Source organism: Chenopodium quinoa, unplaced genomic scaffold (assembly GCF_001683475.1).
Source record: "Chenopodium quinoa cultivar QQ74 unplaced genomic scaffold, ASM168347v1, whole genome shotgun sequence".
Taxonomy (NCBI): Eukaryota; Viridiplantae; Streptophyta; class Magnoliopsida; order Caryophyllales; family Amaranthaceae; genus Chenopodium; species Chenopodium quinoa.
In genome coordinates, this window is record NW_018744757.1 from 2,069,262 (window position 1) to 2,141,350 (window position 72,089).

Here is a 72,089-nt window from a genome sequence, read left to right on the forward strand (position 1 = left end):
AACCCTTATCTCTGAAGAATGCCGTCTTTTCTTGATCTTTTTTTCCATAGGGGAATTTGGTGGAAGCATGAGTAGGAATCCATAAAACTCATCAGGGCATGTCCGACTGTAGAGTCAACCAGAATGTTGATCTTTGGAAGTGGATAACTATCCTTCGGACATGCTTTGTTCAAGTCAGTGTAGTGAATGCACATGTGCCGGGTACCATTTGACTTCTTCACCAACACAACATTCGCAACCCATTTAGGGAAGATACTAGGCCGAAGGAACCTAGAGTCTAAAAACTTTTTTACTTCGGTAGCTGCCGCCTGACTTCTTTTCTCGCCGTGAGTTCTTTTCTTTTGCTTAATGGGCTTCTTCATGGGGTCCACGGCGAGTTTGTGGACAACAAAATTCGGGCTGATGCCCGTTATCTCTTCCACTTGAAAGGCAAAGATGTCTTTGAATTCTTTTAACTGATGGTGCAAGTCTTCACTCATCTTTGCAAAAGCGGCCATCCCCACCTTAGCAGTTCGCTCTGGATGACTGTCGTCTAAGGGAATATTAATGTGCTCACCAGGCGGTTGGGGTCGGATGTCATCTTATCGTTCCCTAGTCAGTGATTGCTATTGCTTTTCTTTTTTTACCACCACCAACTAGTCAATTTTTCTCTTCTTTGCGGTTGGTGGGGTCAGATGATCATCCTTGATTTCATCAAGGTCTATTGGCGGCTGCAGCAGCCGCAGGCTTAACATCCAAAAGGTAACACTCTCGCGTCGTCTTTTGGTCCCCATTCAAGGAGCCAATAGTGCCATCATCCCTCTCAAACTTGAACAATATGAGAGAAGGAACGATGACAGCCTTATACTCGTAAAGAGCGGGTCAACCAAGACTGAGATTGTAGGCGGTCAGCTCTTCAACCACTAGAAACCAAATGGTCATGTGCTGACCGTTACCCATCTCTGCCAGCGGGACATGTAAATCTATCCGTCCGACTGGGTGCATAACTCCTCCCCGAAATCCAACAAGTAGATGGAAGACATTCTGCATGCTATCCGGCCTGTATTCGTGGTTGGATAGGCATTTACGACTGATGGTGTCAGAGAAGCTTCCTATGTCAATAAAGATGCGGCAACCTTTTGGTTGGCCACTTTTCATTCTATGACAACAAGGTCATCATGCCGCCAACGGACTTTGCCTCTATCCTTCTCGGTGATGATGACTTCAGGGATGGTGGATGTGTCTGCTGCCTGTCCCTCCTAAACAGAATGGACCATCTTTTTGAGATGGTCCTTGGTAACCCATAAGGTCGGGCCACCTTCGGCGATTCCGCTTGCTATAGTATAGACCAACTCTTTATCGGTTTTGGATCTACCTGTAGTCTTAGGATTCTATTTGCTGGACTACTGGTGAAGGATAATTAGGTCGTTGGACTAACTACCCTCAACCAAACAATATTTATAAACCTACACCTACACTAAACAAGTTTAGTGGTAAGTAGAGGGTCGAACCACGGAGACGACATAAACACTATCAACACCACCACCAATTAAGCTAGGTCAAAGAGATAGGATGGATAGAACAATAAACAAAATGAGATTAATATTAAGTTAAACTAACACCAAGGGAGAGGGTCAAACATGACAATGATCTTCAATAAAGTTAGGCAATGGAAATGAGTTTACATGCAAACCAAATATCTCATATAAGGCAATACCAACAATACCATCTAACCACCTATCGGGGTCAAAGGCTTTCCCAACTTAACACATGCTCATACTATCGCCATAAGCTATGAAAGTTAAGGTTTTTGCATAGAATCGATCACCTAATGGATATCCCTAAGTTACACTATCGTCATAACTTAGTTCAATACACCCAATTACAACACATGATTGGCCATTCACATGGAGTAATTAGTAAAACATGGTTACAAGGTATATTTAATCACATATAACCAACATTTGTCTAGCCTAATACATTCAAGATTCACCACATGCTATCACCAATCCCTTAGTAAAGAGAATTACTCACTTATCATGAACAACTAACACAAAACCCAACAAGAAGAACAAAGAGAAGCAATTAAACTAAACAACTACGCTAATCAAGCAAGAAATTAAGAAAGAACAATAAATGAGATAGAGTTTAGAATGCTCATTGAAGTATTGAAAAGGAATCCAAAACAATGTCACTTTGCATCTTCATCTTCTTCAATCCACCATTGAAGCTCTTCACTTTCTCTCTCTAAAATACCCTAAATTACTCTTAATCTACATTACAAAGTATAAAAACAAAGATTAAAACTAAATCTAAGCCTAATTTATGTGAAGATTGATGGAGAGATGTTAGGGTTTAACCCCTCAAAGAGGAGAGAGAAAACCCCAAAGAAACCCACAATCCAAACTTCCAAAAAGAGGAGAGGAAGAAGCGTTTAAAAGACCTGTAGCTGCTCGTGCGCGCCCGCGATATTTGCCTGCGCGCCCGCGCACTGGGATTGGCCTGGCTGCGACATTCATTTTCAAATGGCCATAACTTCTGTTCTAAGAGGATTCTAGGTGGGCGTGCAACCTACCGTTGGAAAGCTCTTTATATCTAGTTTCCAATGAAACTTGAATCGCCTCAATCCAATTTGTAGATCAAAAGTTATGGCTAAAAGAGTGATCAAAAGTTATGGCTAAAAGAGTGAACAATTGGAGTTCAGGCCCTTGAGCACCCGCACCTATCTTAGGAGCGCCCGCGCCTATCTTAGGAGCGCCCGCGCCTGAGCCGCGCCCAAATCGCGCCTACATTCTGCCTCCAATATTTTCGACCCCAATGTTAGGCACGCCCGCGCTGGGTTTGGCGCGCCCGCGCCATTCTGAAAGCGCGACCCGCGCTGTCCGCATGGCCTTGCTTGCTTGCTCCTTAACATCCTTTGTAGCTCTTCAAATGAACTCCAATTCTCCAAGCTCTTCATTCTCTCAAAATCAACTCCAAAATCCTAGAAAACACGAGGAAAAGCACAAAAACATAATAAAGAGAGAAACGGAGCAAAAGGGGTACAAACAAGGGACAAACGTAGAAAAATACCGCGATTAGAGGATCTAAATTGTGGCATAAATGCCACTTATCAAATTCCCCCACACTTGCCTCTTGCTTGTCCTCAAGCAAGAACAAAAGAAGAAACAAAAAGAAAGAAAAAGGATCTAATAACACTAAAAGGAGAGGGGTGAAAAAGAATATACACTAACTCACTTTCGTATGAATCACGGTTGTTTTTAGCGTAAACAACAAGCCATTTAAACCTCAAAGTCGCCTATGAGGACTAGTGTGCTCTCGTAAGGGTTTTCAAAGAGTTTAACCCATAACTCTACACATAAAGCAACACAAACAAGGCAATGCATAGACAAATAAAATAAACACAAAAACAAGACGTTCTTGGTGGACTTTTTGGAACGAAACAAGCACCAATGAATGCACAACTTTCTGAACAAATAAGGGTATGCACGTTCCAAGATGTTTAGGGTTGAAAGAAACATAGACTAAGCTAAGCATAGAGAACTAAGAGCCGTACAATTCACCTTTCATCCCAAACTAGCTAGTCGCGTTCTCTCCACTAGCTTCAAGTCAACCATTAGGTGGGCTTCTCATGGTTCCTCGAAGGAACCGGAAAAAGATAAAGAAATGAAAATGATGAGAAGGTTATCCCGAAGTCTTGGCTATGCACTCTCTCTCTATAAGCTTGACAACTATCTTCCTCCATCGATAAAGATTAAACTCTATAGGGTCTAAAGGTCTTTTATTGGTTGTAAGGGTATGCTTGGGGTGTAAGGTGGGAAAAATTTTGAAAAATTTAAAAATTTGGTGTTATTCCCCCACACTTATTCAATAAACACACACTAACAAGACTAAGAAACAGGACTCCCCCACACTTGAACGGAGCATTGTCCTCAATGCTCAAACACGAGGGATATGAAGGTTTTTTTTTTTTGTCCTTACCTTATTTGAGTAAGGACGACTTTTCATAAGCATTTGCTCTTATTTCACTGAATAGAATCACAGTTTACTCACTTGCTTGACCAAAGGACTACAACTTTCTCATTTGCGTTCAAAATCAACACAAAACAATTCTCAAACCAACATGCTTCACATAAACAAAAGGTTTAGGGGAACAAAAGGTCATTCGGTTTGTAATGTGGCTCAAAATCAAGAAAGGGAAATAGGCTCAAAGGGTTAGCAAGAGGGGCAAATTTAAAAGAAAATCAATTTTGTAACAAAACAAAAAGAAGGATAAGAAAATGAAAAATGCCTATGTCCTCCCTTAAAGGGTTCGGTCACGATCTCGGGTAGATAGAAGTCAAACTCTGGATTGAAAAATGCATAACCAAGGATCCAAATATGCCACTCAACAAAGTTAATGAAGGCTAGAACAAATAAACCTCACACGGGATTTGTATAGCAATTACCGACCTAAGGGGTTCATATCAACCATGGAGAGCGACATCGTCTTAACACAACCATGGATTAAGGCTACAAGTATCCCAAAGTTCTTAAAACCGCTACCTTAGCATTAAAATATGTTTAACTCAACCCAAAACACTCTCAAACCGTGCATACCATTACCAATTAGGAAGGAAAACATTCAAGGACACAAGTTCAAAGTAGTAAGACCAAAACAAGAAAGGATCAAAACACATATGCAAACTTGCCTTGTTTTAAAAGGAAAAGACGCTATACAAACAAATATTCACAAAACAAGAACAACTTGAGAATGTATATACAAATTGCGCTAGAAGAGATCATGATCAACGACAAAGCCATGCATACCAAAAGTCAAGTCAATAAGGCACTCATGGCCATCCAAATATAGAATAACCAAAGTAAAAAATAAACCTTGGTATGTATGGGGGGTAAATCAAGCAATCAAGAGACCAAGAAAGGGAAGAAGGAAACAACAAAACCACAAACATTTATCTTTCAAACCATATGAAAATAAAAGGGTAAAGCAACAAAAGAGAGGAGATGGAAAGAGTGAACCAAAATGTTAGGTGGGTGTAGAAACCCGCAAATTAAGTCATTTTCCTCATTTCCATAAAATTGCTCTTCTTTGATGCTTCAACTTCCATTTACAAATATTCCTTTGTTTGCTACTTCTTATGGTTCTCGGTCCAAGGTCATGTGCAAAAGTATAGACATCAAGTACCTATATACAAAGATAAACAAGAGGAAAACAAAACTAAAAGATATAAAAGAAAAGTAAAAGCAATATAAACACGGGTTACTTCCCGAGAAAGTCTTGTTTAAGGTCCAAGATTGACCTTATTAGTAAATAACCGGACAAAGAACGCAAAAGCTTGTCATACGCATCGGAAAACATTTCAACAAATAGAGCATATACGATGCTCATATGACAAGCAAGCACAAAGTTGAAAGAAACTATATGCTTGAGGGGAGGGGGAAAAGAAAAATCAAAAGAATCAAAAGAAAAATCAAAAGAAAAATTACAATAAGAAAAAGAAAAAGAGGGAACAAACTCATTTAGTTGAATTTTGGAAGGTGAAAGCTCATCATTGAAATCAAAAGTAAGGCCATGGTGGTATAGAGAGGCAAGGGGCTCCTCAATTGGTTTATTTTTGAGAAAATATGGTAGTGAGATGGGAAAAGAAGGAATATTGCTAAACTTCCTTGAAAAAGGGATGTAAGTTGAAGGGGTTTTAATTAGGATCGCACTCACCACCTCAATTACACCACCTAGCATTGAATCACAAGCTTTCTCTTCCAACTCATCTTCAATACCCTCAAAGATTTTCGATGTATTCTCAATCACCAATTGGGATATTTCACTCTCAACAAGAGCATGATCATCATTGTTAACATTCCCCAAGTCACCATGAATGAACATTGGTATCTCATCATCACCTAAACCAAACTTTTCTCTAAGCAACCTCAAATCAATGTTTAATTGCATCAATTTTTTATCGTCAATGGGTTGCGAAGAGTTTTGAGGCTCAAATTGGGTGGAGGGGTTGGTATTCACGAAGTCATGAAAAATCTCACCATCCATACTCCCTCCATCACTTTCAAAATCATCATCCTCAATCACATTCTCAAATTCCAAATGAGTTGTCTCACTCTCTTGATTACCCTTAGGCTCACTCAAATGGGAGGAGGGAGAAGAAGGAAAGGCATCCTCTTGGGATGAGGCTAGTTGAGAAATTTTACTTTCCATCATTTTAATCCAAGCTTCCCTTTCATTCCTCTCTTCATCTTGTTTTCTCATAAACTCCATAAGCATCTCCATACACTCTTATTCCTTCGATCTCCCCACTAAGTTACCCTCACAAAAATGCTCATTAGACACATAGGGGAACTCATTAGGAATCGTGTATGAAAAAGGAAAGGAAGATGAAGAATTATGTATTTGAGAATTTGGGGTGTGTGAAGCATCATTGGAATTCATGCACATAATTGATGAACATTGAAAATTATCATGAACATTATAAACATTGGGATGCATCTCATCACAATTAGCATACAAAAGGGAAGGGTTGCCATCATTCATCAAGGGATCATCATTGGGAACATAAGAATCATCATTAGAGTTTATGCAAGAGTTAGAAAAATCATGACAATTATCATAACTATCTTGCTCATTGATATCCCGAGCAAACCACAAATAGAAATCCCAAGCCTCATCCGAAGATGTGGCTCAAAATTCACCATTAAATATGTTTTCAACCACCCCCCTAGTGTACTCATTCAAACCCCAATAAATTATCTCACAAGACTCCCATAAAGTACAACCAAGGTAATTAGAGAAGTTTCAAACCTATTAAAGTATACCCAAAAGGGCTCATATTCAAATTGAGGCAAAGAAGGACATGACATTTCATTTTGGACAAATTGATCCATGACTCAATGAGGCAAAACAAATAGCAACCAAATAAGAAAGCTCAAATATTTTTGGAATTTCCCCTTTTTTTTTCTTTTTTTTTTAAACAAAAAAATAAACAAAAAGAAAAGAAAATATTCGCAAAGACCTAGACTCAATAAGGTAATACAACAATAATGGAAGCCGTTCCCGGCAACGGCGCCATTTTGGTGAAGGATAATTAGGTCGTTGGACTAACTACCCTCAACCAAACAATATTTATAAACCTACACCTACACTAAACAAGTTTAGTGGTAAGTAGAGGGTCGAACCACGGAGACGACATAAACACTATCAACACCACCACCAATTAAGCTAGGTCAAAGAGATAGGATGGATAGAACAATAAACAAAATGAGATTAATATTAAGTTAAACTAACACCAAGGGAGAGGGTCAAACATGACAATGATCTTCAATAAAGTTAGGCAAAGGAAATGAGTTTACATGCAAACCAAATATCTCATATAAGGCAATACCAACAATACCATCTAACCACCTATCGGGGTCAAAGGCTTTCCCAACTTAACACATGCTCATACTATCGTCATAAGCTATGAAAGTTAAGGTTTTTGCATAGAATCGATCACCTAATGGATATCCCTAAGTTACACTATCGTCATAACTTAGTTCAATCCACCCAATTACAACACATGATTGGCCATTCACATGGAGTAATTAGTAAAACATGGTTACAAGGTATATTTAATCACATATAACCAACATTTGTCTAGCCTAATACATTCAAGATTCACCACATGCTATCACCAATCCCTTAGTAAAGAGAATTACTCACTAATCATGAACAACTAACACAAAACCCAACAAGAAGAACAAAGAGAAGCAATTAAACTAAACAACTACTCTAATCAAGCAAGAAATTAAGAAAGAACAATAAATGAGATAGAGTTTAGAATGCTCATTGAAGTATTGAAAAGGAATCCAAAACAATGCCACTTTGCATCTTCATCTTCCTCAATCCACCATTGAAGCTCTTCACTTTCTCTCTCTAAAATACCCTAAATTACTCTTAATCTACATTAAAAAGTATAAAAACAAAGATTAAAACTAAATCTAAGCCTAATTTAAGTGAAGATTGATGGAGAGATGTTATGGTTTAACCCCTCAAAGAGGAGAGAGAAAACCCCAAAGAAACCCAAAATCTAAACTTCCAAAAATATGAGAGGAAGAAGCTTTTAAAAGACCCGTAGTTGCTCGTGCGCGCCCGCTATATTTGCCTGCGCGCCCGCGCAGTGGGATTGGCCTGGCAGCAACATTCATTTTCAAACGGCCATACCTTCTGTTCTAGGAGGCTTCTGTGGGCGTGCAACCTATAATTGGAAAGCTCTTTAAGTCTAGTTTTCAATGCAACTTGAATCATCGCAATCCAATTTGTAGATCAAAAGTTATGGCTAAAAGAGTGAACAAAGGTTAGTTTTGGAGTTCAGGCCCTTGAGCGCCCGCACCTATCTTAGGAGCGCCCGCGCCTATCTTAGGAGCGCCCGCGCCTAAGCCGCGCCCAAATTGCGCCTACATTCTGCCTCCAATAATTTCGACCCCAATGTTAGGCACGCCCGCGCTGGGTTTGGCGCGCTCGCGCCATTCTGAAAGAGCGACCCGCGCTGTCCGCATGGCCTTGCTTGATTGCTCCTTAACTTCCTTTGTAGCTCTTCAAATGAACTCCAATTCTCCAAGCTCTTCATTCTCTCAAAATTAACTCCAAAAGCCTACAAAACACGAGGAAAAGCACAAAAACATAATAAAGAGAGAAACGGAGCAAAAGGGGTACAAACAAGGGACAAACGTAGAAAAATACCGCGATTAAAGGATCTAAATAGTGGCATAAATTCCACTTATCAACTACCCCGGATTCTCTTTGGAATTCACTTTGGACTTCACATAGGATTTTAGCACTCCTTTCTCATCTACTCGTTGGTGTCATGGCCGATATCCTCATGGTAATAGTAGTTCTTATTTTTGTTCTGATTTTTAGTGGAACCTTTCATTGGAGTTGGCTTCTCTAAAGTCAGTCGATCCTTTATCTCCATGAGGAAGCAGTAACTGTCTTTATGGAACTCGTACCTTGGAACGTACGGTTTCCACTCTTTTTTCTATTTCAAGGCCGGCTGATCGGAGTTATTAATAGCCCAGATCTCTTTTTTCTTTTTGTTTTTTTTCTTCATGTTTTAGAGATGGCTGAGCAAATCGACTCTCCTTTTTCCTTTTAGACTTTTTGGATTGCGATTGCTTATTTGAGAAGAAGAGTTCGGTCGCCTATATATAGGCTTTTGCCTCCATCAGGGCTCCTTGGAGGGTGAAAATTTTCTTGCAGAGGAGTTCGAACTTGAAGGTCGACATAGGCGCGTAGCCCTTCTCTATCCGTCTACTAGCTATTGCTTAGGTCAAGACTTGTTTTATTTCAAGGGATGTTCATAGAGAAGTTGGAAGCACACAAAAGCGCAATCGTCTTGAAGCCATTGATACATCCAGCCAGCAGGTTGCCGAACCACTGTTCGGTTATGCCCTTCAGGGTAGCTTGAAAGCAATGACACCATGCGACCTCATCAAACCCTTGTAAGTACATGAGGTAGGTGTATGTCAGAAAGTGATCTTCAAGGTTGGAGGTACCATCACAGGTCCCTACAAACACACTTTTAACCTAGGCCGGCTATTCGGCCTCTACTACTTCCCTACAGAACACAGAGGGTTTTTCTCCAAGGTTTTGTAGCTGAAGCTGCCAGTCCATGGGCTTGTAATTATATGTCGCCTATCCTTCGAAGAAGGCAGGCTGGATGTAAGGCACAACAGGTGGCTTGTATAATGGATGAGCCATATACTACGCCGAGTTGATTACATGGGGCCTGGTTGGACGAGAGGGCCGCTTGACGGAGTTCCATGCACAAATTAAGATTTCCTCACCGAGGTATTCTTAAAGCTATCTGGATAAATCAACGTGGATGCCGACTCAGACAACTGCTGGTTCTTCTTTTGCTCGATGTAGAGTCGAGCATCAGAGAATGTCTTTTTACTAGCGTCTGGTTTTACATGCCGGATGTCCTATATTTTGGCCATTTCTAATGAGCAGAGTCTGGAGAGGTTGATTTAGGGTCGAGCCTTCTCGTATGAAGCAGGGTGAGGAATGGGCTGACGGTCCCTAACCGACTTTTTCTTCTCATCCCTGGATGTTTTTTTGGAAAACTGTTCCTTCCTAGGAGCAACCGTCCTCTTGGTGATTAAGTCCTTGATTTCACCCTTGAAACTGCTCATGAATTTCATGAGCTCATCTCGGGTGACTGGGCTGATCCTGCCGCCTGAATAAGATCAGACGGCTACCTAGGGGGATTGCTCCTCTTGATCAGCATTCCGCTCCCGTATGTCCTTGTGATGGATGCGTTTAGAGATGAATGACCTATCATGAGCCACATAGGCTTTGATGTATCCATCGTCACTAGAGTCATGGTGTGAATGGACTTCTACTTCAACTGTAGGCCGGTAGCTTTCTAGGGGTGCACAAGTTCTTGTGAAACCATATTTGAGGTACTATCCCCAAAGACGACGCCAAAATATTTCGAGTGGCTTTATGTCCTTTGGGAGAGTTATGACTCGAAGACTGGATCTGACAAGGCCGCCTGTACCTGCAAAATGAACGGAGCTCCGGATAGTCAGAGGCCCACCTCCGAAGATAAAGTTATTACAGATTCAGAGTAAAACGTGCGGAAGGTAAGTATCTTCTTGGAATCTAAGATAAGGTGTTTACTATTTTTGAGAGAAATAAATGTCCTAATGATTAAGACGGTGCCCCAATTATTTGGGGAATCTCCAAATTTATAGGGTCCTAGAAAAGTGTTCCCTGTCCCAGGGTTTTATGACATAGGAATAAGAGCAGCGCTGTTTTGCGGCTATCTTGTGATATAGGCCTTTGAAGGCCGCCATTTCTCAAGAGCCATATATGCATAACACGTGTGAGCATCTGGGGTGTCCTTTTGGACGCCTCTAAGAGCGACACGTTTTGTACTCTCATTGGGCCACTTGGCAAGTATAAATACCCAAATCATTTTGTATATAGTACTAGGGACCATAATCCTAGATTTCTACTATATATACCCCCTTCCTTAATCCACCCATCATGCATTAAAAAAGGTCCAACTGTCTCTATACATAAAAATAAACCCATACACTATAAAAGACATAACAAGCCCAATAATAATTATTACTTAAATGGATCACTTTATTTTTGGGCTAAACTATATGGTAGCGTATAAATAGAATCATAATTGTATAGTTGACATACATTATTATATTTAGGTCCATAAATTTCTTTCAAATCTCCTAGTTGGACCAGATACAATTACATGTTTGTGATCCTTGATGATTTCTTTATACTTTAAAACTTTATAAGCTCATAATAATATCATTTCCAAACATTTTTAAATTCGCTACAGCATAAATATACAAAAGCGAGATTGCCAAATGCAAAGGTTAAAGCTAATGCAACGGTCTGATGCAACGTAGCTAATGCAACAGTTCAATGCAACAGATAAGGCTAATGCAACGTATTTGTAGGCTGTTGTAGCAGTCCTAACATAACTATTGCATCAACCTATCAAATGAAATGGGGATGCTATGGTATTTTAGGCTACTGGTCGTTAAAATTATTGTTCTATTAAGTGCTAAAATGTGAAAATTCAAAAAAGCGCCTTGTTTCTCGCTCTCATTATTTTTCAAAAATTTAAAATCGTTATTCGGCAGGACATCATTATTTTCTAAAACAAATTCTTATCATGTATATTCTCTAAATGTTTTTCCTTTACTCTATTTCTCTCTTTATATCTATCTTGTCTCTTTCGCTCTTCAAGTTCTAACATCAGGGTTCAAATCTTTTTTATAAGTTATTATTATGTGAATTTCATTTATTTAATATTTTCATGTATGAAGTATGAATGTGTTTATTACAAATTTACTTATTTTTTTTTTATATTATTGACATGCTATGTAATGCCTTGTTGTATTGAATAATTTTATAACTAGTGTTGCTCATGATATAGGTCTTTTCAAGTCCTTATTATTTCATTCAATTCTTCTATTTTTTTAATTATGTTTTTAGATTATTTTCTCTTGGGGATTTAGTTTAATTTGCTCATCTATTTTTTAGATTAATTTTTATGGGTGTTTCTAAATTTAAGTGTTATTTTTGGGTTTGTGGATTAATTTTTTTTTTTTGACTTTTAGATTAATTATATAGGCTTTCTTAGTATAAACATATCATTGTATTATGACAAATATGTATTATTACATTCTTTAGAAATTTTATCTAATAAGAAATTAAACTAACTTTTATTATTTTTTTTAAGATCCTCAGTAATACCGATCGGCCCCGATTAACGAACAGATTGAGGCGGGACCTCAATCTTCCCCACACGTCGAACAGTCGTCTTAAAATACAATTGAATAATCAGGTTATTCGACGGTTTAAATAGAGACTAGAGACAAAACTCTCAAAAGAAATCATACCTCGGGAAGACGGGGTGGAGGAGCCTAAGAAGGAAGCAAGTCCTGCGAATAATCGCCCTCCATACGCTCAAGCTCCTGCCAAGGAAAATTGTAGCACTCCGATCTCCCCTGTTTATCAACTCTCTAAGAAAACGTGAGTCCAACATCGACTCTGGCAGAGGCAAAGGCACCACAAAACGATCAGCGCTGTGCTGACGAACAACGCGCTCCCTAAGATACCAGGCAAAGCGTCTAGTACCAACAAAAACAGTACGATACGCCTAAAGCTGCAAGGCCTTGGGAAGGTCAGTCATCCCAGCCCAAGGCCGATACTAGATCTCAACAACAACCTGAAAATCATGAAAAATTGCAATAAATGCTGAAAAATAACATCAAGGTAGAGAATAAACTGCTGCAAGATAAATTATTACACAAACAGAATAGGTGCCTCGGCGCAGCTGCCCGCAGAGCATAGAGACAGACTCCACTCGTGACTCGGCTTGGTCATGCCAGTTGGCTCTAATAGGGAAGTCATGGACTGTTCCATGACGTCGTCGAGGGGCAAATCCCGAAAAATACTCATAGAACTACAGCTGCAATGAAAAGTAGTCTCTTAGCACATGAATTAAACAGGTTAAAACAAAACAAGATGAAGAAATATCGTCACCTCTATGACTCTCCATAAACCGTATACAGTGACAGGAGCCCAGTCATTCAGCTGCCTACAGCCATGACGTAGCGACGAGAGTAGATCGACATAACCAAGGGTGGCCCAACTATAAGATCTTATCTCACCGATCCTGACCAAAGAAGGAAGGTAGAAAACGAGCGCACGTGAATTCCTATCAGGAGAAAGAGTCATGGAAATGAGAATCAAAATAAAGATTCGCACTGGCTGTTTAGGTGATGTCTCATCCATGTCAAAGCCACGAGCCAGAAAAGAAGCCTACTCTGATCGCCCGCTCTTAGGACCACCTCGAGGCACCGAATGAAACCTGATATGCTGAACGACCGGACCTAACAAATTTGCTACCTCAGCCGCCCCCCAAGTAAGGTCATATTTCTGCCGTACGACCCGATCGGTGAAGTGTAAACCGTTGATCATGCTAAAATCCAGGGGGGTCACTGTCGTCTCCCCCCAAGAAAAGTGAAAAGTGTTGGTAGTATCCCAAAAATACTCCAACAACGTAAGAACAACTATCAGGCCACAACCCCGAGGACTGCGAAATCCTACAACCGCCGAATAAAAATCTCCTAAACCAGCAGATTCCCACAAGGTGTTCGTAACAGGATCCCTCGTGATAATCCCATATAGCGTGGGAATAAAATCTCCAGCTCCGGATCCATGATGGCGAAGCGTGCCATCGACTATGCCGGCAAGTGGACGGTGAGAAACGTGGTTTTCACAATAGAAAACCAACTCGTTTTGTGTCCACGGAGGTGTAATCCACCTACCCATACTCGAAGAAGGGCGAGGCTCGGTCTCTAGGGCATTTTCGTCCATGCCCTCAAGAAATGTGGGAGTATCCTCCCGAAAAGCTTGACGTCGACCACCAGTAGAAAGATCGCGATCTTATTGTCTAGGCATGTTATTGCGAAAAATAAAAATCTAAATGCTTAGCATTATTTCCTAAGTTATTTAGTTATTTATTCAAAAGCGGCTTAACTGCTACCTCTAGTTGCATTTTCTATTATACACAAAATTTTTACCTCAAGGCTAAAAATTAGCAAAATAATGGAATTATTTCTAGTATTTAGTTTCTCTAGGACGAACTAATACTACAGTTCTCCTTATTGCATGATACTATGTTCTCCATGACATTATAGTACATACATAATACAGAGCATGTTTAAAAATTGCACAAGAACGATTAATCGGCACATCATGGCTTATTTTACACAATCTACAACCAATATATCACCATTTCAAGTGCAAAAGAATAACATGAACAGCAAGAACATCATCTCACATAAGTACTACCAGAAAAATGGTGATTTGTCCAATTCTTCACAAAATCATGCAATTTTATCATTAAATCGCTCACAAACAAACATACATTCATCTACAAGGTAATTCATGACAAGAATTTCAATAAAAAGGGTCCAAATAAAAAATCCTCAAATCAATTTTCCAAGGGTTTTTACATGAAGTTACCCATTTGAAGCAAAATTTGATATAAAAGACAAGAAACTTACATGGATCCTTGAACGAATTCGAAAATGAAGAGGATAGCAAGAATTTTGAGTGAGCCTGGTGAAAATTTGAGCTCTAAAATCTCAAAAAACTGCAACAACAGTAGCTAGACCACCACAGCATGGGAAAAAGTTATCGTGACACGGTGACTGGAGCCCGTGTCACGATGAATCCTGGACAGTAGCGGAGCTCAGGCAGCAACAGCGGGAAGCAGCGGTGCTCAAGCAGCAGCAACGACGACAAACAACGACTAAACCAAAGCAAAAAGACGAAGAAAAATCGCCGTGTTAAGGGTTAAGACACCATGTCACGGTGAAAATCCACGTGCGCCAGTGCTCAAGGCCGTGGCACATTGGTGTTTATGATTGAAACTAAAAAAAATGGAGAAGAGAGAGAGCAAGCAATTTTGAGAATGTAAATGGTGAAGAAGAAGTGAGAAAAGGGGAAAGCAGCAGCGAATTTAAAGCCAAAAAGGAACCGTGACGCTCCTCCGTTCCCGTGCCACGAATGATGAGTGGCATTTATGCCACTATTTTATCCTTTTTCTCTAAGGATTATCCCCTCATTTGCACTTTTTTGGCCCTTTTTCTAAGCATTTTTACCTACTTTTGCTTCCTCTTTTCGTTTCTCCTTTATCTTCCCTTTTCTTAGTCTTCTCCCCTTGTTTGTATTTTGATTTCCATGCTTTTGTTTTGTAGGTATTTTGTGCCGAAAGAAAGGGGATTTCAAGGAGCCAAGAAAATTGTTGTGCGCGGGGTGATGTGCGGCTGTTGTGCAGGCGAGCAGCCCTGTCAGAACCTGCGCAGCCAGGCTGAAGAAACAGAGCAAAAACAAAGAGTTTGCGCGACCTGCTGCGCGGCTGCTGTGCGAGCGCGCAGGTTTAAGATGCGTGGGCGCAGGTCTACTATGCGGGCGCGCTTGATTTCCCCGTACCCTCAAAGTTGCGGCCGCGCACTATTCTGCGAGGGCGCACAACCTACTGTGCGGGGACGCATATGTCGTGTGCGGGCGCGCACGACTGGGATCTTATTTCTTTACGCCTTGTTGTCCAAGTCTCTTTCTTTTGGGGGAGCCACATATATATAGGCGAGACTCTTTGTAATAGAGGACACATAGTAATAATTCCATAGAACATTAGCCTTATCTAGAGAGAGAAAATATATTGTTATTCAAGCATCCTTTATTGTATACAATCAAACAAGATCCAAGTTTTCATCTTTCATTAATCCTTTCTTTAGTAATCTCTTCACCTTTCCTTTAGTATTATTTATTGGTTTTATTGGTACTTATTCTTGTGAACCTTATTAGTTTATCTAGTTGTTATTGATTTCATTGATTTTAATCATGTTTTGTTTTGAGTATATTGAGTTTATTTCTAGTTTTGTTATTATGTTTAATCTCCCTTCTCTAGGCTAAACTTTTAGCTAGGAGAAGGGGGTGGAACATATGATTTGATATTGGATGAATGATGATAGTTGGATTGAACTTATGCCATATATTGATGAAAGACATGATTTTTATTAGCTTGAGATTATTGTTGCACTCTATTTGAAGTTTTCTAGTTTAAATGCATGAAAGTGATTTGAACTAGATTAGGATCATATCTATTTTATTGATTGCATGAGATTGAGTTATTAAAGTGGAGTTTTTATGGATTGTGGTTCTTTATTCTCTTGATTTGATTGTAACTAATAGGATGCATGAGAATGATCCTTGTTAGTGTAGACCTCTTTTTATTGATTTGCCTAGAATATTGCATGAGAATGAATTGTTTAGGTAGAATTTTGTGTTCTTTGGCATGTGTTTCATGATAATCACCATTATTCTCCTCTTTCTAATCATATTGGACATCCCCGTATCCCTAGCGTCATTTTCTATTGATTTTAATAATCATTTTTTTGCTTATTTGTAGTTTTAGTGTTCGTACTCAACAAAACCAACAAAAACAATCCCCTTTTCACTCTTGCATTAGTGATATTTGATGTTGAATTAGGTATTATAAATGATTAATTTGGTTAGGGTAGTAGCTGTATGACCTATCTAACCCGTTATCAACGAATCCCGTTACCAGGTAACGGTAAATCTGCCCGTGACTCGTTGACAATTTCAGCAAAAAAAATATAAAAAAGAAAAGTCCCGAGTCACGGGGATTTCCACCGTCAGACGGGGTTGTCCACCGTGTCGCGGGATAGCTCCTAGTGGCGCGGTGCCCTGTTGTTTGTCCTGCACGCTCCTTTAACCTTCTGGCTGATATTTAAGAAGCTTTGACCAAGTTGGAACAATTTTCCACAACTTTTGGTCAGTCATCTTCTTATCGGAATTGCGCGGAAAATTTTAATTGGTATTTAAAGGGTGCCAAAATTACCGATTTACCCCTAACAAGCATTAGGGTTGCATTTTCCACACTTTAAACACCTAATATAGTCATATAGTCGACTTTAAGGTAAATCATCTACGGCCCACATTTGGGCATAATCGAACCATCGTACACTTGCAAATTTCAGTGATTATATAAGTTATCGGTTTTCCTCAAGCAAGGAAAACATTATCGGTGGATTTTTATTTAAGCATAGAAAACCGACAAGTCGGCTTTCCTCAAGTATGGAAAACATTATCGGTGGATTTTTCTTCAAGCATAGAAAACTGCCAGGTCGGTTTTCCTCAAGTATGGAAAACATTATCGGTGGATTTTCCTTCAAGCATAGAAAACCGCCAAGTCGACTTTCCTCAAGCATGGAAAGCATTATCGGTGGATTTCTTTAAGCATAGAAAAACACCAAAATCATATGTAGACTTTCTTCAGGCATAGAAAGTATCATCCGATAGGTTTCTTCAGGTTTAGAAAGCTACCAAGTTCATCAATCGACTTTCCTCTGGCATGGAAAGTATTTGAGCGAGACATCGTCTGGTGGATTCCTTCAAGCATAGGAAGCTACCAAACTCATTTGTCACCGATACATTGGTGTCAGATATGTATTCTATCCTTTTACTCTTTTATCTGTAGAACTAACATTTTTCTGCAGGTATCGACGTATACAGAGTGATTTAGGATCGCAGAACGTCTTAAATCGTTCTTCGTCCCTATCGACTACTTTGACTATCTTCTTCGAAACTGACGTTTCTACAAACTCAATCAAAGTGGGGGCTTTTGTAGACACCTAAAAATGTCTCCCCAAAACAAAACCCGATGATGAACAATCTTTCACCGCCATTATTGGTCGGGTATAGTATTTAATCCTAAGACACCTTAAAAAATTGTATTTAATTAAATTCAGTTTTTGAATAGTCCATGGACCAGTCTTGATGTTTAGTCAAAGCATAGTTCATTTTAATTTCAGCCCAAACCTTTTTTATTTTATTAATTATTTATTTTATTATTTTGGCCCAATTAATAAAAAAAAATCAGAAATGGCCTGAAATTATCAATCGGCCATTAAAAAAGCTGAACGAAATTAAGGAAAAATGGATTTAGACGGAAAAATGGACTACAGGTTCCTGCGTCACGACAGTGTGCAGCGTGTCATGGGGCATAATGTCGCACCATGATGAGCTTTCCCGTGACATGGTGCGTGTATAGTGACATGGAGTAACTCCGTGTCCTTCTGCGTAAACCCTTCACCCATTTTATTCCCCGTAACCTAATTATTTCTCGTGTCACACTGTTGTCCACCGTGTCACGGGATTTTCTCCCGTCTAACGGTGGTTGGCACTGCGTCACGGTGTGTAATGCCGTGTCGCGATGTTATTTTTTAGGGTTTTTATCTTTTTAGGGTTTCGTGTGTTCCCTCTACTCATTTTTTCTATAAATACCCCATCATTTCAGATGTACGAGGCATCAATTGATTCTCTCTTTTTCTCTCTTCTATACTCTAGCCCAAACACTAGCCTACCCTTCTTCTTTCAAAATTCCCTCTTCATGCACTCCAAGGAGTCCATATGTTACTCGTGGTTCTGTCTTTAAGCCAAGGCGTGAAGGGTAGAACTATTTGAGGGTTTGGCCCCAAATCAAATCCATTTAATTTAATTATTGTTTAATTCTTTTTCCTTGAAGTTACTAACTCGTTTATTATTTTATAGTTGTAAGCAAACAGAATCAAAGTAATAATTATGTTCCTTTTATTTCTATTTTTTTTAACGATTTTATATTGTTGGATTTATTGTTAAATTGCTTCCAATATTAATGCTTATTTTATTGATCACCATATTTCATGTTTAAAAGAAATATGTAATTGAAAATCACGCCTAATAAGATAATTTGAACAACCAGTTTAGCTTCCTTTAAAATCTTATTATTTAGTCAAGTGATCACGATATTTTAGAATAATGTGTTGCATTAATATTAAACAAACTTAGCTTAATAATAGTTTGGAGCAAATTGAATCGTTGTTTGTATGCCTTTGAGATCGCATGAATCACTTTTCGCTATAAGAATCGAGTAGAGGCCAATACTGATGTGTCATAAATGGCACCCATTTGATGAGTATTTAGGTTGTTTTCATCCTCTTTTCATAGCTTTCTTGCTCAATAAATGCTTAATTTTATGCTTTGTTGCTTTGTTTTACCTTTCCTCTCTTATTTTGTAGCCTTCGTGTATTTAGTTGGTTTTCTAGCCTTTTATCCTTTATTTTCTCTATTTCCGTGGTTGTAGGTATTTTACGATGTTAGGGCTTAGATATTGGTGATCTACTAAGGTGGAGAAAGCCTTTGGAGCAAGCTCACGACATTTGGAAAGCCCAAGTTGCAAGGAAGTGGAAATTCCAAGTCTTGGCTCTTGCGCTCTCATGTCGTGCTACCATTAAGAAGTGGTGTTCCCACTAATCAAGAGCATTAGCTACTGCCACTCCTAGTGTTCATAAACATCATAGGTCATGCGACCTTAGCGAACACACCAAGTTGCGAGAATCTCGAATGAACCCAACTAGGCGCAGGCGCACAACAGGAAGGCGAGGGCGCACCTAGGGGTGGCGCGGCCGCACCCCTTGCGTGCGCGGGCGCACCTCCCTTACTGCCCGAGCTCGCCTTCGTGGGTATTTTGTGCTCGGTATTTGGTGTTTTCGCACCTCTATATATACCTATGTAAACCCGATTTTTGGGGAATTTTTAGAAGCAAGTTTCATATTAGATTTTGATCATATTCTTGGCTTAGTTGAGATCTTCTCTCTCTACTTTTAGGGTTAGTTTTAGGAGTAGATTTTAGAAAGAGAAAGTGAGGAATTTCAATGGTGATTGAGAGATTGAAGATTCAATGGTGACACTTGTGTTGGAGATCTTCTCTATTATCAATGAGCATTTCTAACCCTATCTCATTTATTGTTTTGATTAGTTTATTCATGTTTGTTTGATTTGATTTGATTGGATTTTGATGTTTGATCTTTGATTAGTGTAATTGTTCTTCATATTTTGTTGATTCTTGATTTCTTTAGTTGTTGTTGATTTGATGATGTTGTGAGAGTAGTTGTTTGGCTAGGGATAGGGTGAATATTATATGATGTGATGAATTGATGTAAATTGGGGGTAATTAATGGAGTTGATGATGAGATTAAATTGGTTAATTGATTATGTGCATGTGTGTGTTTGATTTAGGCTTGATTACCCCAGTTATTCACAGTAGATTGCCTTGTAGGTTCACATTGATATGGACCATTGATTTGTGACTTGCATTTACACGATTGAGGTGTCTTGTGATGTTTCCTAGCTAGAGTTTATCTTAGTTGACGCTAGTTAGACCTCTAGGAGAATAGCATAATATGCTTTTTTGGTTTCATAATTGGTTTTCCCTCGCATCACTCAACTTAGTCAACTTCCTACCCCAGTTTGCTATGTTCATTGCTATTATATGTGAATCCTAATTCGTAGCACTTTATTTGTTTGGAATCTTAGTCTTAGTAGTTGTTAGTGTCCTCTTTTATCCATAGACTTCGACCTAGCTTAGGCAAATAATTGGAAGCACTTAGACATTACCGTTCCTTTGGGTTCGACCCTTAACTTACCTCTATACTTGTATTTAGGTTAGTTAAGTTTTTATAAATTTTGTTTTGATTAGCGAGGATTAGTCCAACGACCTAGTTCACCCCATGTGAAAATGGCGTCGTTGCCAGGGAACGGTGTCTATGTTTGAGTGTTTTTTATTGCTTGAGTCTAGGTCTTTGTTTATACTTTTCTTTTATTTGAATTTTGTTTGCTTTGTAAAAATGGCATGTCTCTCATTTCCTCAATATAATGATGAACCTTTTTGGGAATATTTCAATAGACTTAAGGGATTTCTTGACTGTAATCGGGGTAGACTTTGGCAGGCTTTTGAGATTTGTTATATTGGTTTGACTGAGAAAACTAGGGATATAGTTGAAGGAATGCATAATGGTAAATTTAGAGCATTTTCTATTGAAAATGCTTGGAAATTTTATGTTTGGTTTGCTTGGGATAATCATAATAGGGGTAATCATCTTTCTAATTTTGATGTGCAATGTGTTAATTCTTCCAATGCTAACATGATTTCCCATGATGTGTCACATGATCCCATTAGTGAACCTAGAACAAATGCTTTTAATTCTATTTCCTATTTTGTTCATGATAATGAGGTGTATGTTCAAGTTGACAAATCTCATATGTTTGATTGTGCCCCCACCCCCAATGTGATGTATATGCTCGTGATCTTAATGTTGATTCTTCCAATCTTTGTTGTACTTATTCTTCTCTTGTTTAGCCTCAATATCCTACACCTTTTGAATCTCTTATTGCTACTTTGGAAACTCAAATTAGGCATGTTGAGTTTAGTGACGATCTTGGGCCTAAAATGGAGTCCATTCTTAATTCTATGAAAAGGCAATTGGAGGTGATGAAAAAGAGTGAGGAGCGTCTTGAGGAGGGAAGAAAGAGAGGTAAAGAGCTAGAAATCCAATTGTCATCTTTGACACTTGAGTGGGAAAATTTCAAGTCCAATGTGTGTGTTGAGGATGATGATAATTTTGAGCAAGCAAGAGTGTGTGAGGATCCTATTGTTGAGAAAAGGAATGAAGGAGACAGAGTCGAGAGTGATGATAATTTTGATGATATTTTAAGTCTAGACATGTCTTCCTTTGTTGATTGGGATGAGTCTCAAGTGTATGAATGTGAATCTTCTATCCATGAGTATTTGGACTCGTTTGAGGTTATGTCAAATGTGTTTATTGAGTGTATAAGGAATAGTCATAGCCTTTTAAGCAAGTTCATTGAAGATGCTTCATGGGAGAGAGATGATTTTGAGTTATATTTGCATCCATTCATGCATGGTTTTGAGACTCTAGGCTTTAAGGAAGTTGAGGGAGTTGTTGTTCATGAAGGTAGTGGAGGAGATTATGTGGGTCCTCTTGGGATTGGATGTTGGAGGGAGATGGTTATCATGAGTATTCCTCTTTTGAGGACTCCATGATTGATTTCCATGCCTTCATTGGCCATATGGGACCTTGTGTTGAGGGAGTAGCTACCCCTTTGCCTATTTCTTATACCCCTTTCTCTCAAAAGTTTGACCACATCCCCTATTGCCCTATTTTTCTCCCTTCCTTTGTTAGTGAGCCTATTGGGGACTCCCTTATATATGATGATTTGTATGAGGCTCATTTGTCTCCAATTGAGGAAAAGGGTGATGTTGCCACCCAAAAATATTTTGAGGAGAGTTTGCCTTCTTTTTCTTCTTCTTCTTCTTTTCCTTTTTCTTATTATTTTGTTGAGTTTTCTTTTGATTCTTCTTCCGTCTCTTGGCATATCTCTCCTCATAGGTGTGCACTATGCTTGTTGCATGCCTTATTTTTGTCATGTGCATACTTGCTTTCTTATGAAATGTGTAGTAGTGCATTTGACAAGCTCTTGCGTTCGTTGCAATATTATTTAATAGAGCGGTCAAGCTTGGACCTTAAGCAAGCCTTTCTCGGGAAGTAACCCGTGTTTTATTGCTTTCATTTTCTTTTCTTTTTACAATAGATTTTCTCTCATGGAAATGTTTGTGTGCCTTTTTCTAGGTACATGACTTTATATACTTCGGTGCTTCGATTTGGATCAAGATTCAAGGAAGGTTGACTCCTATTTTTGCTAGCATATGGAAACAAGGTTCAATTCTTGGGAAATTAGCTTTGAACGGTTTAATTGGGTCAATTGCGGGTATTTACACCCACCTAATATCCGGTAATATCTTTCCTTGCTCTTTCTCTAGTGGATGATGACTTGTTGGACATATGTTGGTTTGTTGGATTAATCTCCTTGTTTTCCCTTCCCATGGATTATTTGATTTATGTTTGAGTGTATTGTCTCATTCAAGCTTGGGGGAGGGTATCTATCATGTTTGGTGGGATGTTGATTCATATATGCTATGCACCCTTGTATATGCTTTTCCTTGTTTCGTATATTTTGAAAAACTCCAAAAAAAAAATTTTGTTTCTATCAAAGCAAATTTGCAATGTGTTTTGTTTTGTTCTTGCGTTGGACATAATAACATTTGGACTTGTATAATTGAATGCTATTCTTCTTAAATGGTAACGGTGTGCACGGTTTGAGAGTATGCTTGGTTGATTCTAGGATAAAGCATGCTAAGGTAGTTGGTTAGAACTAGTGGGATCATGAAATCGAATTCTACTTGTTTGTGGCATGTTTGGTAGTTGCTTCCTATAGTCGATTTGACACCAATAGTGAGTTTTTGCTACATCCGTGTGAGGTTCTTTGTTTTTCAAGCATTCTACACATATTTGCCTGAGCGGCATGGATCCTTGACTATTGCGGGCCTAATCTAGAATCTTGACTCATATTTCTTAAAACTGAGACCGAACCATTTAGGGAGGACAAAGGCATCTTTTCGGGATGGTAATTTTTCTATTCTAGGATAGTTTGTTTCATTTTTAGTCTTTGGGTTTACATTTGCCTATTTTCTAACCATTTAAGCCTTATTCCCTTCATTTCAAGCCACGTCTTTAGATTCTTGAGCCTTTTGTTTTTTTTTGTTCCATTTTTTTTGTTTTTGTGAAGCAAATGGTCATATTTTGGAGTTTGTGGTATGTTAGTGTGGATATTAGTTCAAAATGAAAGCAAGATCGTGTTTTGTGTATATTTTGTGAATAATGGCAAGTGAATGAATGAAAAAGCCGTCCAAAGTTAAAAAAGGCAAGGACATAATAAGTGCAAAGTTGAAAGAGTCGTCTAAAGTTAATAGAGGCGAGGACAGAGCACTATAAAAGAAGAAAAAAAAAGTGAAGTGAAAATTCATATAATTCAAAAATATTTTGATGTGAGTATTCTGCCTTTTGGAGCATTGAGGACAATGCTCCATTTAAGCATGGGGGGGGGGAAACGTTCTCACGCTTTTTGTGTATATGTTTGTGAGTATAGCTTTGAATAAGCTTGGGGGTGTTAGTTTGTTTTTGTTTGGTGACTACTTGATCGTGATTCTAAGAAAGGGCCCGTTCTTTGCTTCACTATTAGGAAAACAACAAAATTTTAAATTTTAGCCAACCCTCACCTTTTTTGCTTAACATTACAACCTTGGGGAAAGACCTTTTGACCTAAGTGGTTGAGTCATTCATCCGGGAAGATAAATGTGAGTTTTAGCCTAAGGAGAAGGGATGCATAGATAAGATGTCGAGTAGCCGAAAAATTATCTTTTTCCGGTTCCTTCGAGGAATCATTAGGATGCTCACTAGGGGTTTATATGAGACTAGTAGGAAGAACGTGGTAAGATTGTTTGGGATGAAAGTGGATTGTGAATGCTAGTTCCTATACTTAGCATATTTATGTTTCAATCAACGTTGGGTATCTTGGAACGTGCACTCACTTACTTGTTTAGAAAGATTTGCATTCATTTGTGCTTGTACATGTGGAAAAGTCCTTTTATGAACATTTGTTTGTTTTGCTTTCCTTTTGACTTGTTTTTCATGCTTTGCCTTGTTTGTATTATTATGAGAGTTATGGGTTAAACTCTTAGGAAACCCTTACGAGAGCATCACTTGTCGTCTAGAGCGATCTAGGGGTTTAAATGGCTTGTCTTTAGTTGCTAAAATTGACCGTGATTCCTACAAAAGTGAGTTAGTGTATATTCTTATCTCATTTCTTCTTTAGTTTGTTTGAATAAGTTCTTCATTTTCACTCCCTTGGTTATGTTTTGCTCGAGGACGAGCAAAAGATAAGCTTGGGGGCATTTGATGGGTGTCATAAATGACACCCATTTGATGAGTATTTAGGTAGTTTTCATCCTCTTTTCATAGCTTTCTTGCTCAATATATGCTTAGTTTTATGCTTTGTTGCTTAGTTTTACCTTTCCTCTCTTATTTTGTAGCTTTCGTGTATTTCGTTTGTTTTCTAGCCTTTTCTCCTTTATGTTCACTATTTTCGTGGTTGTAGGTATTGTACGAGGTTCGGATCTAGATATTGATGATCTACTAAGGTGGAGAAAGCCTTTGGAGCAAGTGCACTCCATTTAGAAAGCTCAAGATGCAAGGAAGTGGAAATTCCAAGTCTTGGCTCTTGCGCTCTCATGTCGTGCTACCATTAAGAAGTGGTGTTCCCACTAATCAAGAGCATTAGCTACTGCCACTCCTAGTGTTTATCAACATCATAAGTCATGCGACCTTAGCGAACCCACCAAGCCGCGAGAATCTCGAATGAACCCAGCTAGGCGCGGGCGCACAACAGGGTGGCGCGACCGCACTTAAGGGTGGCGCACGCCCACCCCTTGCGTGCGCAGGCGAACCTCCCTTGCTGCCCGGGCGCGCCTTCATGGGTTATTTTGTGCTCGGTTATATGGTGTTTTCTCGCCTCTATATATATCTATGTAAACCCGATTTTTGTGGAAGTTTTAGAAGCAAGTTTCATATTAGATTTTGATCATATTCTTGGCATAGTTGAGAGCTTCTCTCTCTAGTTTGAAGGTTAGTTTTAGGAGTAGATTTTAGAGAGAGAAAGTGAAGAATTTCAATGGTGATTGAGAGATTGAAGATTCAATGGTGACACTTGTGTTGGAGATCTTCTCTATTATCAATGAGCATTTCTAACTCTATCTCATTTATTGTTTTGATTAGTTTATTCATGTTTGTTTGATTTGATTTGATTGGATTTTGATGTTTGATCTTTGATTAGTGTAATTGTTCTTCATATTTTGTTGATTCTTGATTTCTTTAGTTGTTGTTGATTTGATGATGTTGTTAGAGTAGTTGTTTGGCTAGGGATAGGGTGAAGCTTATATGATGTGATGAATTGATGTAAATTGGGGATAATTGATGGAGTTGATGATGAGATTAAATTGGTTAATTGATTATGTGCATGTGTGTGTTTGATTTAGACTTGATCACCCTAGTTATTCACATTAGATTGCCTTGTAGGTTCACATTGATACGGACCATTGATTTGTAGCTTTCATTTACACAATTAAGGTAACTTGTGATGTTTCCTAGCTCAAGTTTATCATAGTTGACGCTAGTTAGACCTCTAGGAGAATAGCTTGATATGCTCTTTTTGTTGCATAATTGGTTTTCCCTCCCATCACTCAACTTAGTCAACTTCCTATCACAATTTTTTATGTTCATTGCTAATATATGTGAATCCTAATTCCTAGAACTTTATTTGTTTGGTTTCTTAGTCTTAGTAGTTGTTAGTGTCCTCTTTTATCCTAAGACTTGGACCTAGCTTAGGCACATAATTTGAAGCACTTAGAAATTACTGTTCCTTTGGGTTCGACCCTTGACTTACATTTATACTTTATTTAGGTTAGTTAAGTGTTTATAAATTTTGTTTGGCTTAGGGAGGATTAGTCCAACAACCTAGTTCACCCCATGTCAAATACGGGCAAATGTGACTCCATGACTCACTTCGTACCATCATCGCCAATCCTCCTTTCGTTGTTCCGAACCATATGGAGTTAGTAATCTCATGGATTATGAATGGGGTGTAACCTTCATGGGTCAATCGTTGTTGCCTTTGTTGTCCCTTAATCGTGGTTGCCTTAAATGATCCATGAACGGTTTACAAGTTCCTTAAAAACTTGTTGGAGGCTCCCTACTTTATTTGTTCCTAAGCATATTATGTCGATTCCCACTTCGTATGAGTGCCAAGCATATTCACAACATGCTTTTAACGTAGGAGCACTTCAAATGATGCCTACACTTAGGCACTCAATTCGAAAGCATTTGAACATTACCGTTCCTTCGGGTTAAACCCTTGACTTTCCTTTATATTCGTATTTAGGTTTTTTAAGTGTTTATAAATTTTATGTCACCGAGGGAGGATTAGATAACGAAGTAGTTTTCCCCTCGTCAAAATGGCGCCGTTGCCGGGGAACGGTGTCTATGTTTGAGAGTTTTTTATTTCTTAAGTCTAGGTCTTTGTTTATACTTTTCTTTTATTTCATTTTTGTTTGTTTTGTGAAAAAAATGGCATGTTTATCATTTCCTCTATATGACAATGAGCCTTTTTGTGAATATTTCCATAGACTTATAGGGTTTTTGAATTACAATTGTTGTAGTCTTTGGGAGGCTTGTATGATTCGTTATTTAGGTTTGAATGAGCAAACTAGGAATGAAGTTGAATGCATCCATGATGGTGAATTTAGAGCATTGTCAATTGATGGTGTTTGGGATTTTTATGTTTTGTTTGCTAGGGATGTTTATGATAAGGGTAATCATGAGTGTAATATTGATATGCAATGTCTTGATTCTTCCAATATTAGCATGAATTCCCATGATTTGTCACATGATCCCTTAAGTGAACTTAGAACACATGATTTCAACTTTTTTTCTTCTTTTGTTCATGATGATGAAGTGCATGCTCAAGTTGATTCTAATGGTGTGTTTCAATAATCTTCATTATTTACCATGCCTTCTTGTGATGTGCTTCGTTCCCTTAATCATGAATCTCATGTGTTTTATTGTGCCCCCACCCCCCAATGTTATGTATATGCTCATGATCTTAATATTGATTCTTCCAATCTTAGTTGTACTTCTTCTTCTCTTGTTGAAACTCAACCTTCTACGTCTTTTGAATCTCTTGTTGATATATTTGAGTCTCAAATTAGGCACATTGATCTTGATAACGACCTTGACCCTAGTAAGGAGATGATTCTTAATTCTATGAGAAGCCAATTAGAGATGATGAAAAAGAATGAGGAGCGTATTGAGGAGGAAAAGAGAAGAGGAGATGAGTTAGAAAGCCAATTGTCATCCTTGATGCTTGTATGCAAAAAATCCCAATTTAATGTGTGTGTTGAGAATGACGATGATGATTTTAAGCAACGAAGAGAGTGTGTGGATCCAATTGGTGAGCATATGAGTGATGGTAAAGGAGTTGACAATGAAGAGAGTGTTAATTTCGAATACCTCAACCCTACTTTAAAAAATCCCAATTTAAGGACATGATTCTTACATATATGAGAGGTCAATTAGAGATAATGAAAAAGAATAAGGACCATATTGAGGAGGAAAATAGAAGAATAAATGAGTTAGAAAGACAATTGTCATTCTTGATGCTTGTATGTGAAAAACACCAATCAAATGTGTGTGTTAAGGATGTTGATGATGATTTTGAGCATCCAAGGAGTGTGAGGATCCCTTTGGTGAGAATTTGAGTGATGTTGAAGAAGTTGAGAATGAAGAAAGTCTCTTATGAATGATGTGATTCTTCTATTCATGCGTATTTGGACTTGATTGAGGTTATGACCAATGTGTTCTTTCAGTTTCAAATGAAAACTCATAACCTTTTGAGTGATTTCATCAAGAATGCTTCATGGGAGAGAGATTATTTTGAAATGAATTTATATCCATTCATGCATGGCTTTGAGACTTTAGGCTTTAAGGAAGTCGAGGGAGTTGTTGTTCATGATTCTAGTGAAGGGGATTATGTAGTTCCTCTTGGAAGTTGGATGTTTGAGGGAGTTGGAGATCATGAGTGTTCTTCTTTTGAGGATTCTATGATTGATTTCCATGCTCTTATTGGTGATTTGAGGCATGGTGGTGAGGAAGAGATCGTTAGTGAGACCATAACCCCTATTCCCTCCTCTCATGTCCCATTTTCAAGGAGGTTTGACCATATCCCTTACACTCCTATTTCCTTCCCTTCCTTTGTTGATAAGCCTATTGGGGACCCCCTTGTCTATGATAATTTACATGTGCCTCATTCATCCCCTATTGAGGAAAGGGGTGATGTAGCCACCCAAAAATATTTTGAGGAAAGTTTGCTTTCTTCTTCTTTTTCATTTTCTTATTTTACTAAATTTTCTTTTGATTCTTCTTCTTGGAAACTCCTTCTTCACTTTCTTTTGCGAGCACTAATCTTGCTGCATTCTCTTCTAATATCATTTTCCTACCTATTATCATACGAAATGTGTAATAATGCATTTGACAAGCTCTTGTGTGCGTTGAATTATTATTTTTCTAGAGCGGTAAGGCTTGGACCTTAAGCAAACCTTTCTCAGGAAGTAACCCTTGTTTTATTGCTTTCACTATCTTTTCTTTTTAGAATAGATTTTCTCTCATGGAAACGTTTATGTGTCTTTTGCTAGGTACATGACTTGATATACTTTGGTGCTTTGATTTGTATCAAGAATCAAGGAAGTTTGACTCCTATTTTTGCTAGCATATGGAAGACAAGGTTCAATTCTTAAGGAAACTAGCTTTGAAAAGTCTAATTAGGTCATATGCGGGTATTTACACCCACTTAACGTTCGATAATATCTTTCTTTGCTCCTTCTCTAATAGTTGATGCCTTGTTAGACATGTGTTCGTATTGTTCGATTGATCTCTTTTTTTTCCCTTCCCGTGGAATATTTGATTTATGTTTGAGCATGTTGTCTCATTCAAGCTTGGGAGAGGGTATTCTATCATGTTTGGTGGAATGTTGATACATATATGCCATGCACATTTGGATATGCATTTCCATGTTTTATATCTTAAAAAACTCCAAAAACATTTTTGTTTCTACCAAGGCAAATTTGCAATGTATCATTGTTTTGTTCTTGCTTTGGACATAATACTTTTGGACTTGTATAGTTTAATGTTTTTCTTTTTAATTGGTAATGGTGTGCACGGTTTGAGAGTATGCTTGGTTGATTCTAGGATAAAGCATTCTAAGGTAGTTGGTTAGAACTAGTGGGACCATGAAACCGAATTCTACTTTTTTGTGGCATGTTGGTAGTTCCTTCATATAGTCGAATTGACACCAATAATGAGTTTTTGCTTCATCCATGTGAGGTTCATTTTTTTTCAAGCCTTCAACATATATTTGCATGAGCGGCATGGATCCTTGACTATTGCGGACCTAATCTAGAATCTTGACTCATAATTCTCAAACTCGAGAACGAACCATCTAAGGAGGATAAAGGCATCTTTTCGGGCTGGTAATTTTTCTTTTCTAGGATAGTTTTCTTATTTTTGGTTTTTGGGTTTATGTTTGCCTACTTGCTAATCATTTGAGCCTTTTCCCTTCTTTTCAAGCCACATCTTTAGATCTTGAGTCTTTTTTTTCACTTTCGTTTCCATTCTTGGTTTTTGTGAAGCAATTGATCAATATTGTTGGAGTTTGTGGTGGAGGAGTTTGGATATTTTGTTCTCTTGAAAGCAAGTTTTTGTTGTGATTTTTGTGTAAATAATGGCTAATGAATAAATGAAAAAGCCATCCAAAGTAAAAAAAAAAAGGCAAGGACAAAGCAAATGCAAACTTGAAAAAGTCGTCCAAAGTTAAAAGAGGCGAGGACAAAGCACTAATAAAGAAAAAAAAGAGAAAACAAACAAAGTGAAAAATGAAAATATGCAAAAATATTTTGATGTGATTATCCATCTCCCTGTTTAGAACATTGAGGAAAATGCTCCATTTAAGCTTGAGAGGAAACGTTCTCACGCTTTTTGTGTATAAGTTTGTGAGTATAGCTTTGAATAAGCTTGGGGATGCTGTTCTCTTTTTGTTTGGTGATACTTGATTATGGTGTTGAGGATTGATCACCCATTGCTTCACTAATTAGGAATACCACCAAATTCGAAATTTTAAGCCTACCCTCAACCTTTTTCTCTTACATTACAACCTTTGGGAAAATCCTTTTGACCTAGAGGTTGAGTCACATATCGGGGGAGGGCATTATAAGTTAAAGCCTAAGAAAAGGGGATGCATTGTCAAGACATCGAGTAGCCAAAAAATTATCTCTTTTTCCGGTTCCTTCGTGGAACTTTTAAGATGCTCACTAGGGGAAGATATGAAGCTAGTAGGAAGAAAGCGGTAAGACCGTTTGGGATGAAAGTGGATTGTGTTTCTCTAGTTCCTATGCTTAGCATATTTATGTTTCAATCAACCTCGGGTATCTTAGAACGTGCACTCCTTTGCTTTGTTAGAAAGATTTGCATTCATTTGTGCTTGTATATTTGGAAAAGTCCTTTAATGAACATTTGTTTGCTTTTCTTGTATTTTGGAATCCTTCTCATGCTTTTCCTTTTTTGTATTATTATGATAGTTATAGGTTAATCTCATAGGAAACCTTTACAAGAGCATCACTCGTCCTCTAGGGAAATTTAGGGGTTTAAATGGCTTGTCTTTAGTTTCTAAAATTGATCGTGATTCCCAGAAAAATGAGTTAGTGTATATTCTCATCCTCTCTAATTTTCTTGTTTATTTATTTACTTGAATAATTTCATCATTTTTCCCGAGCACCTAGCCTCGCTGCCCAAGCTATCACGCGCGCAGCACCGGAGCAGCCACGCGCGTAGCAGCCATGCGCAATAGCACAACCGCACACCCAGTAGCTCAGCAAGCAGCCGTGGGCTGGCGGGCTGCGGGGCGGGTGGATGTCGCATTAAACCACCAAATTCCGTGTAGGAACTCACTGCGGGCTGGCAGCAGGTACCCCGCGGGGGCGGGCCTAGCTCGCGAGCGCGGGCTTTGGCCGCGGGCGCGGCTTCCCTCGTGCTTTGTTCTCCTCCGCGGGCGAGGCCGATTTCTTCGTGGACGCGGCTTTCTAGGTTTTATTTGCGATTTAACTTCTTTTCTCCGTTTGTATATATATTGTACGACCTTCTTTATTCTTTAGACATGTAATTCTTTTGTTTTGGAATAGTTTTCTCTCTTCTCTAAGAAGGATTAGGTTAGTTTAGGAGTCTCTCTCTAGATTAGGAGTAGTTTTAGAGAGAGAAAGTGAGGGATTTTAATGGTGATTGAGAGATTGAAGATACAAGGGTGACAATTGTGTTGAAAATCTTCTCTATTATTAATGAGCATTCTTAACTCTATCTCATCTTATTGCTTTGTTTATTTTCATGTTTTTTTGGTTTTATTTTGATGTTTGATTCTTGATTAGTGTAGTTGTTCTTGAAACATTGTTGATTCTTGATTTCCAAGTTGTTAGTTGATAGATGATGAGTCTTGAATAGTTGTTTAGCTAGGAATTGGGTGAAACTTGTATGATTGATTAATTGTTATTAATTTGGGAATTGTGTTGATTGATGGTTGAGATTAAAGTAAATAATGAAGGTTTGCATGTGTGTAATTCGATTAGGCTTTGAGAATTATGCTACATTGCAATGTAATTGCTAATGACACGAACAATTGATTTAGGAATTGCAATTATCGATTGGTTTTGGTTGTGATTCTCTTAGTTTGTTATTCATAGTGAACCCTAGCTTAACAATTAGGACACTACTAGAAAAAAGACTAATGGCAACAACAATAATTTGTTACCATATGTCTTATTAATGTTGCCATATGCCTATAGCAACGGATTATAAACCGTTACCAATAGGTGCCGTTGCTAAAACTCTTTGTCAACAACTTTCATGCATTAGGCAACAGTTATTGTAAACTTTTGCTGTAAATAACTATGGTAGCGCTTTTCTTAGGTAGCACTTTTTTACTTATGCTAACACTTATTTAACAACTTTAGGCAACATTTTCAAAGTTAAAGCAACAATTTTCGCTAATTTAAAGCAACACTTATTAGCTTGATACTAGTTGATGTTTAAAATTAAGGCAACACTTTATTTTGTTTATGGCAACGCTTCCAATTGAAACTAAGGCGACACTTTTAAACCTGTTAATGGCAACACTTTTAATTGGCATTAAAACAATAGATTATATACTGCGTATAATAAATAAATTGCTTAAATAGCATATAATCGATAAGTATAAGTTCTCCATAAAAATTTATACGTAGTTAATTCAAATCAATTCTAAATGGTTAGCTAAATATTTGTTACAAACAAAAAAAACATTTAATCTAAATATTTCATACATTAATCTAATAAAAATTCCAAAACCAAAATAAATAAATAAAAAAAAAAAAAAAAAAAAAAAAAAAACCAGTCTAATATTTTTGCTCAAATTCCAATAGATCTTTAGATGTTTGATGGAGCACTTGATACTTGGATATAAATAATCTCCTGCAAAACAACAATAATAATAATAATAAGACTCTTATATTCAATTAAAAAAAAATAAATATCAAATGAATTATTTATGGAAAATTATTATCAAAATAATAGAAATTACTATTGTAGTGAGTAAATAATGAAAAAAAAATCATCTAAAAAAGGCAAGATGGAGGTACCGTAGCAACATCACAAGAGTATAAGGAAGTAAAATCAAAGGATCATAAATTTGTATAATCATATATACTACAATATCAAAATACTAGCACAATTTCGCTAAGCTAGGATCATAAATTTTGATGCCTATCTTCGAGAAGAGGAAAGATATTGAGTTTTTAATCGTATAATTAACTAAGCAAATTGCGAGTAAGCACATATTTACAACACAAAGATCAAGTTTCTTGATTATCCATTATACCATATAAAGTAGTACTTGAACAATATTAAATAAATATGTAAATCACTAGCATGCATATATGAGCTTCTTAACATCCTGCAAATTCCAAGGCCTTTTTTAGCATATGCACAAACATAAAAATACATAATTCAAACCACCTAAGTATGATCTTTAATCTGACATCCAACTCAGCAAGCAAAGGTATTTTAAGTTAACTATTATAGATTCCCAACAATCACGCTGCTTATCTCTAGTGTGTTTACTTTATTTAGAACTTTAATAATATAATACACCATTTCAAATTCTTCAATCACATGTAACAATGTAAAAAATGAAAAAGAGAAAAGGAATGTAACATGTAAAATGGAATAACATACCTGTTCATAATCTTAAATAATATAGTTTATGGATCATTTGTAGTGGTTGAAACGATAGCTTTTGCAATAATTTCCGGAGTCAAGCTAGGACCTTTTTGGCGTAGTTTTGCAAGTGCTGATATTACTGCATCAAGAGTTATATTTCCTTGCTGATTTTCAATATCCATGCGTATCTCTTGTAGTTTTAAGGTCTCAGATTCAAGATCCTTTGTTTTCCTCTCTATTTCAGCTTCTTGTGCAGCATGAACTTCTTTTTCCTTGGCAAATTCTTTAATTTCAGCATTTGTATCCTTTTGAACATCAGCAGTTACAACACTTTTGATAGACTTCATGACCTCTTCTGGTAGAATCAAAGAGGTACCAGGTCCTTTATCTTTTCGCTTCTTACGATTGGCACTAAGGCCTTGTAACAATTATGTACCTCGACGTGCATTTCCCATAACTTCATCAAATGGATCCTTAACAGATTCACCACTCTGATCATCTTGAGAAGCTTCCAATTCCCTCATTGCTTGCTATAACAATTATTAAAAATTTTAGGTGACAAAGTATACGATAAATTTATTCATTAAATAAATTACTAGGAATAATATAGTATTTACTATCTTCTGTTGTGTATCATCATAAGGTCGATCATAAGTTATTCCCTCCTTTCGTCGTCGAGTCTCTTCAAACATTCTTCTTTTTGATGGTGCCACACCATCTTTTCGTAGCTAATAAATAAACAAAATTAAATATATAAACAACATAGAATCCATGAAGTAAACAAATCGTAATATATGTGGAATGTTTTTCGCACCAACTGCTCATGTTTCATGGCAAAGGAAACAGGACCATTTGTATGTATGTTGTCTTGTTCACGCCGATTTTCAGAATTCTGTTAACTGGTTTTCTACATAAAATAAAAACGGACAAGCATAAAAGTCAAGACAAATTTAGAGAGTTCCTAATTGTTCAATTATAACTTTGCTATTGTTGTTCCCCAATAAGCTAAAAGTGTTTTGTAATGAACTTCAGGCACTCTTTCAGGAGGATGCTTTAATCTCTCTTCATAGGTGTCATACATATAATAATGATCCCTTTTGAGGCGACATTTGAATCCTCTCCAAGATTGATCAAGAGTCTCCATTACCCAATCCTTAGCTTCAACTGGAAGGATGTATTTGCTCTAAAATAAAAGGTTAGGTTTATGTTATAAAATACAGTATTGAAACACATATAAAAGTAAACTTATGTTATACACTCAAAACATTACAAATGAGAGAAAAGAACACTTACATTCACAAATTCCCAAATTTTCTCCTTATTTGGAACTTTTTTCCAATATGTGTATGTCAAGGGAGCCCAATTGTAATCATGAGCAATAGATCCTAATAATCTAGTTAGCTCTTTCCTTGCCTTTTCAGGCCCGATAGGTTGTCCTTTGCCATTACAGTAGATAGTTACGCGATCTTCCCATTTGCGAGCATGGACATCAAACAAATTTGAAGGACCTCGCCCTTTCTTCTTAGGAACTTTTATCCAAGTAAAAACAAAATAATTAATTCATAAGAAATTTGAAGATAAAAATAAAGATTACAATCACAACTTTATCAATGCAATTACATGACATAAAAAAGTTCATAAGTAAACATGTGACAAGCATTCAATAGTTTTTTAGGCATTAACTAGATCAATTTGACAACTAAATTTAAAGAATTGCAATATGTTTTTGTATTGTATAATTCTAGAGAACTATGAAACCAAGTCTTATGCATCAGCAGGCCCTGCATCAACAGCAGCAGAGCCTGCGTGCACTAGCGGGATCCCCTTGATCAACACTAGCAGTCACATATTGCCTTGTGCAGCAACAGCACCTTCCAGAGCAAAAACTCTACTCAAATAACTTCAACCCATACATAGTTATGTTTGATTGTATAATGGTAATTAGCTAGCAGTTTGTTCATTGTTTACTGCTAATCATTACTAATATGATAAGAGAAGAAGAAAATTATAGAAGGAGATTATAGAAAGCTCTCTAACCTTGGATTGCATGAAAAAAAAGGTTACAAGACCATAAGATTTTTCATGATTTTAAAAAAGGGGAGGAGTATTGAATACAAACCTCTTGCGGAAACAGATTCTCCTCGGCTTTCTAGTGGAATAATGGTCGAAAGCGGGCGCTTAGAATTTTGTCGAACTTGCTCTAATTGTTGTACATCTTTCTCTATTTGTTGTACTTCAGCTGGATCCATTTGATTTTGCGTAACAAGGAAATCATCCATTGCCATAGATGGGCACGATGGCTGCTTCTTATTCTTCCTAGGTGGTTGCTCTCTAATTCTTTCCTTCTAACCTCGGAACATCAAGGTAATTATTATCGAAGATAAACATGATCCCAAGAAGAAAATTAAAAAAATAAGGAAAAAAGGAAAAAGTAACCTTCTTCTTAGGTATAGAGGTTTCTGCTTTAGTCAAAACATCTCTCTCTCTCTAGACATCTCAAACTCCTCGAGGTCACAATCTTCTTTATCAGGCACATAGTCTGGATCATCTACATTAGAATTCACATTCTTCTTTCCTTTTGCAAAGTTGTTATTTTTTTCCAACAGTTGCTGAGCAATCTTGTCGAGCCCTAACTCTCTAAACCTCTGGGCATTTTTTTCCATTTTCATGGACCTAACTTTCTCATAAGGTGTTAAAATGGACTTTGAGGCAATTTCAGGCTTATTACTTCCATTCTTTGTCATTCTGCAAACAAATATTATAAATAGTTAGTGGAAATAAAAAGTTTAGACCAATCAAATAGCAGTTACTGCAAAATAGTAAGACATATTTTTTCAAATATAACACATACAGACATACTTTATACTTAAAAATCTATATCTGATACTTGACCAAAGCAAATATATTCAGGTTTTGGAAAAAAATTAGAAAAAACAATCTTATTCACTAAAAAGATAAAAATTTTGAGGAAGTCCAAAGATGATAACTAATTACTGCTAACAAAAGCTAAATAAAAAAACAATCAACAAGTCTAATAACATAAGACAAATAATAATATGATAAATTCGCATTTTTTTTTAAATAAATACAATTGCTCAAGATTCATTAATAATCCTATGGATCATCAGCTGAAATATCATCAGTCGCATCCATCCAATCCCAATCTGTATCATCATAGTCAACGCCATCTTCAAGGTCGTTAACATTCTTAGACTCTGATAAATCTTCTATGTTCACAGCACGCACTTCAACATCAGCTACTACATGAATATGATTAGCATCAAAAGAAGGCATGTTATTAGAGCTATAATCAATAGGCTCCTCCCAATATGTTTCTTCATTTATTGCTTCCTCAAAGTCAAAAAGATCTCTTGGAACCCTTTTCATGACATATTGAATATCTTTTTCTAATGGGTCTTGGGAATAGTATACTTGATGAACCTGAGAAGCCAATACAAATGGATCATCTTTGGAACATTTCTTCTTGAAATTGACATATGTAAGCCAAAATTCATCAATATCACCAAGAAACCAATCGCACTTAAATAACACAACGCTGAATTGAGACCAAAAATCCAACTCAAAAATGTCTTCTATTACACCATAGTAGGTAACATCTCCGTCAACGGGATTTCGATCCCTTGAACTGGCAAAACTTGAAGTCAAGGTAGTCAAAGTCATACCACTATTTTGAGTCTTTAATCGTGAATCACGTTCTCTAGTGTAGAACCTATAACCTTTGATAAAATACCCAGTGTACCTCCTAGCCTTAGGATTAGGACCCTTAGCTAACCAAAAAAGTTCCCCATTAACCTGCTCCCTTTGAACTTTTTCAAAAAACCAATCAATAAAATCTCTGATATGACTTTGTGCACTATCCCATCTACGCTTTCGACCTTGGCTATTCACCCAAATCTGATGTTCTCTAAATTATAAAAGCGAAAAAAAAAAATCATTATTTTTATTAGATTAAATTATAAAAAAATCTAAACTGGAAATAAATTAAGAAAAAAAATCTTACTTGATGTATGTTTCAACTGTTGTATTGTCGCAATTGAAGACAATATATCTATGAGCTTGCTTCAGACTTTGGAAATCTAAAGTAAATCCTTTTCCTTTTCTCTTCCTTTTCCCTCCAATAGGATGTCCTACTTTAGGAAACAAAGATAATTCATCTACATGCTGATTAAAGGAAAAATTGCTAGCACATCTTTTATCAAGTCTAGTGTTTACACCTTCACGCAAATATCGAGAAATAAATGTCAAACACTCTTCCATCATATACCCTTCTGCTATACTTGCTTCAGGGTTACTCCTATTTCGAACATAGGACTTCAGCTTACCTAAATACCTCTCAACAAAGTACATCCATCGATATTGAACAGGTCCACCAAATTTGATTTCCTCTACTAAATGAACAGGTAGATGGATCATAACATCAAAGAATGCAGGAGGGAATATCATTTCAAATTGACAAAGTATATTGACAACTTCAGAAGCTAACCTATTTAATTCTTCGAGATCAACAATTTTACTACATATACCATGAAAAAAGTTCCCCAATCTAGTCAAAGGTACTGCAACATTTTTTGGCAATGTCTTCCTAACGGCAACTTGAAGCAAGTGATGCTATACGACGTGAGGATCATGAGTTTTGTAGCCTGAAAAATTCCTTTCTTTAACATGCACACACCTCCCAATATTTGATGCATACCCATAAGGTAACTTTGTTTCCTTAAGAACTTTGAGAAACAAATCCTTCTTTGTATTACTCATAGAATAAGGTGCTCGTGGAAATAGCATGTGGCTGCCATCTTCGGATGGATAAAGTTGGAGATGTGGTATTATGCCAAGATCCAACAAATCCAAACGTGCCTTATTGTGGTCTCTAGTCTTTCGTGGAATATCTAACAAAGTGCTAACAATATTATCGAAGACATTTTTCTCGATATGCATGACATCTAAATTATGACGATATTTAATATTAGACCAATAAGACAGTTGAAGAAAGCATGATTTCGTTTTCCATGGACCCTTACCACCTCCACCTTTACTGTTCTTCCCAAAATCATTTTCCAAGTTTTCTAATTCATTCATCAAATCATTACCATATAACAGAGAAGGTGCACACCTATCCTCTAATTTTCCATTAAGTGAATGTGTATCTTTCCGCCAAGGATGATCCATATCAAGATGCCTTCGAATATCCATGTAACAATTCTTTCTGCTGTGATTCAAGTATTTAGGTTCCACATAATGGTTACAATTAGGGCATGCATAATTTCCTTTAGTAGACCATCCAGACAACATGGCATAAGCCGGGAAATTATTTATTGTCCCCATTAATGCAGCATGCAATTGAAATGATTGTTTTTTAGATGCATCATAAGTCTCAACCCCAAATTCCCATAATTCCTTTAATTCGTCAATTAGTGGTTGCAAAAAAACATATATATCATTCCCTGGGGACTTAGGGCTAGGAAATAACAAAGACAACATAAAATATTCCGGTTTCATGGAAAGCCAGGGTGGAAGGTTGTAATTAATTAACACAACAGGCCATGTGCTGTGAACAACACTCATAGTTCGAAATGGATTGAATCCATCACTAGCAAGAGCTGAACGTACATTTCGTGCTTCATTTTTAAAGGCAGGATATGATGAATCAAAGTCCTTCCAAGATTGGGCATTTGCTGGATGTCTAATTTTGTCATCTTTTATTCGGCCTTTATCATGCCAAACCATTTGTTCAGCTGTTTTAGAACACATGAATAATCTTTGCAGTCTAGGTTTTAAGGGAAAATGTCTTAAAACTTTGGCAGGAACATTTTTAGACTTCCACCTAAATGTACCACACTTAGGACAAACATCAGCTCCTTCAAATTCCTTTCTATAAAGAATACAATCATTGGGACAAGCATGAAATTTTATATAATCAAGACCTAAATTCTTCACTATATTCCTAGATTCATTTAATGATTTAGGAAGTTCAGCCATTGGAAATGCTTCTCTTAATAGCTCTAAAAGATCTCCAAAGGCTACATTGCTTAACCAATAAGGAACTTAAAGAGAAACAAACGAATTATGAAAGATAATTTCGAGAAGGTTTTACAGCCTGGATATAGCTCTTTCTTTCCTTCTTCCACTAAATGAAAAAACTTTCTAGCCTCCTCATTTAGCTCACTTTCAACCTCATGATCTCTATTTAGACCTTCACTGACATCTATAAAAGTATCATGTAGTAAGCCATCAATATCATCATGTGTACTTTGATTATTTACTTCATGCACATTTTGCCTATCATTACTTGTAAAAGAATATCCCTCCCTTTGCAAGACCCACTCCTTGAATCCCTTCACAAACCCATTAATAATCAAATGATCATACACATCATCTCTAGAATGGAAAAAACGCCTCGAACACGTTTTACAGGGGCAAAATATTTGATCTCCAATGGCGTCCTTGGCAAAAGACTCATCAAGGAAAAAATTCAACGCAACTTAAAGTCCTCCGAACTTCTAGGATAGTTCATCCAATTATGATCCATAACTTAATTTATGTCAATTCCTAAATTACACAAGCAAATAAATTTAGAGATCTATCTATATTATGAAATGAAAGAATAGACTTGTTAGATATTAATTGGAAAAATATAAAGTGCTAAAGTTGAAAATAGAAATCTCAAGCAAATACATATAAAGATCATCAATGATATCTAAATACGTACACATATTAGTTATAAAGTTATATACCATAATCTAGTACATATAAAGTTATGATTATTAAGATCAAAAGTTATATATATGAAGAGAATAATTAGTTTTACACACTAACTAGACTGAAAGTTACAAAGTCTTTAGATAAAACTTCAAATAATAAGAAACCACTAACTATGAATTAAAAGTTAGGTAGACATGATTCCATTTCATAATAATTCCTGACTAATAAGAAATTTGCTACTAGTCTATAAGGAACACTTACTTGGCATCACAATCTGTAGCTTATAACAATCTTTAGGTTCACATACGCTTAATCTCTTTAAAATATAAGATTGATAAAGTAAAATCATACTCTTTAAAATCTTTATTATTTGTGCACTATCAAATTTAACTTTAACTCACTTTTTAATGATTCTTCACATCATCTTGTCTGGTTGTCCTGATATAGTTTCAGTTATGTGATTCAATTCTAATGGATAATGAATAAAATCTAAACTTTACGTATCACACTAAATAAGTTGTAATGTTGTAACAAAAGTTCACTTTATTGCAATGCTTATGTTACTGCGAAAGTCATGTTCTTTAAGTGGCATTAATTAGTGAAGTAGTGGTTAAGTTAGTTGTAATCATATGCTCACAGGTAGATATTTATAAATTTCTAGTACTTCTTACGAACTAGTTTCTATATGGAGCGTACTTCTTAATTTTCCAATTTCCATATAATTGTAGATTTTAAGATATGATAAAAATAGAACTAATAAAAGGAAAAGGGATGATCATCATGCGTTTATGATATGATTATAACTATTGCTTAACACAAATAATTACACCAAAACAAATTTAAGTTTGAGAATCATTTTTATTTAAAAATGAGAATAACTTATTTAAACTATAGCCTTTCAACTAATTAACATCAAGCTACTTATTGTGAAATATGATTTTGATTATTTGAGAGACCAGCCCTTGGTGGAACTTTTGCGTAACCATCTAAGGTAATTCCTGACATTGTATTAAAAGAGAAAGATGGACTTAAATAGGGAAAATGAGGTACACAAATTTAAAAGAGTTTTGGGCAATTCACTCGTACAACACACAGTTCCTTTTTTTTAACAAAAAAAAAAAAAAAAATAAATAAAAAAAAAAAATCACAAACTAGCAATTACGAGCAAGTGGAAACTGACTATTACTATTAATCTTTCCGAATCTAGAAATTATAAGCAGGGTCACAATCTAGAGTATAAAATTAACCAACATGTCTAACAATCCCAAAAATTCTATAAAGTTATGCAAGTAATTTCTCTTTTGTTGATCTAATACTAACCAGCCACATGCAACTCACCAAGAAAACACATTAATTTACAAGAAAAACAAAATCTACGGTAAATCATAATAAATCTATAAATAAAATTGAATTATATGAACTCTCAAAATCAAATTATACAATTCCCCATTTTACGAAACCCTAAATCCCCTGTTCAATACCAATAAGTTCCAACTACATAATTGTGATATCAAAATAAAATTGCAGATAAGTTATTCAAGAAAACATCAATTTAAACAACTTAATTACATACTAACCTTGTTCACTAGTGTTGAGAGCAAACACCAAATTGACGACGAATTATGATAATGAAAGAATTTCAAACTCTGATTCAAGCAATTTCAACCCGCTTACAAAGAACTGTAATCGGACTTGAAACGAAAAGAAAGGGGGTTTGTGAATTATGTGCGAAATTAGAGAGGGATGAGTTGTGGGGGATGAACAGGGGGAATTGAAACGAATAGAAAGGGTTTGTGAATTAGGAAAAGAAAGAGGGTTTGTGAATTAGGAAAAGAAAGAGGGAAACTAAAAAAAAATTAGACCGCTTAATTGAAAATTTTCATGTTCTCAGAATTTTCATGTACAAAAAAAAAGACCGCTTAATCACTACCGAATACTCCGTATTACTTATTTTTATTTTTCAAATTAGAAATTATTTAATTAATTAATCATTAATATCAACTTGCACCCTCTTGGTTAAACCGTTGCCAAATATTGTCTTTTACTTATTCATTAAAAGCGTTGCCATTTTTTTCTCTATAGCAACAGATTTTGAAACGAAAATGGTTAGTTATATCAGTAAATTAAAAACTGTTGCCACATGTCTACTTATAGCAACATTAATAAAACTGTTGCAAAAATGTGTGTTGCTATAGCCCTCTTTTGTTGTAATTGGCTCTATCATTCCAATTTATTGCTCTTATCATTAGTCTTCACAACCTTGGATTGGCATGATCTTCCCAAGTAGTTGTAATTTACATGATTACTTGTTGATCCCCATTCCTAGTATTTTATTTCCTTGGTTAATTTTTTGTTAGTTGTTAGTATTCTCTCTTACCTTTGTTTTTGACCTAGCTGAGGCACCCAAATCGAAAGCATTTGAACATTACCGTTTCTTTGGGTTCGACCCTTGACTTTCCTCTATGCTCGTGTTTAGGTTTTTTAAGTGTTTACAAATTTAGTTTGAGCGAGGGAGGATTAGATAACGACCTAGTTTTCCCCTCGTCACAAGCCAAAAAAACTTGTAATCAAACAAAACAATAAAATGAGATAGAGTAAGAAATGCTCGTTGATAATTGAGAAGATCTTCAATACAATTGTCACCATTGAATCTTCAATCTCTCAATCACTATTGAAATTCCCCACTTTCGCTCTCTGAATCTACTCCTAAACTAACCCTAAAACTAGAGAGAAAAGCTCTCAACCTAACCTAAGATATGAGAGAGAAAGTCTCCAAGCTAATCTAAAAATCGTCTTCTAAAATAGAAATGTCAAGACTAATTTATATTAAAACGAGCAAGGGGAAGCAGAGCAAACCATGCGCACGCACCACCTATCTGTGCGCACGCAAATCAATTTAAGCCCTAGAACAATCTATGCGCACGCACTAGCCACCCCATGCACACAAACAAATGGGTGTGCGCGTACAAACCTCTATTGTGATGCACGAGGCCTAGCTCCCCTTGGTTGCTCGATCGATCTTCGCGCTCTAGAGCATTCCTATCATTAGTGCACTCGAGGCGATGCCCACGAGAATGGAAACCTTTAATTCTTCAAGCACTTGAACACTCCAAGCCAAAACATTGCTTCCATGGTGCTTGTGCTTGCGGAGCTAGCTTGAATTGCATGCTTGGATTCCCGAACTTAGCTCCAAATTTCCTTGTATGCGCTTAAGTTTCCTCCTCGATAATTAAATCACAGGAAACTCGACAAACCTATAAAACAAGTCAAAGAAAAGGAGAAGCGAGAGAAATAGCCAAGAAATGAATAAAATAATAGGAAAACCATCAAAAGCACACAATTCTCTAAACTTATACACAAACACGCAAATCAAGCATTATTATGTAAAAACACAACATAAAAGACTAAAAATGATCGTAAAAATAGGAAGAAAACCTAGCCTAAGAGTGCCATAAATGGCACGCATAAAACTCCCCCAAGCTAAACTTTTGCACGTCCTCGAGAAAAACAAAAAACAAGGGAAAGAAAATGACGAGCTTATTAAAACAAACAAATTAAAAGAAGAGAGGAGACAAGAATATACACCAACCCACTTTCGTAGGAATCACGGTATATTTTAGCAAAAATCGACAAGCCATTTAAACCCCGAGATTTCCCTAAAATACGAGTGATGCTCTAATAAGGGTTTCCTAAGAGATTGACCCATAACTCCCACAAACCGAACAAACAAAGAAAAGCACGAAAAAGAAGCAAAAAGAAAAGAAAAGATCACAAATGTTCATGAATGGACTTTTAGAAATGTACAACCATAAATGAATACAAATCTTTCTAAACAAGTAAGGGAGTGCACATTTCAAGATATCTAAGGTTGATTGAAACATAGGACATCCTAAGTATAGAGAACTACAAAGACTCTGTTCACCTACATCTCAAAACACTTTTAGCACATTCTCCCAATTGGCTTCAAATCTACTTTTAATTAGCATCTCTATAGTTCCTTGAAGGAACCGGAAAAAGAAATAGATTGTTTCAGGTTTCTCGACATCTTGACGTTACATCCCCTCTCCTTAGGCTTTAACTCATAATGCTCTCCCCAAATATGTGACTCAGCCCTAGGTCAAAAGGGCTTTCCCAAAGGTTGTAACGTAAGGGCAAAAGGGCGAGGGAAGGCTTAAAATTTGGAATTTGGTGGTATTCCTAATTAGTGAAACAAAAGGGTGATAAAACGTTCTCCTTATAACCAAGTAATCACCAAAGAAAAACAAACCAACACCCCCAAGCTTATTCAAAGCTATAACCACAATCATATATACAAAAAGCTTAAGAACGCTTCCCCCTAAGCTTGAACAAAGCATTGTCCTCAATGCTTAAAATAGGGAGAAACACTTACAACAAAATGTTTTTGAAAATTTTCATTTTTTTTTACTTTTTTTTTTTCAATTTTTGCCAAAGCTTTTTGAATTTTCTTTGCTTTTTCTCAATTTTTCAATTTTTACATTATTCACTTTATTTATTGTCCTCGCCTCTTTTAACTATGGACGACCTTTTCAACTTTGCATTTGAATGTCCTTGCCTTTTTTAATTTTGGACAACTTTTTCATTTATTCAATTCCCATTGTTCACAAGATATACAAAACACAAGCTTGCTTAAAAATAAGAACCAATATCTAAACTCATATATAGAACAATCTCCAAGAACATGATCATTTGCTTCACAAAAACAAAAAATGGAACAAAAAGAGAAAAAAAAAGGCTCAATGTTCTAAAAATATATGGCTTGAAAAGAAGGGAAAAGGCTTAAATAGTTAGCAAATGGAAACCCAAGAACAAAAAATAAAGAAGGTTATCCTAGAAAAGAAAAATTACCATCTCGAAAAGATGCCTATGTCCTCCCTAGATGGTTCGGTAGTGTGTGAGGGAATTTTAAATCAAGATTCAAGATTAGGTCCGCAATAGTCAAGGATCCATGCCGCTCATTCAAGTAATTGTAGAAGGCTTGAAAACTATGAAACCTCACAAGGATGTGGAAAAAACTCACTAAAAGCTTCAATTTACCAAAGGGGAACAATTACGAGTTTTCAAAAATAAGAGAATTCAGTTTCAAGGTCCCAATAGTTCTAAACAACTACCTTAGCATGTCCTATCCTAGAGTTAACCAAAGATTCTCTCAAACCGTGCACACCGTTATCATTTAAGAAGAAAAGCATTCAAGTATACAAGTCGAAAAGTATTATTTCAAAAGCAAGAACAAAACAAAACACAATGCAAATTTGCCTAGAAAGAATTCAAAATCTTTTTGGAGTTTTTCAAGATTAAGAACATGGAAATGCATATACAAATGGGCATATCATATATGAATCAAAATCCCACCAGACATGATAGGATACCCTCCCCCAAGCTTGAATGAGATAACATACTCAAATCATAAATCAAATAATCCACGGGAGGGGAAAAGAAAGAAATCAAACCAACAATCCCAACACATGTCCAACAAGTTATCAACTATTAGAGAAAGAGCAAGGAATGATATTAACATATGTTAGGTGGGTGTAAATTCCCGCAAATGACCCAAATTAACCTTTCAAAGTCTAGTTCATCTATCATTGAATCTTGTTTTCCATATGCTAGCAAAATAGGAGTCAATCTTCCTTGATTCTAGATTCAAAACAATGCACCTATGTATATCAAGTCATGTACCTAGCAAAAGGAACACAAAAATTTCCATGAGAAAAAATCTATTCTATAAAGAAAAGAAAATGAAAGCAATAAAACACGGGTTACTTCCCGAGAAAGGCTTGCTTATGGTCCAAGCTTGACCACTCTAGTAAAATAGTAATCCAACGAACGCAAGAGCTTGTCAAATGCACTACTACACATTTCATTTGAAAGTAAGTATGCACATGACAAAGATAAGGCATGCAATAAGCTTAGTGCACACCTATGAGGAGAGAGATGTCAAGAGAAAGATGGAGAATCAAAAGAAAATTCAACACAATAAGAAAAGGAAAAATAAGAAGAAGAAGAAGTAGAAGAAAAAGAATAAGGCAAACTCTCCTCACAATATTTCTGGGTGGCATAATCATCCTTTTTTTCAAAACGTAAGAGGGTCCCCAATAGGCTCAGTAACAAAGGAAGGGAGAGATATAGGAGTGTAGGGGATATGGTTAAAATTCCTAGAAAAAGGGACATGAGAAAAGGGAAAAAGAGTAGCTACTCCTTCACCATCATGCCTCACATCACCAATAAGAGCACGAAAATCAATTGAAGAGCACTCATGATCTCCATTTCCTTCAAACATCCAACTTCCAAGATGCACTACATAATCCCCTCCATCACAACTATGTACAACAATTCTCTCAACATCTTTAAAGCCTAAAGTCTCAAAAACATGCATGAATGGATGCAAATTCATTTCAAACTCATCTCTCTCCCATGAAGAATTCTTAATAAACTCACTCAAAAGGCTATGAGTTTTCATTTGACACTCAAAACACATATTAGTCATAATCTCAATCGAGTTCAAATGCTTATGGATAGCAAAATTACAATCATGCACTTGAGAATCATCAAGATGGGAAATAGGGTTGAGGTTATAAAAATCAACACTCTCTTCATTATCAACTCCTTAACCATCACTCAAATTCTCACCAAAGGGATCCTCACACTCTATTTGTTGCTCAAAATCATCATCAAAATCCTCAACACACACATTAGATTGGTGTTTTTCACATACACGCATCAAGGATGACAATTATCTTTCTAACTCATCTCTTCTTCTCTTTTCATCCTCAATATGCTTCTCATTCTTTTTCATTATCTCTAATTGACATCTCATATATGTAAGAATCATCTCCTTACTAGGCCCAAGATCATTATGAAGCTTAATGCGCCTAATTTGAGACTCAAATATATCAACAAGAGATTTAAAAGGTGTATAAGGTTGAGGTTCAACAAAAGAAGAAGATATACAACAAGGATTGGAAAAATCAACATGAAAATCATTAGCATATTCATCACATTAGGGAGTTGAGGCACAATCAAGCATATGAGATTCATCATTTAGGGAACAAAGCACAACACAAGAAGGCATGGTAAATAATGAAGAATATTGAAAAATGCCATTAGCATCAACTTGAGTATGTACCTTATCATCATGAGCAAAAGAGGGAATAGATTTGAAATCATTTGTTCTAGGTTCACTAATGGGAACATTTGGCAAATCATGGGAATTCATGCTAATATTAGAAGAATCAACACATTGCACATCAAAATTGGAATCATGATTGCCTCTATTATAGACATCCCTAGCAAACCAAACATAGAAATCCTAAGCATCATCAATTGACAATGCTCTAAATTCACCATTATGCATGCTTTTAATTTCATCCATAGTTTTCTCATTCAAACCAAAATAGCAAATCTCACAAGACTACAAAAGAGTACAACAATTATAGGTTAAAAACCCTATAAGTCTTTAAAAGTAAACATTAAAAGACTCATCATCATATTTAGGAAAATAAAAATATGGCATTTTTTTAACAAAACAAACAAAAATCGAATAAAAGATAGGTATATACAAAGAACTAGACTCAAGCAATAATAAATACTCAAACATGGACACCGCTTCTCAGCAACAGCGCCATTTTGACTTAAGAAAAATGTAAGTCGTTATCGAATCTTCCCTAGAGCCAAAAAAATTTATAAACACTTAACAAACGTAAATACGAGTATAGAGGTTAGTCAAGGTCAAAACCAAAGGAGTTGTAAAGTTCAAGCACTCTCAATTTCTAGGTCGAAATTGAAGTTAAGAGGTAACACTAACAACTAACAAAACAAACAACAAAACTAATAAAACACTAGGAATGGGGATCAACAAGTAATCATGACAATTGCAACAACTTGAGAAGATCATACCAATCAAAGGTTTCCAAGACAAATGATAAGAGCTATCAATTGGAATCAAAGAGCTATCTCCTAATTAATTTTTAAGCTAGGGTTCACTATGAAGAACAAACTAAGAGAATCACAATCCAAACCAATCAATAATTGCAATTGCTAAATCAATTTGTTGTGTCAGTTATAATTACAATGCAATCTAGCGTAATTCTCAAGGCCTAATCAAATTACACACATGAAAACCTTCATTAATCCCTTTTAATCTCAAGAATCAATCAACACAATTCCAAAATTAATCACAATCGATCAATCATACAAGTTTTGCCCAATATACATCCAAGGATTCCCTAAACATAAACCTAAGGCAATCGTCCAAAATGGCTGCGCAGCCTACTAGTAGTTTGGACAGTGATAAAGAGCTAATCTACGTAATAGAAGGCGACTTTGCTAGATGGGCCCCAACCATCCGGAGCACCAAGGAGTATATGAGGAAGATGATTGTCAACTTAATTAGTTTAAGAGAGAAATACGTCTACTGCAATTTTCCTGAGGTCATCATCATTGAAAAGGACTGGGGCAAAGTCCGCCGGCCGCATGATGACCAATGGTTATCGAATGCAAGGTTGGACCAACTATTTGGTTGGATCCTTATTGATACGGGTAGCTCGTTTGACATCATCAGCTACAAGTGCTTATCCAAGCGAAACTAAAAGCCCGACATCATGCACAAGGTTACTCGCCCCTTAGTTGGTTTTGGGAGTGGGGTTGTTCACCAAGTCGGTCGTATTGATCTACCCATCCTGTGTGGAGAAAAAGAAAAGGGACGCCACATGGTTGTCAAGTTCTTGGTCTAAGAGGAGCTGACTATCAGGAATCTCATTTTGGGTCGTCCAAATCTAAACGAACCCAATCTCATCATTATCCCATCCCTCACGCTGATGAAATATGAAAGATACGATGGATCTATTAGCTCCTAAAACGGGGATCAAAAGACAACAAGAGAGTTCTAACTCTAATACGTTAAGCCCACAGTGGCCGCAGCTGACCAGGGTGAGGAGCCAATAAACCTTAACGATGTCAAGAGAGTCGAGCCTTCTCCACCAACAATCGAAAAAAAGAGAATGGTCGACCAGCTGGTGGCCGTGAAGAAAGAAAAGCAATACCAATCACTGACCAGGTAACGGTCATTAAAACTCTATCCCTAGGCGGCTGGTGATAACATAGATATTTCTTTAAACGATACACGTCCGGAGCATACTGTTAAGGTGAGGATGGTTGCTTTTGTGAAACTTTGTGCAGATTTGCAATACTTGCTTAAAGAATTAAAATACATCTTTGCCTTTAAAGTGGAAGAGATGCCAGACATCATCTCGAATAACGCTTCCCAAAAACCTGTCGTTGATCCCAAAAAAGCCAGTTAGGAAAAAAGTAAAGAAATCATGGCGAGGAAAAAATCAAGTGGCAACTGTCAAAGTAAAAAAGCTGTTGGACGCTAGGTTCATTCGGCAATGTAATTTCACAGATCACATTGTAAATGTTGTTCTTGTAAACAACCTGAATGGTACCCGGCGCATGTGTTGATTAAAAAAACTTGAACAAGGCATGTCCAAAGGATAGTTATTGTAACACCCCGTCCAAAACATAAGGTATGGCATTAGCGGAAATAACGCCAAGACGAAAATGTCACTTTAAAGGTTACCAAAAAGAAATAAAGAAAAAGATTAAAATATCTGAGGTAAATAAGTAAAGTGAAAGAAATCCCAAATAAACAATAAGCACTTCCAACGAGGGAAAACAACCTCAAAACTTATTATCCAAAAGAGAAGGTCCAAAGTTAGCTAAAGCAAGTCTATAAATCTGCTTAGAAATAAAGTAAACACTCTACTCTCAGCCCAAACTCAACAGGAACTACTCTTCACCTGCAAATAACATTAAGGTTCCACAATCAGTGGGGAGTAACTAGCAGTTCTCCCATTACTTGTAGAAAATATAAAGCTAAGTACAGAAAAGCTTAGATGCTAGCACAAAACTCAACAACATGTGGGAACATCAACTCAAATAATAATTACAAGTTAACTCGAGGGAAAAATAAAGCATGAAAACATGATTATATTATTGATCAAGCATGTAAATGGAACAACGTAAAAATATTACCACAAGAATTCAGAATAAAATACAGCAACTCAAAACAAATTGTAACTCATATGGACGATAAATAACACTTGTAAAGGTTCCTTCCCAAAAACAATAGTATTTTTAAAAATAATTTTTTTTTATCCTTTTTGAAAATAAGATTTACAGTGACGCAAGCATATATAATATGAACGACGGTGAAATCCGCAGCCCACCATCAAAGGTTTGTCAGGGCGAACCTACAGACGATTGCGCAGCCGTCTGCGTCAGAATGGCCAAACTCCTAGTTTTCCTACTCGAATTCCCTAGCCCGAGTAGTTCCAGACGACAACAATTAACCTAGAAAATTACATCTCAAATTCTGCAGCCCAAGATGTTGGCATGTTCCAACAATTAAATTTCGCTACCCAATGGTTGTCTCACACTCACAAAAATATTTAAAATAAATATATAAAATCATTTAAAATTGTAAACATACTTCTTAAAAATTATTTGAACACAAATAGGGATCATCAATCTCAATCTAAAGTACTACAGGTCTTTACTTCTAAGATAAAAATTCATCAATAAAAAATCCTTCAAAAGAGTTTAACTTCAAAATTCTTCAAAATATATAAAATAACTCATATATCATACTAAGGTGTCATTCTTATTGTCAGGATTTGGGTACAAAGCTAATTATAAAAAAATATTACAATACAAACCGTACACAACCCTTGGTGAAGCGGTGCTAAAAACAATGTTATTCTACTTTAAACCGGCCACAACGACGTCGACAACTTACTTGACACTTTAAAAAACTTTTTTATTATAGCATAAGAATAAATTATATAGAATGTAGAAGAAAAATCAAACTCACTTATACGCATGATTTTAAATTAATATTCACAAGTACATCATTCATGCCAAAAATATAAAATCAAACCATGACATATTCAACAACATATTGGGAAATATATAAACAGTAACTACAACAACGTTTTTAGACTTATTAGGCCTATCAACCATGATAAGTGTAGACATCTACTTTTGGCCTCCTGTCCCGACAGGAAGTGCAATGACGATAAATAAAGCCATATTCGTGTTGGATCAAAGTGAAGAATATTTATGGATAACTGGTTAAGCCACAAAACACAAAAGACTAGCCCAAATTTAAGAAAAAGCCAGAACAAAGGTCCAATAAACTAAACCCGATAATAATAAGGCTTAAGCCCTTGCTTAAACCCTAATAATGAAGGATTTAGGAGCGCCTAGGTTAAAACTTAATGCTGCCGCAAAAAAAGCCGCGCGCAACTCAAAAAGTCGCGCAAGGCTGCCGCGCGCAACTCACAAAGTCGCACTAGGCTGCTGCGCGCAACTCACAAAGCCCGTGCTTAAACCCTATTTCAGTTGTGTGCGACACCCAGCGCAACTTCCAGAGTTGCGCTACGGAAGATTTGTAATTATTCAGAAATTATACGGAAAATATAAAATCGAATCTTAGCATAAAGCCACGCGCAAGACCAATACTTACGCTGCACATAGCAGCGCAACTCTATAACTTGCGCTGGGTTGCCGCGCGCAACTTCATATCTTGTGCGACACCTGCTGCGGAAGATTGCTCGAAACCATAAACCTAATCCTTCTCTATAAATACGAGCTTAAACTGAGGCTTTAACAGACAAAAAATTAACCTAATTGTTCTAAACAGAGATATAGCAAAGAGAAGTGGTAAAATCCCGAGCACTTAGTTAAATCACCTTTATTTTCTTATTTAAAAGAACTTTAATTAATTAATTAGTGTTGTTTGATCACTTTTAAAATAATTAATTAATCAATTCCACATAGTATCTTGCGTTAAATAAAGACTAGAATTGAATTAAGTAATTGTTGGTTGATCACTTAAGCCAACGCGAATCTTGTTTATTTATTGTTCTTTCACGAATATTATTAAATAAGAATAACGACTTTTGCAATGTAATTCCTACGTGAATTAATGCTTGTAAATAAAATCACCTAACATAGTTTTAGGTATTGCGTGGCGTATATTGTTTGGTGATGAAATTGTGAAAAGGAAGAGCTAGTAGAGGCTGTACTAGGGCTAGGATGACGATTCCCCTCTAAAAGGAACATTATCTTTGTACCCTCGCTTCCCAACTCATTTCTAGTTTATAGACCAATTTGGCCATGGGTAAACTTATGATTTGTACCCTCTAAAAGGAAGAAAGGCATGAACGAGGTTTATGAGTTTTTCCTAAAACTCATTGACGACTCCTACTTGTTTCTTATAAAAAACCGTGATGATGGAATCAATTCTAATTCAAGGTCCCCCAAACAGTCAGGAATTCAAATACTAATACACCTTAACAAGTGTAAAGTCCTAGGCTTTTAAGTGGCCAAGGGCATTTAAGGAGAGTACCCCTTACGATGGGATCACCCTCCTTACAGTGCCGACTCCACTGGGGACTTAGAGGTTACATGATTAATTCGTAGTTATGGTCCAAGGTACCCAACACTAGGTTGCCTATGGGTTGTAATGAGAATTAACTTGGATAATCTCTAGTTAGAGAGCGAGACTTGAACGCATAATATCTTCCTTTTGCACAAAGGTAAAAAACAAACAAGCAACATTGCATCGTGCATAAGCATAGCAGACTTAAATCATTGGGGGTTGGCTCATTGACTAGGGGTCGCCAACACTAGGCGTCTATCCCAATATCAATAACAATCATCCCACCCATATCACCAACAAAATTTTGGGAGGGCGATGTCATGGGTCAACATGTTGAGTGATTAATTTATGCATCGTTTCTTAATGTATGGTACCTTCGGACACCCAAGCCTTTTTTTGACCTTAGAGTGGCATTGCGTGATTCTTGACTTATAACATGCTTATGTGATTATGTGACTATGTGAAACGTGTTAGGATAGTCTCTTCGTGATTTAGCGTCATATTCAAAGGATAATATAAAAAAAAGGATCAAATAAAAAAATCAAAAACGCTCGAATTATAAAAAAATACTACAAGAAGGTGGCGCGCGCAACTTAAGAAGTTGCGTGACCCCTCCCAGCGCAAGTTATTTTGTTGCGCGCGACAGCCTCGTGCAAGTGAGCAACTTGCGCGCGAAAGCCGCGTGCAAGTGAGCAACTTGCGCGCCCACTGGACCAGTCAGTTTTGATTTCTCAAAAAACAAGTTGTCTCGTTGAAGAATTAATAAGGGCGATGTTATCCGTTTAAGTATATTTTTCGTCTTTTTTCTTTTTTTTTTTCCTTTCAAAAGCAAGCGTATCGATTTACTTATCCTTTCGTACTCCTTTAGGGCCGGTTTTCATGCTTGGGAAAGAGGACCCCCGAGCACTCGCACTCTACGTTTAACACCCAAAGATCAACCCCTTTCAAAACCACTTTCATTCACAACAAATCCTAGTCCAACAACAATGACAATCGTCGAAGAACTTCAACAAGAGATTCTTCGTATGAGAGAGGAATAGACTCAAGAGGCCGAGGAAAGAAGAATTAAGAAGATGGAAAATGCTGAAAAGAAAAAAGTTGACACTTTAGCCTTACAAGAAAAGATGGAGCAACTATTCATCAAAGAAAAGTCATTAGAGAAGCTAGTTCTTCGTTCTACAATGGGGAACAAGTACTTTGACGCAGAAAATTTTGCTACTCCCCAGGACTTGCTTTACCAAAAAAGTTCGTAGCTACGGACTTGCCAATATTTAAGGTGACTAATGTACCACAAAATCATTTAATGTGTTTTACTGGCACTATGGCACTAAAGGAAGTTGATCCGAAGCTTTATTCTTTGACTTTCGCTTTATCACTAGACCCAACCGCGAGAGAGTGGTACTATGGGCCAGATCCAAAATTTAAAGAAACGTGGGAAGATGTAGTTTCGGCTTTCATCACCCAATACGAGAATAACGTAGAGTTAAAGTCAACTTTACGTGAACTCGAAATGCTTAAGCAAGGCGAAGATGAAGGTTTCCTTGCTTTTTATGGTAGATAGCAAGAAAAGGCGGCCCACCTTGCCCCAAGGCCTCCTGAACTTGAGTTAGTACAGAAATTTATTGACAATTATCATGAAATGTGCAACAAACATCTACGTTACCTTGGTCTAGACAGTTTTCAAAAGGTCTATTCTGTGGCTACTAGGATTGAAGATGATCTTGCTAAGGAAAAAGCAAACAAACCTTATTATCATCATCAACCTAAGAATAACTACAAGAAGGGGAATGATAATGCAACATCCTTTATTGACGTATTTGTGACTTCCACGCAATACAATAACACGAATCGATATGAAGATCCTAGGAAAAGATGGACAAAAGAGAGAAAATTTACTCCATTTCCTGTAAGATATAAAGAATTGCTAGACACGATACTGAACGTTGCTATGTTTTAAAGAACAAATTACAAGATTAAGTAGACGATGGGAGAATTGCCACGCTTAAACCTAACAATAATGCATCCCCCTTAGGGGTGTTTCACATCGAGGAAGACCATATGGGAAGTGATACGTTCAATCCTTTGGACTATATCACACCCATAGGAGAACCTCTATCCATAATACTCATAGGGGCAACTAATGAAGTATGTGGACTATGGGACGACGACTTTCAAGACTTATATGTCTCTAAGTATGCCGCCATCCCACCTTAATCTGGTTTGCAAAATGAAACAAATGGAACGCTTTATTGGGATCATTTCTTGGGGAAATCGCAAGACTTATCGAATCTCTCCTTGGATGAACAATGGCATCAAGCACAACTCATGGAGCATCTTGAAATGGAGGCACATCCAAAGCCTCTAGAAGAAAATTGTTTTATGAGTCCTATTACTAACCCAAATGAGATAGATCATTTAAGTCGTTCTGGGCGAGTCTAACAAGCACCACCACCAATTGGATCTTCAACCACACAAAATCAAACTCAAGGTCAAAACAAAATACAATACCACCTCCACTTGAGGTGGAAGATCCATTGGTCAAACAACTTCGCCAATCCAAGGCGAATGTTAGCATTTGGGAACTCCTAAGTACTTTTAAAGAACATAGGAATTCTCTCATGAACGCTCTAACGGCTTTGTTTGTAAGTACGGACACAACCCCTCACGATCTCGTTAGCTTGCTTACTATCGAGAAATCCGACAAGTCAACCAAAGAAATCATATCCCAAAGAAAAGCTTCTCCTTTGGATTAGGATATAAACCAACCAAAGAAGAATTGGAGTCTCATGATGCCAAAAACAAAGCACGTAGAGACAATAATAATAAAAGGATAATCACTTTACTCCCATCCTATCAACAAACCCTTAATGGACAATTCATTAAGGAGGGAGAAGATTACCCATACAACGACTTTCCGCAACCCTTAGTTTTGGAAGGAATCAAGAAGCTTGAATTTGAGATATTTCATGATTGTCACTTCTTGGATGACGATCTTAGTATCGTTAAATCAAAACACCCAACTCTAGGGTGCTATGATGGGCAAGCACTTAACTTTCTTTTTGGACTAGAGCAAAATCATGTCGCAACAATGTCCAATCAAAACGCCATTCAAGATGAAGCCTTTGACCAAACCTCGTTGATCACCCCTTCAAACGAAACTTTTGAGCATGGATGGAGGAAATCTTTCAAATGGATCAATCACAAAGGCAATAAACTGGAGATCGTCACAGGTGAAGGGAAGAAGTTTGGAGAATCGGACGATGAATCTATTGTAGACTCTAGGGAAGCTGAAAATCTAGGCCTTGTGGCCATTACTAAGTCTTTATTTTCTAGTTATAAGGACGAAGATCCCAAAAATGATTCTTCTCTTGATGTACTCTCGTTTGATTTTAATAATATGAGCTCTATTTCCGAGTATATGCCTTCTCTTGAATCTTTCGAATGCTCTCACAATCAATTTAATGAAGATGATAACAATAATAAATTGGTTGAATTAATGAAAGAACGAGAACAAAATAACCCTATTGTTGAAGAAACTGAAATAGTTAATATAGGAACTAATGAAAATAAGAGAGACGTCAAAATTGGCTTTACTCTAAATCCAGAAGAACGATCGACCCTCATATCGACGCTCAAATAATTAGAAGACGTGTTCGATTGGTCGTACAAGGACATGCCTGGAATATAGAGGGAAATCGTGTAACATACAAATCTCTTGAACACTAATTCTAAACAGTAAAACAAAAACTTTGACGAATGAAACCTGATGTCGCATTAAAAACAAAAGATGAAGTACAAAAACAGTTGGACACCGGTTTTATTCGCGTATGTAATTACCCAGAATGGGTAGCAAACATTGTTCCAGTCCCTAAAAAGGATGGACGAGTTCATTTGTGTGTCGACTTTAGGGATCTTAATAAAGGTAGCCCTAAAGACGATTTTCCTTTACCACATATTAATATATTGGTAGATAACACGGCAAAACAAGCGATGTTATCCTTTATGGATGGATACGCAAGTTACAACCAAATTTTAATGGCAAAAGAAGATGAAGAAAAGACATGCTGTATTACCCCTTGGGGTACGTATTGCTACACAGTTATGCCATTTGGTTTAAAAAATGCAGAAGCTACGTACTAAAGAACGGCTACGACTCTATTGCATGATATGATGCATAAAGAAATAGAAGTGTATGTGGATGATATGATAGTGAAGTCCAAAGATTGAATGGGACATATAAAAGCTTTACGCAAATTTTTCACTCGCATAAAAGAATATAAAATGCGATTGAATTCACAAAAATGTGCCTTCGGAGTCACTTTTGGTAAGTTACTTAGGAGTAGCAAAATTGTTGACATGCCTTCCCCTCAAATAGAAAAAGAAATTAGGGGATTCCTTCGCAAGTTACAATACATTAGTCGATTTATCAACAAATTGACTATGACTTGTGAGCCAATATTTAAAAAACTGAAAGAAGTGGAGAAACATGAATGGGACGATCAATGCCAAAAGTCCACCAATTTTAGCACCACCAGTACCCAAACTACCTCTTAGGCTATACATTATAGTTACAAACACAGCCACAGGCTCCATGTTAGCACAAGAGGTAGAAAAAGTCAAACGTGCAATATATTATATAAGCAAAAAATTCATTCAATACGAAACAAAATAGAGCACTTTGGAAAACACAAGCCTAGAATTAGTGTGGGCAACCAAAAAGTTACGACATTATATGTCACCACACACTACTCATGTGATTTCTCAACAAAATCCAATAAAGTATTTGTTTGAAAAACCACCCATACAAGGAAGGATATCTAAGTGGTTAATGATGTTGGCTGAATTTGAGCTAAAATATATTCCTGGAAAATCAATGAAAGGAAAAGTAATTTCCGAATTCCTGGCACAACATCCAATTCAAACAAGTCATGCAGAAGCTACTCGTCTTTCGGGTGAAGAGATTCTCATGACACAAGATGACAAATGGGTAATGTACTTCGACGGTGCGTCCAATCAAAAAGGATGTGGCGTAGGAGTATTACTCATAAGTTCAGAGGGAGCACATATTCCAATCTCTGTTAAATTAGACTTTGAGGTTACTAATAATGCCGCAGAATGTGAAGCATGAATTATTGGGTTAGAAGCAGCAGCTAGCATAGGTGTGCAAAAATTAGAGGGATATGGAGACTCCAGTTTGATTATAAATCATGTTTTAAAAAAATGGAAAATTAAGAACTCCACATTGATATTATACCAAGAACACCTAGAGAAACTCATCGAGCATTTTGAGCATATTGATTTTAAATATCTCCCAAGGGATGACAATCAATTTGCCGATGCGCTAGCAAAATTAGCTTTAATGATCAACATTCCAGATCACTTAAATATGATGTCGTTATGCGTTGATAGAAGAGAAGAACCAGCGTATTGTAACGCAATAGAGGAAATAAATGACATTGAAGGAGACAATCCTTGGTATGATCATATTCCCCAATATATTACTCATGGCACATATCCCGAAAATACTTCATCGAAAGACCAACGAGCCTTCGAACACTTGCGGCCCAATATGGTCTAATATATGGTCAATTATGAAAAAAGGACCTAATGGTCAAAGCTTACTATGTATAGGCCAACCGGAAGCCACATGCCTTATGGAAAATACTTACAAAGGTGTTTGTGGACCTCACATGAATGGTAAAATGCTTTCAAAAATAATTTCACGACAAGGGTACTATTGATCAACTATGGAGCATGATTGCATACAATAAACTACACTTCGCATTATGGTGTTATAGAACATCTATACGAACATCAATAGGGGTAACTCCATACACCTTAGTATTCGGAATGGACGCAGTTCAACCAGTCGAACTGAAAATACCATCCCTACGCATCGTACTCGAAAGTAAGGTACATGAAGCTGAATGGGTAAGAGCAAGGTATGAAGAGCTTTTATTCCTCGATGAGCGACTATTAAGAGCTTAGCATCATGTACAAGTCTACCAAAGAAACATTGTGCGTCATTTTAATAAAAGGGTAAAGCCTAGAAATATAAAAGAAGGTGACTTTGTACTAAAGGAGGTTAGGGGTCCACCAACCGATCCAAAAGGGAAATTCAAACCTAATTGGATAGGTCCATACCGCGTAATTGAAATCTTATCAGGAGGAGCCGTCAGATTAATGGATATTGGAGGAGATGAAATTCGCCAATTAATAAACATTGATCGCCTTAAGAAATATTACATATGAAATCCGGATAAAACTCGTTCACTCATACAACCAACTTTAATTAACATTTGATTGAAAGATTCTAAGTGTTATGCATTTTAGCGAATAACACGGTAAAATACCTAACACTTGGGGGGTAATTTAGAAATAATAAACCGTTCTGAGTGTTCAAATTTTTTCAAACATTACGAAAAAATCTTCACACTTGGGGAGGTAATAATACAAATTTTTTAAAATAAATTTTTTTCGAGACATTCGTAGCACAGGTGTCGCACGAAACTGGAATAGTTGCGCGCGGATGTCACGTGCAACTAATTTTTTTGCGCACGACAGGATCGCGCAACTCCAGAAGTTGCGCGCGCCACCTTATGACGAACTGTGAACCTGATTTTTTTGCGTTTGAATGAAGTTACGATTTCTACTTACGATAAAAAGAGGGTGTTTTTTAAATATAACATATACTCGGAAAATAAAATTAAACTTTGATTTAAATCTTTTAAACAAGGTTTGATTAATTTGTTTTTCATTTAGTTTCTATCTAAGAGATTAAAGAAAAAATAAAAATAAAAAATGCTTAATAACATAAAAAAATTAGAACTACGCAATGACCTAATTTTGCAAAGCGGATATGTAGGCAATCTTTATGATTCGGTCATATCAAAATATAAAAATATGAAGCTCATTTTATTTCATTCAAAATTCAAAAGAGAGACATTATTGAACTAGATAGTAAACGAAAAAAAATAGTAGTGATTACACTTTATTTGAAAAAAAAAAACTAATGGTAAAATTGTGTAACACTCTAAGGTTTTACTATGTCCTCGATTGTCACAGATGATGGAGGAGTAGTTTCCATCGCAGCATTTTCAGAAACCTTGGAGCTTTCCCCTACACTCTTCTTTTTCACCCAAACATTGTTTTTCAATTTTGGGATTGGGGCCTTTGCAACCTGGTTTCCTTTCCCTTTGACTATTGGAGCTTTCTTATGAGTATTTGGTGAAAGTTATTTAATTTTCACACCTTGTTGCGCGGGTTTGGAAGGAGCCTTTCTTTTTGTTTCCTTCGAATGAGCCTTAGGGGATGAGAAGTCTAACTTTCTTCTCACTCCTTTGTTTTGACTACTAGGAGGAGTAGTAGTGGTTGAATGCATCAAAGGATTAGGTGTATTGCGAGCGGTGGCGGCTTGAAGTTTAGATAATGTGAAAGGAAGATAATGTGATACTCGTAAGAGGATTTTGTATTACCCATTTAGGAATACTTGACCAATATCTATCCAACGACCAATCCTTTTGGGTTTAAAAGTCACATCTTTAGGGGCATCACAATCTTGTGGAGGAATATATTGCCTCATTTTGTATTGTCTCATCACCCTACAAGGAAAAATATAAGTAGTACTAGATAGGCCTAAAAGCCTAATGTAAGGGCAATTGAGAATATTCCCAATCATACTATTTATGTTCCACCAAGGAATCACAAACCGTATGTTAGGAACTCCATGACAGAAAAACAACGTCCATTCCTCTTTATTCTTATTCTTATAAAGGATTCGACGTCCAGGAAATGTCTTTACTCCATTGGCCTCAAGGTTTTGAGGCTGATCAACAATTCTCAAACGCTCCATGAGCCAAATCTGAAAAAAAATATTTATTTTGCTATTTATTACACGAGCAGGTGGCGCGCGCAACTAAATCAGTTGCGCGCAACTCAGAAGATTGCGCTGGTCATGCCAGCGCAACTTCTGGACTTGCGCTGATAAACGCAGAAAAAAAACGTACGTGTAATAAGAGTGGACTTCCAATGAAACCATTTTCGTTAGGATCTCCTCTAAGGAGATTAAAGCACAGAACGGTTTCCGCCAAACCCAAAGGAGCCGGTGAATGACATCCCTATATTTGCTCTACTATGGACACCATTGAATAATCTCTATATTCTTTGCATGTCCTAAGTAAACAATTAACATCAAGACAATAACATAAAGCACGAATTTTAAAGCATTGTTTAGTCATGTTGTCACAAGGGGTGACAAAGTGTTCAATAAATTGAATTAAATTCATGCCTTCTTCAGTTCCTATGTTGGTCATATCATTGTCGGACAAACCAAAAAATCTTTGGAATATAGGTTTGGGATCCGACAAGGTAGGCGAATAAGTCACAGGGAGTGTGTTTGTAGGGAAGCCTAACAAGGCCTCGAACTTACCAGGAGGGGGGACAATTTCATCCCCTCTAAACAAGAAAAGATGGTGGTTAGAGTCCCAATGGTTGACGGTGGCATGAAGAAAATCAAAATTAACCACTAATTGCATATAATTCAATAAAAGGTCCAAGTGATAAATTTTGAAAGCCAGTTTTTCCTCGATGGAAAGGGAAGTGACCCATTGCTTCAAACGTTGTTCAAAGGTCTTCACCATTGTTAAAAAATAAAAGAGAAATAGAATAAGATTTTAGAGTGATTAATTCTTTTTATTTTCTTATGTTACTAAGAGAATGAATACGAGATGATCAAAAGCCTACACAAGACCATGTTTAAATAGACCCAAGAGTGGCAGATTTTTGGCAAATTCGGCTCAAAGGAAAGTTCACTGACAGGTAACGCGCACAATTAAATTACATGCTCACGACTCCCCTGACGCGGCATGTAATTATGGTTAATTTCCGTATTTTGGCTCATATAATGACGGAATCTTCATGAAATCTTAAGACAATCATAAGCTTGCCTTCTAACACTTTGTGTCCCTTTTTTTGCCTTCTTTGTCATTTTCTTTGTTATTTTCTATTACTATTTTCTTATTTTCTTTGTTATTTTTCTTTTTTCCATTGTTTTCCTACTTTCTTTTTCTTTTTCTTATTATTATTTTCATAATTTTAATTTCTTTTTTCTTTTTCCTTCTTTTTGCCTTAATTTTTGGAGTTTGTTTACTTTTTCGAGGGGGGTAAATCAGGAACCCTTTCCCTCCCTCAAAAATTTATCGCATTAATGTACACATGGAAACAAAAAATAATAATAATAATGACATATATACAAATGTGTCATATATATAAACAAAATATATAAATATATATATACATAAGTTTCCTAAAAAATATATAACTGTGTACAGGAGGAATCAGGGTGCTCGACGACTACTAGACGGTTGCTGCACATCATGCAAAATCCAAAAACGAAGATTAATACATGAAATAAAAATATCTTCGTTGCCAAAAAATATAATAAAACTTACCGCGATCATCCAAAGATCACAGCATACAAAGTCACGAGGGCTCTCTAATAAGCAGCTCGAAAGCGCGTAAGGTCCTCACCATGCCGTTTACGGTCTCTCGCGGAACTGATAAGTGACTTTTATGTCACTTCTAAGGTGTGTATTAAGTCAATTTCCGACTTAATTTCCGTATAATTTCACTCTTTTTAGTCCTTTATTTCTATTATTTTCTTATTCTTGTCTTTCGTCTTTTATTTGAGTGTTTTTGTTATTGTTAGCCTTTTTTGTTCAGTTTCTTTATTTAAGTAGTTTTAGTTTATTTTCATATTTTATATTATTTGATTTTATTGTTTATCTTTATTTTTTTTTGTTTTATTTATTTGTCGTAATTTTATTTTAGTTTATTTAGCTTCTTTTTATTATTTATTTCCTTTTATTTGTCTTGGTTTTATCCTCGGGTTTGTTTGGGTGTAGGTTCGAGTTCAAGGTCCGAGGTTTGTGGCAAATGCACAATACTCCTTGCACAAACAAGGTACTGCCCCTGTTGCTGCACTCTTACAATACACCACTCCATCTCCCTATCCTACACCACACTCCCCTGCTCCCTTAATTCACCCAAAACACCTCCCCCCTCCCCTGCTCCTCACGAACTCCACAACAACAACACAATACTAGCAGCAACGCTGCCTTCTTCCCTCACCTCACAACACAACCCCCTGTTTTCACACCCCAAAATTCGTACCTCCCTCACTCAAACACCATGCACACCACCAACCAGCAATCACCACCTGTAGGGAATATTTCAAGCATTACCCCTAGCTCTAACCCCACTATGATCATACACTTATGTACGGTGGCGTCCAAAGGGAAAGAAGATAGAGCAAAAGAGTCGCCAACAAGTTTTTTTAGGAACTTGTAAACCGTTCATAGGGTGAAGGTTACACCCCTTAACGATCCAAGAGATCGTTAACTCCAATAGGTCTTGAACCATGACTGGTAGTTCGGGGATGAAGGTACAAATCCAACCTAAAAGAGATTGAACCTGCCCTAATAATAGGCCTCTACTTTATTCTGATCGTATTCATGTGGGCTTTCTGACTAACATGCAATCAATAGGATTAACCCTAAACATGTTTATCTATGTTGGTTGAATATAAATGAACAAATAAAACTATTATTGGCGATCACTTGAATTATAATCAAATTAACCCTAAACAAGGTTATCAATTACCTTATTAAGCGTGATTACAAATACCAATTCCTTTTAAGCATGCATAAAAGGTGTGATCAAGCAATAACAATAAATATCAAGCAATATAATAAATAATCATAACAATAATCATAATAATAATCATGTTAAAGCATAATAATAGCAAGACCCTAGGCATGATACTAACAAGATTAATAACAAACCCTAACATGTCACTAAACAATAAAGATCAAAGATTTAGCCCTAACATGATACTAACATGAATATTAGGAAGAGAAATAGAAAGCATCATAACAATCATACTTGATTTAAGGAACTTATTCTTTACCCTAAACATGATATTAGGAAGCAATAAAACATCCTAACATGATGCTAGGAATCATAATAACAACCTAGACATGATTTTTATATCATAATAACAATGTAAACAATTAAAAGAACTTACTTTGATGCCTCGTATCTCTTTCTAATAACAAAATACGCGCGTTAGTAACTTCAAGAAAAATAATAAACAACAATTAAACTAAAAAATTGAAAGAGAGATTTGGGACCAAACCCTCAGAAATTAAAACCTTTCACGTCTAGGGCGAAGACAACTTCGAACTTGGCTAGGTGTGTCTAGTGTTAATGTATGAGGAATTGTGTTTGTAAAAACCTAGGCTTAGAAAGAGGGAGAGAATAAAGAAATTCTTGATGAGAGTTGGTGATTGAGAAAGGGGAGATATGACCTCTATTTATAAAGAAAAAAGAGGGTCGAATAATAAGAAGAGAATCCGAATTCGAATCGAAATAGAACTCGATGGACAGCAGTTTTTGCGGATTATGTTTTTATCATATCTTTTTATCTAGAAGTTCAAATAAGGCATATGATATGTCTTTGGAAGTCTCTCGAAGTCTAATTTCCAACCCAATTGGAATCGGATTAAAATATTTTGTAGATAAAAATATATGACTGAAATAATAGGACGGTGTCAGTTTTGATAGAGTTTTGTATCTAATTCATATCGTTTTCGTTAAAGCTCGGATTAAATTTTATAATATATCATTGGAAAGATAATTTCAAGATCTATTCAACCATGTAAAATTTAAATAAATATTATATTGCACGAAAATAAAATCTGACTGTCTTTGAACATCTTTAAATTCGAATACAATTACGATTTAAGAAAAAGGAAACTTTTTATTTAACTCAAATTCTTTAATCTTCTCTTTCAAAAAGGATAATTAATATCTTTTAGAAACTTATAGAAGCTTCTAATTAATCCTAATTAGTTTGGGAATAGGATTAGAACTTAGGACCCTCCACATGATCATTGGGTCGTGGGTAAAATTCGGTTTAGGCCCAATTGAGTATTTTGGCCAGAACTTCCTCATTATTCATCGGAATTGGGCTCATATATAATATATCGTTGGAAAGGTCTTTTCAAGCTCCATCCAACTACACCATTATTGGGCCCATATCATGGACCAAACTAAACTGGAATGCACGTTTTTAAAAAATAGGGTAAGAAAAGAAATATTTTCAAAAGCAGAAAGAAGAGACATTTTAATAAAAACATCCTCATCACAAGACTTTTCACACTTTCGCTTCGTTCTACAATCAAATGACATGAAAGGTATTCATCACTTGGTTCTGAACAAAGAGCTTCTTTTTCTTGAATCATAGTGACAACCTTCCCAATCATAGCAAAAGTCGCCGAAGACCGCCTCATCATGAACCGCCCTTCTCAAATTTTAGTGACAACCCCCACAATCTTAGCGAATGTCGTCGAAGACCGCCTATCTCGTGCTATCTTCTCAAATCTTGGTGACAACCTCCACAATCTTAGCGAATGCTGTCGAAGACCGCCCATCTCGTGCTATATTCTCAAATCTTGGTGACAACCTCCACAATCTTAGCGAATGCTGTCTAAAATAACCTCTCTTGAAGTCATCCTCAGTTGTTGCGATAATATTCCGAAGAAAACTACCGAAGACCAACGCTTGTCGATCCTTAAATCTCACTTGAACTTTGCTTTAGCCGGTTCATCGGTGCTTTTGCTGCTTGTAAACCAGTATGTCGGCGCTTTGAATTGTGAACCTGTATGTCGGTGCTTCTGAACCAGTATGTCGGTGCCTTTGTGATGAGTCAATGTTTAGGCGCTTTAAGCTAAGTGAGATGATCTTTCGTCAGGTCGATCACTTATTTGCTATGGTAATCAAATCGACTACTCAATCATGTCAAAGTGCTTATAGGGGCTAACTGGCGTACCAAGGAACCCGAAATTGTTGTTCTGAGCGGCTTCGAGCTCTGTCGCTGCTGAAATATCTATGGCGACGCGATTTTTCTCTGTCGCTAGACGCTAAGATCTAGCTCTAGGCACTGAAATCCATTGCCAGACGCTGGATGTTGTCGTATGACGCTGGAGTAGGGGGGCTTCCCTATTATGCTCTTACTGGCGCTGTTCATTGCTCGGTTTCGCTTCGAACTTTGAAGTCGGTCGTTTTCTTTTAACCAAATCCGCTCAAATATTTTGTAAATTAAAGCTCTTCATCTATAATTTACTGATCTATATAATTTTGCTCAAACTCCTCTCATCTTGGAAGAATCTCATATATCATATTCGCGATTTTTTTCGAAAAAATCCGAGAATGTTCTTGCTTGCTAGGATACACCTGCATTTAATCTTTGACTATAGGAATTTTCTTATCTTTCTTTAGGGTTGACCTAAGACTTAGTGTTGCTTGACTCATTGACTTGTCGTGACTCAAGGTATGAACTTGACTCGCTGTAATTGACTCGAGGTTGACTCGACTCAAAGTGTTTGACTCATGTGTTAGAATCAACTCAAGGTGATATCATGACATGACTCAACGTGTACATGACTCGTGTGTGCATTGTATTGTGATCGTGCGACTCGAAAAATGCAAAAAGGCAAAAACTTTCCATCATTTTTGTGGAGGGTACTGACTTTCTCCCAAAAAAGAAAGACACGAAAAATAATCGAAGTTTTTGAAGGTGCATGTGGAATGAGCTTAGTCAAATGTCATTTGATACTATCTCTCAACGATTGTAACATCTTAGAATATCCTAGTTGACTCGATAATGAAAGTATTTAGGTAACTTAGGCGCGGAGGCTAAGTACTTCATACTTTGTGATGCAATGATAATTGATGAGCGATTTTGACATGACAAGGCATGCTTCAACGTTGTGTTAAGATTTCATGACAAAGGGTTCCTAAGGGAAAGTATATTTGGTCATGTATCAGTGCGGTGTGTGAAAGTGATACTAAAGTTACGCCACAAGGGCTAAGTGTGTGGGATAAGCATTGGAGATCCCTTGATATGATCATGGTGTGTGAATGTATATATGAATGCATGTTTATTACGGCCGCACCTCAATGTGAGGTTGCCTACGTATCCGTTAGGAATCAGGCCGAACTTAGCTCTAGCCAAACCTCGCACAAGTATGTGTATACCTCAAAAAGGTCTTTTTTAAGGGTTGTAACGTGGTTAGGCCAAAGGTTGGAGAAGAAGGGGATAAAAGACTCAAGACCCTAGATAAGCCCCCAAGGTGTGCAACTTTGCTTTTGAATATTTGTATTTTTATGCTTGAGGTTTCTCACTCTTTTTTAGCTCTTTTTTTTTTGCTTTATTTATTTTATTTTAATAAGTGTGGTCAATCCCAATCATGCGGTCTATCACTCACTTGGCATTCATGTTTCTCAGGCACGGTACCGAGCACTCGATAAGAGACGCAATCTGAGACGTGTTCATATCAAAGACATGTTCATGTCAATGACATTGGAACACTTGCCCTTTTGTACACTTTTATTTATTTTTTATTTTATTTATATTGCTTTTGATTTTTTTAAAATCACTCAAGATTTTTGTAATTGCATAAGTTACACACCATCCCATCCCAATGTTAGGTAGATATGGGTTGAAAAATGAATGGTCTTTCGTTAGACGAGGCTCAAAGTTGTGTATCAAGAAAGGATTGTAGATTTGAAAGGGCGAAAGGTATGATATGGCTACAAGAGGTGCCTCCAATCATCATTATACCTTGTACATAATTCAACATGGTTTTTATTTTTTATTTTTTTTATTTTTTTTTATGCAAAGCAATGATCATATGCAAGGAAATAAATGCTCATTTTATTAAAACGGAAAATGAAAGAATCTACAAAATTAATCTAAGGGAAAAGAAAGCTACCTATGCTAGACTGATTAGGGAATGGGTAAATAAAAGAAATAGAAAAAGGGGTCACGAAATCTTGTCATGAAGTTCGCCTCTTGTCTTGTGTCGTTTTCTTTATCACCAGTCGCTCTTCTTGTTTGTTGGAGTCATGGGAAGCTTGTTATCATCGATCAAATTTTGGATAACCTCCTTTAGCTTCCAACAGCTCTCGGTAGCATGACCCCTACCTTGATGGTACTTGCAATGTTCATCTGGATTCCAACTAGGCAATCTCTTTTTCAGGTGCAGGATCTTGAATAGGTCTAATGGGAGTAATGAGTCCCTTGGCATGGAGTCGATCGAAGGCAGTATCGTAGCTCATCCCAATGGGGGTGAAGTCTTTTCTTAGTTGGTTCTTAGATCCTTGGTTATCCATGGCTAAAACTTCACTGAGATCAAAGGTACTAACATTGTTACTAGAGTAGGCGTTTTCGAAAGAAGAAGGATTGTCGTTCTTCTTTCCTTTCCAGCCACCGTGGTTACTATTGTTAGTAGCTTTTTGCTTTGCGAGGTCGTCTTCAATCACGATTCCGATGTCATAAACGATCTTGAAAGTATTCAAGTTGTGTTGATATCTTAAATGCTTGGAATACTTTTCTTGTAAGTTCTTGATAAACATCCTCACAGACTCTTTTTCGGTGGGCACCTCAATCATTTTAGCGGAAGTTTCACCCCATTTATTGAAGAAATAAGTAAAGCCTTCATTCTCTTTTTGTCTTAGCACCTCGAGCTGTCTATAATCGGTTTTGACTTGAATATTACACTTATATCTATTAATGAAAGCGTTTACAATAGCATCCCAAGTAGAGGTTTTCATTTTGTCAAGGGAGAAAAACCATTGTTGGCAAACGGTTTCAAGAAATAAAGAAAACAAGGAATGAAATACTTTCTTATCAATCCCCTTAATGTTCATTATAGTTTCAAAGACCCTTAAGTGAAGGTAAGGATTATATGTCGTCTTGAATTTTGGGATGTCGTTGGCATTGAACTTATGCGGAAAAAGTTCGTTGTCCACCAAGACCCCTTATGAACTAATGCCTTGAAAATTGTAATCACTAGATAGCTTTCTCAAGCTTTCTTCCATAAGGTCCATTCGGTGTTGCTTCACAGGGTCATTGATTTTGAGAGCTAAAGCCTTCAACGTCTCAGTCACATCAGTCAATTTACTCCTAAGTTCATTAACTTCCTCTTGAGTTTCCATTATCTTTTTAGCTTTCCTCTTTTGACAAATCAGTTTATCAAAAAGTAAGACTTGAATAAAGAGGTTGTCCTTGATTAATCGCCCATCTCTCCTCGACCAAGTACTGTGGAAAAGGAAAATTAGAGATATTCCTTATTAATTATTTGACTCAAACTCTATTTAACATGCAATGGATGGAAGAAGGTAGGAATAATGAAGGTTGTGATTTGAAGAAAAATGATGTAGATGGAGAGATATGAAGAAATTAGGAATAGAATGTACCCCCAACTCGAACGACGGAAAAAACCGACTCATGCATGAACCTAAGACATGATCATGGTGACATATACTCAAAGTGTGTACTAAGACTAGTGAGTGTAGGTGACATTTTAATACTCGTGTCATGAACATGTCGCTAGACTATGTGACTAGACTAGAACAAAGACTAAGTTAAGACCTCACGTATATGCATTAAACCTGATAGGCTGTGTTTCTTTAGTCATAACTTTTGATCCTTGACCCTGATTGGGATGAAACCAACGCCAAATTAATGATAAAACTCGGGGCTACAACTCATTGGTTGTGCGACTCGTAGTTCTTCCTAGAACTCTGTCTATGACCAAAACAAGTTGACGCTTGTGCAGTATACGGGAATAAGAATCCGGGTTGACTTAAAGGAACTACGACTCGATTTTAGTTATATTTTTTAGCAAAAATTAATCAAATAATTAATTAATTAAACAAAGTCCTTTAGTCATTAATTAGTTTATTTAGACTTAACACAAGTCAAACAAACGGTTAGGAAAAATCACACACATTATGCACAATAAATAATGCACAAGTAGTCAAGTAGGCACGATATGATGCAATGAGTTTGCAACCTAACCATGGCTCTAGTTCTCTAAAGTTCGGGATATGGGTTAGTCAAAAGAGGTTCCATGGTTAATTGTTCAGATGCACCGCGCGGAAGCCTAACCGTGAAGGGTTGGCGCGAGTGGATGGGACACCGCGAGTTAAGAAAAACTCGCTTCCATGGGTTGGTGAATTCAACATTCTCGGATGTACCCTTTGTTGCACATAGCGTTGAATCAGGTAGATGGAGCATGAATTCCCAGAGGGTTATGTCCATATGTAGAACACATATGGGTTTCTTAAAAGTGAGAAAAACTCAATCAAGAAGTAGGATCGAGAAAACAGTGCTAAAAACTGGTCAAAATTAAAACGCATATTTCTGGCTCGGTATTGGAAGAACTTGGCGCCAGCAAACAGAGGCCAGCGCCACAATGTGGCTTTAGCGCCTGGCGACATTAGCTGTCGCCTGGCGTTAAAGTCAAATAATTGACGCTAGACTTTGTTCCCTGACGCTAGTTACTACATGCCTCATCTGCTTTCTGTGCTCAATAAAATTTTCCAGTTTCGCGCAACATTATTTCGATCCTAGTTGTGAAAGATATTCCTCAAATTTCCTACGTGTAAAAATCCTATTTTTTAACTCATTACTGATGGTCTTTCCAATGAGATATTTTTTTATGCATATGAAAATAATGTTAATCAAAATTTGATTGTAACTAATAGGATGCATGAGAATGATCCTTATTAGTGTAGACCTCTTTCATTGATTTGCCTAGACTATTGCATGAGAATGAATTGTTTAGGAAATCTTGTGTTCTTTGGCATGTATTTCATGATAATCATCATTATTCCCCTCTTTCTAATCATATTTGACACCCTCGTATCCCTAGCGTCATTTTCTATTGATTTTAATTATCATCTTCTTGTTTATTTGTAGTTTTAGTATTCTTACTCAACAAAACCAACAAAAACAATCCCCCTTTCACTCTTGCATTAGTGATATTTGATGTTGAATTAGCGTGCTTCCCTAGTGTTTCGACCCTTTACTTGCCATTAACTAGTTTAGTGTAGGTTTAGGTATTATAAATAATTAATTTAATTGGGGTAGTAGCTTAACGACCTATCTTATCCCGATCAAATTTTGGCGCTGTTGCCAGGGAAGCGGCTTGTTTAACATTTATTTTTGCTATTGTTAGAGTCATTTTATTTGCTTTCATTTTTGTTTTTCTTGTTTAATCCTACTTGTCACTGCTTATCATGTCTTAGCTTTGTTGTGTTCAAATAGATATGGCAAGACAAGAGGATGACCTTCTTTTTAGGGAGTTTGGAAATCCGGAAATCTATGAGCTCACAAGTGATATACTTCTCGCGACCACCGAGACTAATTTAACAATCCATCCCCAATATGCTAGGATGGTGCAAATTGAGCAATATTCCGGAGGTGAAAGTGAAGACCCCATTGAGCATTTGGACCAATTCCTTGAGTAGTGTGCAATGATGCAAACAAATGAAGTGAGCCAAGATTACATTCGTATGCATCTCTTTCGGCAATCTCTCACCGGAATAGAAAAGAAATGGCTCAAGATTTTGAAGCCCAACTCTATCACCACATGGAAGGAAGTTGAGAAGGCCTTTCTCAAGAGGTTCATTTCCGATGAGCAAACTGCAAAAATGAGGAGGAAGATAGCTTCCTTTGAGCAAGAACCGGATGAAAATCTTGGGGAAGCATGGGAAAGGTTTAAGGATTTGATTAGAGCACGTCCTCATCATGAAATCAACCGTAATTTGCTCATGAGATTCTTTTATGATGGCTTGGATCCAATGTCAAGGACCAATCTAGATGCGGGTGCCGGTTGCCAATTGATCAAGATCACTCAATGCCAAGTTGAAGCTACAATTGAAGAAGTGGCTACTAGATATTCTTGGGGAGGCCAAAGAAGGTCCCAAGGGAAGCAAGGAGATCTTTATCAATTGGAGAAACTCGGCCAACTTAAGCACATAGTTGAGCTCATGAATGAAGGTCTTTCCAAGTTGAACTCAAGTGTTGGTTTGGGTTCAAAACCGTCACAAATTATTGATTTCTCATGTGCTCGTTGTAGTGGGACGGATCATGATGCATCCTCTTTTAGAGAGTTCAATCCCAAGCATGGTGAGGTTTTGACTTTGAGGGAAGAAGAGTTTGTAACCCAAACTCAATCTCAAAAAATTCAACAACCAACAAGGTAAGAAAACTCCTACCCCCAAGATAGACCTCTCTTCAATCCACCAACCCAGAATTTTTCCTACCTTTCCAACCAAGTAGAGAACTCTCAAGATCAACATCATGACCTATGTC

At 36.8% G+C, this 72,089-nt stretch overlaps 1 protein-coding gene across 2 annotated transcripts; it reads right to left on the bottom strand.

The window, feature by feature from the left end:
- Positions 1–34,515: 34,515 nt before the first annotated feature.
- LOC110703743 lies at positions 34,516–42,406 on the bottom strand. Of its 2 annotated transcripts, XM_021881528.1 has the most exons (5): positions 41,982–42,384; positions 36,121–36,429; positions 35,804–36,029; positions 34,978–35,213; positions 34,516–34,867 (listed from the first exon to the last, which is right to left on the bottom strand). In XM_021881528.1, exons 3-5 carry the CDS (start codon positions 35,967–35,969, stop codon positions 34,658–34,660), a joined length of 612 nt encoding a protein of 203 aa, XP_021737220.1. In that variant the 5' UTR covers positions 35,970–36,029; positions 36,121–36,429; positions 41,982–42,384; the 3' UTR covers positions 34,516–34,657. The 2 variants fall into 2 exon arrangements, with proteins under 2 accessions (XP_021737220.1, XP_021737221.1); XM_021881529.1 differs by lacking the exons at positions 34,516–34,867; positions 34,978–35,213; positions 35,804–36,029; positions 36,121–36,429 and adding exons at positions 36,596–37,609; positions 37,706–37,832 and having other exon boundaries at positions 41,982–42,406.
- Between the last annotated feature and the right edge of the window lie 29,683 nt (positions 42,407–72,089).

What these genes read in the sequence shown, in the direction of transcription:
- LOC110703743 (XM_021881528.1), bottom strand. Translation starts at nt 35,969, where the DNA reads ATGGCAATGGATGATTTCCTTGTTACGCAAAATCAAATGGATCCAGCT. An exon ending in AGAATCTGTTTCCGCAAGAG is followed by an intron (nt 35,214 to 35,803) that starts GTTTGTATTCAA and finishes CTTGGATAAAAG; the next exon opens with TTCCTAAGAAGAAAGGGCGA. An exon ending in AAATTTGGGAATTTGTGAAT is followed by an intron (nt 34,868 to 34,977) that starts GTAAGTGTTCTT and finishes CTTTTATTTTAG; the next exon opens with AGCAAATACATCCTTCCAGT.